At 38.1% G+C, this 68,854-nt stretch overlaps 2 protein-coding genes across 3 annotated transcripts; one reads left to right on the top strand and one right to left on the bottom strand.

The window, feature by feature from the left end:
* Positions 1–5,299: 5,299 nt before the first annotated feature.
* Positions 5,300–20,573, top strand: igfbp5b (insulin-like growth factor binding protein 5b). Of its 2 annotated transcripts, none has more exons than XM_073845574.1 (4): positions 5,300–6,578; positions 14,587–14,711; positions 14,806–14,925; positions 16,212–20,573. In XM_073845574.1, the coding sequence occupies exons 1-4, from the start codon at positions 6,251–6,253 to the stop codon at positions 16,344–16,346; spliced, it is 708 nt and encodes a 235-aa protein (XP_073701675.1). In that variant the 5' UTR covers positions 5,300–6,250; the 3' UTR covers positions 16,347–20,573. The 2 variants fall into 2 exon arrangements, with proteins under 2 accessions (XP_073701675.1, XP_073701674.1); XM_073845573.1 differs by having other exon boundaries at positions 5,305–6,578; positions 14,500–14,711.
* A 2,601-nt stretch (positions 20,574–23,174) lies between these two features.
* On the bottom strand, positions 23,175–57,491 carry igfbp2b (insulin-like growth factor binding protein 2b). The gene is made up of 4 exons (XM_073845572.1): positions 57,019–57,491; positions 32,835–32,992; positions 29,303–29,443; positions 23,175–27,988 (listed from the first exon to the last, which is right to left on the bottom strand). Exons 1-4 carry the CDS (start codon positions 57,359–57,361, stop codon positions 27,830–27,832), a joined length of 801 nt encoding a protein of 266 aa, XP_073701673.1. The 5' UTR covers positions 57,362–57,491; the 3' UTR covers positions 23,175–27,829.
* Between the last annotated feature and the right edge of the window lie 11,363 nt (positions 57,492–68,854).

The raw sequence follows: 68,854 nt of genomic DNA, 5'->3' as shown, positions 1-68,854 counted from the left end.
AAAATTACCGTAAATTATACATAAATAAATGAATACATGAAATAAATACATACATATTGATAAATACTACATAATACCGAAACAACACCGCAGCAGCTCGTAAAACACACACACAAAAGACTATACAATTTCACAGCCACATATTAACATGCATGTTAACACTTGAAATCGTTAGCGTAAATAGTGCAACGCCCACAAGGCTGTCTGAATAAAAGACAGCTGGAAACATTACATGACGAGACATTAATTTACCAATTAAGGCGTTTTTCAGACATGATAGAGAGCGAGAAATTCCTACACTGATGTTCACAGACCACATCCTACTCATAATATTTGTACATAGACACCTTTCTTCCTCTGACAGCGTTTTTCCATCAATTTTTCAGCATGTGGGCGCAGTGGCGCCTCCAAGGGGTGGCCAGGGGTGGCCGCGGCCACCCTTAAAATTACACTGGCCACCCCAACCAGAAAGAGTGGAGTTTTTTAGAATTATTATTTTATTTTATAAATTAACACGGACGTTGACAACAACAATATTAAAAGTAAGTTTAATAAACTTGTATAATGTATAGGCTACTGTAGAATACGCTCTCAACCCCTCCCCCTCTTCACATGAGTTGCTGCGACTTCGCGCACTCACAAGCGCAGCCGCACCGCGAAGCATACATAAATAGTTCAGTTTTGTATGTAATGGCAAAGTGATTATATTTCGTTTCGTTATTATATTAAGTTAATTTAGAAGAGGGTTTGGAGCAGTTTTTGTTCTTTTAATGTAAGTTTTTGATTTTTAAAACGACCAGCGAGTAGTTCATAGCCTATGTTTGATCAATTTAGCTTCTCAAATGACCACGACTTGCCTGAAATAAAATCTTTAGATATTAAACAGTTCAAGCATATTATATATGTTAGTTTAAATGTTTAACCTATAGAAATGTGCGCTGTGTTGACCCTTATCCAATCAAGGCACCAGCGATCACTTGTTGCACTGGAAACAACTTAAAATATGGCATAATTTTTGCTAACAAAGGTAAGAGTAATATATGATTCGGAGTTGTGAGGGGTCTACGTTTATTTGTGTACACTCACAATATCAACAAAACTTTGTGAGTTTATAATATAAAAAAAGAAAACACACAGGATGCGCTTCTGCCGTCTTGGTCTTTAACAGGAGCGTTTCACAATGATGAACCGAAACCGAAAGCAAAATCTTTAATTAGGCTATGAAATCATTAAAGACGTAATTCTTTAAGGCGAGTCTAATGAGGAAATGGCGTGTCAGGATAGTCAGATTTTTTTTTCTTACTATTTCCCCCAACACATTCATGGTAATTACTTTTGCCGGTGCTTTTGGCTACTGCGCGCGTGATCGCGTAACTCTTCAAACTGCGCTGCAGGCACGCTTGATGCTACATCGGGCTCGGGCTGCACTTGTATTAAGCTTGTGTCTATTTTGATGAATATGCAGGTTAAACATCTATGCTTTCTTTCTTTTTTTTTTCTTTTTATCTCATTTGAAATGAATTTGCACTCCAAATAAACATGATCCTTCTTGCAGTTGAATTGCAAAGCGACTTTTTTACTATTTTGCTCTATACAGAGAATAATACTGAAGTTTTGAAGCCTATAACTTATACCAGAAATAACGGTAAAGCCTTAGGCATGCAAAAAAAAAAAAAAAAAAAAAATTGTTTTGTGCCACCCTAACATTTTTACTGGCCTCTTTCGGCCACCCTATGAAAAAAATCCTGGAGGCGCCACTGTGTGGGCGATTGTTTTCGCAAACCGAAGAAACATTTTCAAACGTTGTAAATATTCAACGAACCAGACAACGCAATTCAAATGGGATTAAGGCAGAGATGGCACTACACGCTACTTTTGTTAGCACTAATGGAACATTAGCAAAGTTCTTAACCTTAAAGGTTTGAACAAACAGCAAAACTCATAGTATCAATTTTATGGATTTATGGTGCACTATTGGACGTTTTAAGCTAAACACACAAAGATCTAAGGCAGAAACATACTTTACAAAACACATAACCTTCAGTACTCTAGGGGGCGATAAAGTTCGTCTATGCTATTCAACCCCACCTGTTGTTATTCAGGTAGCTAGATATAAACATGTCCACATTAACTAACTTGTGCAACAAGATACTCTTCAAGTACTGTACAAACACTTAAACTTTCTTAGCTATAACTTGATTGTTTACACAATGGCAAGAATAAAAGCGTTACAATTAGCCATTGCTTACTGAGGGATTGAGAGCTGGCTTGACTTGAAGTGCATTTTGTCATTTTGAAATATTTTCATTAGCTTAACAAACAGTATGGAATGTTTTAGAGTCCAACAAACCAATTAAGAGCACAAAACATCCCAGCAAAGCATCACTCATACTCACAGATGTTTGTGCTGGTGCTTTCCCTCCAAAATGATGTCACTTCCTGGAGGATGATGTCAGTAGGGAAGTGGCTGTTGTCAGTTAAAAGGATTTTAGATGTTCGGCTTTCAACTTTGTTTTTGAAAATGTTTTATTTGGTTTCCTCACTTAGGACACATCTTTTCATGAAAAATATGGTTTTTATTAATCTACCACTTCTATTAACTAAATTTAGTATACATAAATATAAATATGGGGGAATAAGCCTTTTAATTTTAAAGATACAAGTTCAACAATACCTAAAAATAAATCTATCTATCTATCTATCTGTCTATCTGTCTATCTATCTATCTATCTATCTATCTATCTATCTATCTATCTATCTATCTATCTATCTATCTATCTATCTATCTATCTGTCTATCTGTCTATCTGTCTCTGTCTGTCTATCTTTATTTATTTATTGCTGATTTGTAAGAAAAAATACATAAGAAAATGTTATTCTAAACATCTTGATTAGAGAAAAAACATTTTCTTAATAAATATTAATCAAATAAATAAGAAAACATTATTCTAAACATCTTGATTAGAAAAAAAGGTAACACTTTACAATAAGGTTCATTAGTTAACATTAGTTAACCACATTAGTTAACATGAGCTAATAATGAACTGGACTTATACAGCATTTAATAATCTTTGTTAATGTTAATTTCAACCTTTACTAATACATTATTAAAATTTTGTTAGCATTAGTTAATGCAGTGTGAACTAACATGAACAAACAATGAACAACTGTATTTCCGTTAACTAATGTTAATAAAGATTAGTAAATACAGTAACAAATGTATTGCTCATGGTTAGTTCATGTTAGTTAATACATTAACTAATGTTTAACTAATGAACCTTATTGTAAAGTGTTACCGAAAAAAACACTTTTTTAAATAAATATCAATAAAATGTAAATAATAAATTAATAAGAAAACATTATTCTAAACATCTTGATTAGAGAAAAACACTTAATAAATATCAGTGAAGTAAATATGAAATTAAATCATTAAGCGTGAAATGTAGTGAAATGTGAAAATAATAATATAATTTTTAAAATATACATTTTATACAATTATATTTTACAAAACCGTATAAATATTTTTTAATTAAAATATTTTATTTTTTACAATTTAGAAAATATTTTTAAAATTAAAAATATTACTAATAAAATTGTATCCATTTTATTAAAACATATGATGCACAAAAAAATGAACTGCATAATATAAATTAGTTAATATCATCAGTAAAAAAAAAATAAATAAAAAAAAATCTGGTACTCTGCTGGTTAGTGTTCACACCAGTAATTTGCGACCGTTTATCTCCTCATTAGCGAGCGGATAACAGTTCCAGCTCGTTTCCAGTAACTTGCACTCTGCATCCATTAAGTTTGTTTTATATCCATGGATAAATATGCCGTGAGCGAACCAGGGCAATTTGATATCTTATACGACTCCAGAATGGTAGATCATAGATGACTCATGAAGAAATTCAGGAACAAATATGAAAACCGGCATAATTCATTGAACAGTAAAACATCTCTTTAAGCTTTCTGGACACCAGTGCCAGCAAGACAGTCACTGTGGAGCTGTTAGTGTAAAAATGCCATCAATCAAACAACTCAGGTATACTTTTATGAAATCTAAACATGACAAAGACATACATTAAGCAGTATAGTTTTCAAACACATGCCTACAAAGACAACAGGGCCCTAAACTTCACGTATCAAAACAGCATGTACATTCTTGACGGCTGATGTCTGTCTGTTGGACTCCTGAGTGTGAGATGTGTACGGCAGCACTGTGTAAATCTCTGGTAATGAAACGTTCAGCGTCTGCGGGCCAGCACTCATTCCAATGTGAGCCTCTTAGCATTGCTAACAGCTCCTTCTAGTGGTCAAAATCTCAGAGGTGAGCTAAAATCCAGCAGCAAGACCCACACAGACACTCAGGCTTGTACAGCTGGGTAAAACAAGAGACGGCATGTATGAATAAGCACAGAACAATCACAAGGAATGAAATATCGTGTGCAGTTCTTCAAACTTGCTATCACACATCTGACAAAGCCATTTTAAGGCAAAACACAGCAACTCATTGATGAACTTTACATATGGGACATGTGCAAATGCCATTTTGGAGCACTCTATAAGGCAAATCAGGGACATGTAAACAGCAGAGGGCCACTTGGACACTGAGCGAACGGCTTGATTAAACAATCGTGTCTGTTAAATCTCATCTAAATTGTGGTTTCAGCAGTTCAGAGTTCAGAACAGGTGGGTGTAGATTGCCTATTCTTAAACTACCACCAAGACCACTGTAATTAAAGCTCAAATGAGACTTGGCAACGCGAGGAAAGCCTCTCTGCATGAGAGAAAAGAGATTTGAAGCATTTACCACAGTATTCACCACACACCTCAGCTGGTTTTAATACGGACTTTACGGATGCCCTCAGTGGCTATTGCTGCTTTGATGTTTCTATAGGAGTTTTGTAAGGGTTGAGCTGTAACACCATCATGGGTGAAATCACTAAAGATGATTGACATCCTCGTGAGAAGAAATATATGGTCACACCTGGCTTATAATTTGATTTGTGCTTCTAATAATGGTGGTGTTGTTTAGTTTGATATATAGCATTCAAACCCAGCTCTAGTTGTGACACTTTCAAAACTACTCCTAACTTTTGTTTTATAGCCTAGTAGTTTTCAGCTTTTTTGCTGCAAATATACCCCACGTGTTTACTATTTTGAAATAAAATGCTTGAAAGGAAAATGCGGTGGACTGAGGGACGGCATAATCATTATTTTGAACAAGTAAATTTGATTATTCATGTTTTCTATTAGTGCTACCGGTAGGTTGTATCAACAGCACACGTTGTTTTTGACACTAATTTGAAGGGTTTATGGATAAGCAGTAGATTTCAAAACAACTTTAATTCGTAGAAGACAAACATGGGAATATTATATCAAAGTTTAAGACACGCAGTGCAAAACAAGACAGAGTTACAGACGTTAAGACAAAACACTCCCCACTCTCCCCTGCTACTCATACATGTTCTCTGCACGCACTAATATACGGGTGGTGCCTATCAGCAGAGCGATTCTAATCGTGCTCTTTTGTGTGTATTCTCTATGTTTATGCGAGCAAGCGTCTTTATCATGTCACATCCATGTTGCCATTTGACGCGTTTCGTCTTGAATCTGCTGGAAAGCCGCTGAGCTTCGCGCACGAATCTGACGCTATACCGGCCACAAAGTGCACGGAAGATCGCAGAGGAGCATATCTTCGATTTTGCATGGATTTGTGTTTTGCTCTGCGCTCTTGGCATCACTGCGTAAAAGACTGATCCTATTGCCGAGGGGGGGAAAAAGGCGCTGGCGCTGCGCCACGATCTGGCAAGTGCGCCTCCCTTCACCGCTGTTTGGCTTATTCATAGTTAGGGGTTTGGGTTTGGCTGTTTTTAAAAAGGCAAGCACTGCTGTGAAGTTGATCAGTCTGCTCAGAAAACTTCCAGAGGGGAAAGTGTTTTGGAATCGGAAAGTCCAGAATTTCAGTGCGCAACCAATTGCGCACAAACTGGACTATTGGAGAATACCCAAGTGAATCATTTTTTACATGTATGTATTTATATAAAAATCCTACGGATTCTTCTTCATCATCTGTTTTTCTTCAAAGACTGTTTTTATTTTCTCATTTTTAAGACACCCCAACCTGTGCTTTCACTTTGCATGCGGAGTTTTCACTCGAATCTGAACCAAACGTTCACCCGCTCTCATATCTAGTTCTTGCTCTTTTTTGTTATTTAAATCGGACCTCATTCACTTTGAAACGAAGTATGGCTCTTCTTGTGCTGGGTACATTTCTCACGGCGTTGTCCATCAGCGGAGGCTCTTACGTGCCGTGCGAGCCGTGCGATCAGAAGGCGCTCTCCATGTGTCCTCCGGTCCCGGTGGGCTGTCAGCTCGTGAAGGAGCCCGGCTGCGGCTGCTGCTTGACTTGCGCTCTGGCGGAGGGACAGGCGTGCGGGGTGTACACCGGTACATGCACGCACGGGCTGCGCTGCCTGCCGCGCAACGGCGAGGAGAAACCGCTTCACGCCCTGCTGCACGGCAGGGGAGTGTGTACGAACGAGAAGGGATACAAACCACCGCACCCACCCATTGGTAAGTTGACTGGAAAGCAGTGCGCCTTTGTTGCACGGAAGCATTGTTGCGTTGAGATCGTGTATCTGGTGGGAACTTTGTGGCTTGCGCTGTTCCAGTTTTATGGCGTGCGCATGTTTCTGCATGAGCTTCTCTGTGTTGTGGCTGGGCTGCGCTGCTCAGTTCTGTTTTCCATCATATTCCAGCGCTGTAGATTATTAGGATTAGCGAAGGCTGTTTATGTTTCATCCAAAGCCAATTATTAACAAACGGTTTCTATCTTTACGCTGCAAAGACACTTACAAAAAAGTACCGTGGTGGTATCGCGCTTTCTGAAAATGTACCATGGTATTTTTGGGACGCACCTCAGAGTATGATGCAAGTACCATTGTATCATCATCATCGTATACTTTTATTTTTGAGCGTTCTATAAAAAGCGTAAAGAATTCAAAACCAATTGGCGTCTTTTGGCATGTTGTCATTGGGACTACCATTGTATTTTAGACATATACCATGGAACTACCATGTTTTTTACCATTTACCATAGTAGTAGAATAGTATTGTTTTGGAAGTCCTTGGAGTTCCATATAAATACCATGGTTGGAGTCCTATATAATGCCATCACTGTGTCAAGTCACTGCCACTGTACTTTTTGTTGAGGGATATATTAATGTACCATGGTGTAGCCATCTGATACCATCACTGTACCATTTTTTTGTAATGAAGCTGCATTGTATAATCATAAGTATCATATAATGCATTTATATAGCAACTATGTGCAGAATAAAAACATTAACCTATAAACATATGCTCTATAAAGGCTGCTCTGATGCTGCATTTGATTGGCACAGAAGCAAAGCAGCATCAGACTCAGCAGAACTGCATAATTTAGTATGCTTCTCAGAACTGAGTAAAGATACCTCAAGATGCATAACTCTATACAGCCTTATGGTTTGATTTGGCAACGGCGTTTGTTTGGTGCTCTATTGACATTAGTGACTCCTCCATTGTTTTGATCACACCTCTCATCATTGTACGGTGTACCCACGCCTCATGATATTCTTGATTGAGATTCTAGGTTGCTCTGAATTTAGGTCTAAGTCTGTGGGTGGTGTTGAGGGTCGGATTACCGTTCAAAGATTAAATCCAAGGGGAGGAGGGTAGCCGCGGTGTCTCTACAAACCAACCAATGTGCAAAAATCACACGTTTATGAAAAGTAACCGTGCATGGCATGCATCTTTGTTTGCATTTGCCAGATGCTTTTAGTCAGTGCACTCAATTCTTGCTTTCCCCGGGAATCGAACCTCCAACCTTGGCGTTGGTAGTGCAGTGCTCTACCAGTTGAGCTACATGAACAAAAATACTGTGTGGGGTTACAGAACTATATCTTTTAGACTAATTTTAGACGTATTCTTAAAACAGATGAGGTTGAATTCAGACGTGGGCTTTCACCACGACTGTTTGTACACAAATACAACCCCCTCACACACAGGTGCACATCAGAAACCTGTTTGTCTCTATCTGAAGTCCTCTGATGAGTGCGGTTGCTGGTTTACCCCTTCTGTGATTGCAGTGGGCACACAGTTGAGCCCTTGTGATTCAGCAGAATGTCTGTGGAGCCGATCTATCAAGAGCTGTTCGTCAAGCATGGGGATGAATTTAGAGGGACGCTTCTAGCCTCCCGTGGTATTCGGTTTCAGCCTGGTTTTACTAGCTGGGCAGGACAGACAGAGAGAGAGAGAGCGAGAGAGGGGGAAAGAGGGAGAGAGGTCAAGCGTCCTTGCCCGCATTAGGATTCAGAGCCTTTTGGCCCCGTGTCTTCCTGATCCATTTTTATTCCCCCAGCACCCCTTAGTTTCACAGTTGTGCAAACATAAAAAAGAAATACAAGTTTAAAATGGAATCATGCCTCACTCACGTGAATGGTGTCATACCTTCATGGTCTTGAATGCTGGCGCTCACGGTTTAAAGATTCAGCGTTTAGAGCCAAGTACAATAGGCGACGCCAGATTGTCATTTAGCTCCAGGATTGGCAAACACTGCAAATTTGCCAACGATCACAAGGGAGACTTTCTGTTCGGACATGCCATGTGGAACTTGGATGCAGTTGCCAACAGATATGACTACAGGCGTCTTGCCCGAAAGAATTGTACGCTCTGTTCGCAACGATCGCAGGTCCGAATCTAAGAATGTGCAAATAAACAAACATAAAGAAATGGGCCAAAAGCACTTGGCTGTTGTATTCTGTTACTTCGGTATCGCTGATTTATGCATTTTACTTACCTACTGGAGATGTAGCCATAACTAAACAACGATTACAAGCGAATGGAACGCAGTTGTTCTTCTATTGCCAGTCTGTCATCTCATTTTTATTTTGCGCCAGAGGCCAAACTCAAAGAAACATATACTTGCTTGCAACATCAGACTGACACTGAAAGATATACAGCTCACTTCATTGAAGAGCACCTGAATAGATCTCTTGTGCTTTCTGAAAGCGATGCCCACCTCTGTATATTCTACGTTGGTTATTGTTGTTGTTGTTGTTTTTTAACCATAATCCCAAACTAGTGCCCGTATATCAAGTGCCCAGTCATCCTTTGCAGAGGTATGCAAGCAGGGAACCTATTTGGCACGCCTGAATGACTTCTTCCAGTAAAGTTTAACAGCAATCTGTCCAGCATGTATTTGTCACTGGCACCTGGAAAGCTAGTGAGTAACAGCTGTGAAGAAAATCAGCTCGCACAGTAGTCTCGTCTCTGTCAGAAACGTGATTCCCGGGCAGCGACATCCTCACGCTGGGCCCTGCCTAAATAGGAACACATGTCAGGCTGACCAAAACAGCGAACGCACAAAAACAATCTATTTAATCTATGGGACTGCTCGTGTTTAGAAAATTAAACATACTAAATGTAAGCAGACAGCAGGGCTGCAACCATGTGGTTGAGCAGAAGACGCCGACCTGTTGAAACCTCCTGTCATGTGCTTCGGGGCGGTGGAGGGGGAGCCGCAGTGTCACGTTTCTTCAGGGAAGGAGAACAAAAGGTGCCAAATTTCTTGCCTGCAGCACCGGTTCAGATGTGGTTCCAAAGCGCTGCCTCAAATTTTGTGCCCTGCAGGATTCTCGGGAGGATAGATAAGATACAGCACAAGACAAAATCGTTAGTTCTCTTACAGTTAGTTGTAGAGGATCATGGGAAAGGCGGTGTGGTGGCACTATTTGGCCTGCTTAGGATAGCTGATTCATTTGGTAAAGCTCATTCTCGGAGCCAAGTCTACTTGCTATTGTACAAAAGTGGGCAAACATTTTATGAGTAACTTTATATCACACTTACAAAACATGACTTGAGATAATCTAGTGAGTTAAGTGCAAATTAAAGATACTTTTGATCTTATTTGACTATTTTATTTCTTTTTTGTAACTTGATTGATGCAAACAAAATGATTATTCATAATAAATCATACGTCTCACATCATATATCACCCAAAATATGTACTATAACTGACTAAACATATGAAACAAGTAGTTTTAAAGCCGCAATTGAATTGTCAAAATATGGTTTGCGTATTAAATCATCATGCCGTCACATACTTTTGGATAATCTAACAAGTCAAGTGCAAATGAATGAAACTTTTGATCTTATTTGACAATTTCCTCTTCTTTTTTGTAACTTGATAGACGTAAACAAAATGAGTATTCATAATAAATCATAAGCATGCACTCAAAATATATACTATTGCTTACTAGACATACAAAAACAGCAGTTGCGACACTAAATTCTAGGCCGCAACAAGGCCTAAACTCAACTAAACAAGCAACATTTTCTTCACATTACACTCCTTTATGTAAATTAAGTCTTGCACATTACTGCTTGTTTTTGTTCCTTCTCATGTGTAAATAATGTAAAGCAGTCCTGCCCACTGATAGCCATGCAAATATATCTTCCATGGTTTAACTTGTATAGCAAAATTATATTGCCCAGCTGTACTTCCTACAGTTTAAAACCTGAAACACCTTCAATCTTCAATACATCCCATCATTCATTTTTGACATTCCTAATAATGTTTCACCTCCAAATAAGGCATTTTTCTCGTGTTAAGCTACACTTACACTTCATAAATAATTACATACCACCTAATGATTATATACAATCTTAACAGTAATTATAAAGATTGATGTGGTTTGGATTGCGAAAGTTTGCTTGGAAAAAATATATATGACCTTGTTTAGAAGTTTAGTTAAGGAGTTTAGAAGAGGAAAGATTGTAGCTAGATACTCTTGGTGGAAAGACGCCTTGAGCTTATAGACAGTATCGCTCTCTTGCCATTGTCTGAGCTAATTGAAATCAGCGACTGGGAGTGATCTATTGATGTCCTGAAGAGCACCTCCTGAGTTCATGTTTCGGAGTGTTGATGACATGAGACACGGTCAGGCGATGCAGAGGTGCGCACATGTGCTTTCAGCCTGAAGGGCATCGACAGGTGTCATCACTTTGCATTGTCCTGAATTACAGGGGACTTGTTTGAATAGTAAGTTATATGATGGCTTTCTTGGTTGTAACCGATAGTGCATTGCAACATGGAAACTTTTATCCCAAATCACCCCTTAATGTCGCTTTGTAGTTTGCATTTACCCCGGTTTTAACTAGCGTTAGTGCACGGTTGCATTCGTGGTGTTTTCTCTAGTTTGTAGCATGCTTCTCTGCTACAGCGGCCCAAATATGTTGTGGACACGGTCCAGGCTTTAAATATTTAGCAGTGGAATCTTGCCAGGGATGCCATGGTCGGTCTGTGACAATGAATGCAAGACAAAGCAGAATGGCCTGCCTCAAGAACGACTTTCAAAGGCGAGCTAGTCTGAATATTTAACAATAGCAAGACCTAATTCTAACCGTGCATGCTAATAAGACTCTAAAACACATGGTTTGAAGGCCGCAAGGATTTCAGGAGCATTTCTCGGCTCGTTCGGCGGCACGTTCTTAAAAAGAGAATCGGACGAGGTGACAACGCAAGTCAAAAGGAGATCTGCTTTCATCATTAGCCCCCAAGCTGTAAGAAAGCGTGGATATTCATGAAGTATAATTGCCCAGCGCATGTGTAAATTATTAAACAGAACCCTATCAGATGCATCTCCTTTGGCCAAGCTCGGGTCCCTTTATCTTAATGAAAAGTTTTGCAAGACCAAGAGGAGAGACACCAATACCTCTTCTGCATTCTTTCCAAAGCTCATTTGAATAGACAGGCTACACGTGATACGTCTGGTTTGGCTGGGCTCCAGGATCTTGGCTGTGTGTCAGATGTTAAACACAGACCCGCTAAACCTTTACAAGCTGGGGACCACGAGCATGGAAAAAGTGATTTTGGTCCTCACTCCGCAAAGCCTACAACAGAAAAGACGAATTTAGTGGTTTGTAAACTCTAGGCATTGTTGATTTCACAAACACGGTGCGTTTGTGCCATGCACAAGCAGGAAAAATCACGAAAACAACCTTAAGGAATTGTGCCAACCCAGTCGTCCTGTGCCCTCCCATTTAAAGTCTACATTTCCAAAGCCATGTAAATCTCGCTCTAGGCAAACGTCCCTACGACATTTCCATGAGGAGATCTCAGACTCGGTGGCTTCAGGAGCCCAAACCTGTGGGGAAATCTGTACAGAAATGTCAGTCTGCCAAGTCATGAGTTGCGGGATTGATTTCAAAGAGACAGCACCATGCTCTGATTGTAACCTCAGAAGCCAGGAAACCAATTCCTGTAATGACCAGGCACCCGCCCCATGCGTCTCCAGGTCAGACAGACTCTTTCACCACCGGGCCGCTCCAGAACACCCTGCCCCAGTCTGCAGCAATGTGAAGCACTGGAGCTCAGGGGGACTGTGAGGGCAGTTATCTCAATCATTTCTGCTGGCTGCCTCAGCTGTCTGATAATGCCCTCTTGGCTGTATGCACAAAAATACTTGGCAACCCAACAGCATCGATGTTCAGGCCTGACTCCGTATGTCCATTTCCATTCTGTCTGATTCTCAAATAAAGCCACTCTAAAATGCAATAGCAATAAAAACATGCCAGCTATTTTTTTTTTAAATCTCTTTAAGTTGTGCCAATCCCTTACCCAAATTAAATACTTTCCAAATGCATGAACAATTTGCCAAGTTATATTGTTTATTTGCATAATAACTGTTTATGCTTTAAACATGTCTAGTTTTAAGTATTTTAGTATGTAAAGTTACCTAAGTGAAAATGAAAAAACTTTCCTCTGCAACTAGCTTAAATAAAATAAGTAATTTTTTTCTGTTAAAATTCTGTTTTGAGTAACAAAAGTGTTTATCATTTTAGTTAACTATAATAACCCTGTTGCCATGCAACTTGGTGCATTAATTTAGAAAGGGCAAAAACAGATGTGCATTTGTCAGCGTTTCACAATTATTTCACAACTATGTCCCAATTTAGAATTGGGACATAAATGGATTTAATGCATAATGAATTCGTGCTGGCTTTCGGTCTGAAATGAAACAATATTATATTTAAACTTATTTTTTTATGCTATTATAAAAAGCAGATGCTATTTATGCTTTTACGCTCCTATTAAAATATATGATAAATAATAATTTATCAGATGATTTTTAAAGTTTTGAATGACTAAATGCCAATGCAATTATATATCCTGACTTTGTATGCTTAGTGTTAATGATCTGTTAATCTCCTCTGGATGTACTATGTTTGGCTTCTCTCTGCATGTTTCAAGTGTTCAGTTTTATGAAGCTCGGCTTTGTCCAGCAGTATTTGACTTCAGTGGAAAGACAGTTTATAAGTAGAGGCATTTATCCTGTGGAGTTTTACTATCAAACTATATGTGCTTAAATTACTTGCTCTGTAATATCTCAGCACTATCGCATGTTTCCCGTCGATAGTTACTACCCACCTAGCCTTAGATTCCTGCAGAAGAACATTGTGGTTGTCGTGATGTTATGGTTATTGTGACTTCAAAGTTCTTCCTTTGAAAAGCGTCTCTGTTCTCAATCCCAAATCCTGTAGTCATGCACGTTCTCTACAATGAAATCGAAAGGAATTATTCAGCTGCATAAAACAGAAGTGCATGTTCAGTGCAGGTCAGTGGTTAGGTTGTACACCTAAATGGATTTTGGAGAAATACCACCAAAAAGCATGTGAAATTGGAATTTTCACCCAAGTGGATGTTTAACCAGGCATAACCAACCTGGGATAGGTTGAGTAGGGGGTGGACATCAGCTGTTGATCCAGCCACCACCCTTTGTAAACAAATGCATAGGAAGCATTTGGTGGAAAAACAGTTGCTTTCATGTTTACGTTCTGGAAACTCATTAGCAACTAGGATGTGTAAATATCTTAAAGCTTTGGAGAGGTTTTTATAAAAGATTTCTCTGGTTTTTATTAGTCAAATTTCACTCAGCCTATTTGAATGGTTGAAGTCAGGACGTTGAGATCATTACTGGTGTTAGCTAAGGCAAATTAGTATTGTTCTATTGTGCTAATGCATTCTGTTTTGCCTGGCAGTACAACTGCAAAACCTAAAATACACCATATCACTATGATCAACCAGTCGGCATCTAACTATCAGCTTCACTCCGTTATCCACCACTTTGTTTGCTGTTAGGATGACAAAAAGTTTTAAACATTAAACTTTTAGGCTGCTCTGCCTTAGCCAATCAAATTCGTACAAAGTTGGTATTGTATGAATAACTCAAATTAAGGTGCACTAATGAATATAGTTTTTGCCTGGTAGGCAATAAAACAAGTGGAAAATCTTCTACATTAACTTAAGAACCTAAGAAATCATTTAAAATTCAAAACAGCATATCAACACCCTGGCAACCACTTTAACATCATGCTAATGATTTTGCACTGGCACTCACATTTCCATGCAGTAAAAACCTAGTTAACGCTTATCATTTGATTCTCTTTGTCTTAGATCGCGAATCAATAGAGCATGATGATACAGTGAAGCCAGACACGACTGAAGACCAGATTCCTAAAATTCCCCTTTACCCCAAACCAGACGTAATTAACAGCAAGAAGCATGCTGCCGTGCGCAAGGACAAGAAGAAACAACAGGAGAAGCATCGGACATTGGGGTCGATGGACTACTCCCCCCTTCCCATCGACAAGCACGAGCCTGAATTTGTAAGTTGTGTGACGCAGCAGCTGCAGTAAAATGATAGCTAGCCCTTAAATGCTGAGGTGATGATGCAACTTACCATGTGTTCATCTGACACAGGGTCCCTGCAGAAGGAAGCTGGATGGAATCATCCAAGGTATGAAAGACACCTCCCGCGTCATGGCACTTTCCCTCTACCTGCCTAACTGTGACAGGAAGGGCTTCTTCAAACGCAAACAGGTAAGACTCTTGTTACTTTTACTGTATAATATTAATATTGACATTTAACATGATCAGTTTTTTATCATGTCACGAAAATAGTTCCAAATAGAGCGGTTGCGCAACACACAATGGTTTTCTCATTTCTTTTGTGAATGAATCAGCATTTGTAAAGGCTGAATGGCAGTAACTCACTCTGAAAGAATTAGTGTTTTTAAACAAATTGGTTCAGTCAGTGATTCGAATGACTCACTTAAAAAGACCATCGCTGTCGCCACCTATTGGTGCATCGATGAAATATACAGAAAGAGTCACTGAAAAATCCCACCACTAATACAAAGATTGTCAGCCTGTCTGAAACAAACACAGACAAGCGAAGCTAATCAAATCCAAGGAGTGGAACTAACTGTTTATGTATAAATATTAATAACCATGTGTTAATGCCAATTTTTGGATAGTGCTGAGAAGCAAGTACTTTACGAATCAAAGGTACATGTAATGTATCTCATTATCTCTTGTATTCCATTTCATTATTTTCTTTTTTATTTGAGGCTTCATGAACTCAAACCAAATTATTAGATATTAGAAATTTGTCAAATAAATAAGCTGAATTCTATATTTATGCACTGATTTAACAATCGACCAGTTGATTAGTGAGATTCACTAGTTTATCTAAATTGGCTTCCAAACACTTCAGTTTTAATCGTGAAAGAGTATGAGGTAAAAAAATTTACAAGTAAAACTGAAGCGTTTAGTAGCTAAACATTTAATATTTAACACTGTTTTATAACAGAAATGTTAAATGTCTGACAGTAATACCACTTGATGCAAACTATGCAACTTTTGTGTTTTGAAAATATAGTCTTATTCACTGTAATTTATAACTAAATGCATATTAGGCATAGATTCTAGGTCATTTCTTGTTGTACTTTATTCCCTTGAATCAATGTAAATCCTTAAAATATTTGATTAAGCAATAAATAAAAACTCCATTACTATTACTAACCCCATTGTTCAATACATGGTAATAGCCTTGCTTTTTCTCTTTTATTTTTTTTAGTAATATTAAAATTTTAGCTGTAATGTTTTGTTGTTGTGCTTTTAACCAGTCTACTTGACTCACTAGTTTGAAGATAAGTTTTTTAGCACATCTCTAGTATATAATCAACACAGAAATTGCTCATCGTTTTCAAATTACATCATACAACAAATATTTTGTGAAAGCATACCATGTGGTCCTAGTCGAGGCATTCCTGTTGAGTCGTGCTTGCAGTTTTATGACCCTTTGTCCCTTGTCCATCCTGCAGTGCAAGCCCTCCCGCGGCCGGAAACGAGGCATCTGCTGGTGCGTGGACAAATATGGAGTGCAGCTGCCCGGCACCGACTACAGCGGCGGTAACATCCAGTGCAAGGATTTGGAGAACAGCAACAACAACGAGTGAGAATCAACCCACCCTGATCACCAGACCTAGGGCCCACCTCCTTGTCCTGTCCCACCAGTCTACCCGCCAGTCACTTTGAGATTTTGATGCAAAACGACAAAGAAACACAACAGCTATTACAAAAACAAACAATCAGACTAAAAAGAAAATGTTAAAGTGAGATAATCCACAGGAATCGTTTTGACTGAGCACTCATCTCTATCTCACTGGACTCAGCCAATCAGAGGAGCCCCCTGCTAGAGCTGAGTCCCGGCAACAACAATAAAAAAATTGCTAAAAAAAATATATACATACAATTATATATTTTTATAGAAGCTGGGGTTTGAGCACCATACTGTTTTTGTTTAAAGTTAACATAAAACAAAAAAACTAAAAAAAAAAAAAAAAGAATATATGGCATGTTGAATATTAACAGGGCTATCTTGGTCTTTTACATCTTTTGCTGTCAAGGTATCAAAGGAGATAGCAGGAACTTTTACTATTTGAAAAAAAAAAAACGTGTTGTTTTCCAAAAGAAAAGAAAGAAGGGAAAACACATGGTAGAGATCTGCTGATACAGTCATCTCTATCTGGCTTTTTTGGTCCTGTCAGAGCACTTATTCATTGGGGAACCTGCTTGGAAATGTGTAACTTCACCAAGTTCAGTGTATGCGTGTGTGTACGAGCGTGCGTTTGCGTGCGCACGCGTGCGAGCAATGAAATACGGCGATAGCTTTCGGAAAAAAAGGAATGTTTTTATTTTTTGTCTTTGTGGCATATCCCTCCCATAACGTAGTGAAAACCAGGATCCCATTAGACAAATCTGTTTCAGTGGCTCTAGACTTTGTAGCTTACCTAACATGCCAACCGTGCCTATGTAAACAGATGCTGCCACGCAGAGTTACACGGGGTCCCAGACAAAAAAAAAAAAAAGTCCACGCAGAATCAATCGGTGCCCACGCCTAGAAAAGAAAAGGCCACTCTGGAATAGCTTCGTATCAGATATTGTGGCATCTGGGCCGAGTTAAAATCGAGACAGATGCTGTAACCCTTAAACGCTCCCAGCATTTGCGTATGAACTTTGACGGACGTTCACCGTGCAGAGCGGTAGTTTCTTTCTGTCTGTAATGTTTTGTTTTGCTTTTCTGAATAACTTTTGTTATGTGCCGTTTCCTTTGACTTCATGGAGGTAATGACAGTCCACTTATGAGCCATGTTCCTCGACCATGTGGTTTCACCGAAATAGGTGCAACCTTGGTATATTACCTTTAACTCTAGATTATTGAATGTGTTGTTTTTGTTTTACGTTTCTTTTTTTTTGTTTTGTTATCCTTAACAAACAACCACAACCATCAGGTGCTCAGCAGAGGAGTGTTAGCATTATCAATTTGCATATTTCCATCTGACCTGTCAGAATGACAACTTGCTCTTTTGAATGCAGGTCGGACCACTTTCTAAGCTCCGCCCACTTTGACTGTTCACCAATAGGTAATAGTTCTTTTGGTCAGCACGATGACACGTTTCATTTGTATTCCTGTATTTCATCTGTGTTATTAAGCAAGGTGGAAACAGAAGGTGCGTTTCACTACAGCGTCGTTCGGTGTGAGTTTCTGTGTGCGAGTCTCAGTGCCTTCCTACATGCAAATACATTTGAATGGTGATGTGAATGTTACACAATAGCCAAGGGGAATGAAACGACCTTTTTATATTGACGAAGGACCTCAGTTGCGTTCAAATACAGCATCAGATTAGATATGAAATCCGTTACACTACATTGTATGTCAAGCAGCTATCAGAAATCGCTCCCTGCGCCGAGGCTAAGATAGGGAGAGACCGTAGTCCAGCTAGCGCTAGCTCATTTACTGTTATTTCTCTTACGAATAAGCTGACGATTGATTTGACAGAGACTGCAAATGTGTGTAATTGCTGACGAGAGTATTTTCAATCAAGCTATACATCACACAGGGATACTCACCGGTCAGCTCTTGAAGAGTGAGCGAAGCCATTTCCCTGCCACAATGGGTCCGTCCGGATCTTCTTTCAGGGCCCGAATGATCATAGTTTCACTGCTGGGAGGGGGCTGTAAAATACTCGCTAACACCGTCCCCTGTAGGGCTGCATGTCTCCAGATCTCTATCACGCAAGTACCCATCAGAACCAGGCCCGGACGGAATCCACGCATCCGCATTTTCCGTATTTTAGAACTACGTTCTAACCGGTAGCCGAAAGCACAGTCAAATTTGCCAGCGTAGGAATTTGTGAATGCCGGGCGTTCCGATTTTGCGGAATTCCACGCACGAAGATTCCGTGCGGGCCTGGCTGTGATTCGAAATACCCACGGGTCCGCAGAATGTAACCGTTGCATGTCAAAAGAGAATCGTGAATGACAATTGGCTCTCGAACAGAAGGTGGCACGAAAGAGAAAGGTGAAGTTCAGGGCGTGCGGGTTAACCAGACTTTTGCAGGTGTCTTGAGTACGTCGTGGAGGCCTAGTCGCCTCCGTTATTGCACAATTAGCCTCGTAGGTGTCGGTCACCACAGGGCGAATCAGTAATCAGCATTATCCAGGTCCTGATCCAAGCCGAAAGCCCCCTCCCCCATTTAAAAAAGCAGCTTGCACTTAATTCCTTACCTTGCCACGCGTTTAGTGCCGTCTCAAAGTGAATCTCAGTTCAGGTATAGGAGCAGGAGCAGGCCTCGGAGAGATACCCTGCCTGAGTACCTTTGACAGGGGCTTCACAGCCCAAGCCTGAGACCCGCAACATCATTCAGTGGGTTTACCAGTAACACAACTCTACCAATCACGGTCTATTCTCCATCTACTCTTAATAGACTTTGCGTCTCAGTGATCCGGGAAGAAGGAGAGCGGGTGAGAGCCTCAAGCGGTGATCTTGTGCTGGGCCTCCTTTCACAACACACAACACATACTGCAAAAATTGATTTCTTAATCAGTATTTGTGTCTTGTTTTCCAGTGAAGTCATTTGAATGACTTTAAGACTAGCTGGATTTGCTTAAAAAGCAAATTATGCAAGATAACTAAAATCCATGTACTCATCTTTATGTTTCAAACCTTACTTTCTTCTGTGGAACACCAAAGGAGAAGATTAGTAAAATATCCAAGCTGCTTCTACAGGGTCTGTCAAGCTCCTAAAGAGGCATAATCAAAGTCTGAAATTACGACGCACATTCAAAGCTGCAGGAGAACTTTTGCGTGAGGAACGCAAGTTATTAATTCAAAACCTTGCCTTGAAAATCTTGCTTGACAGCCGTGGTCACCATTCGCTTTCATTGTATGGAAAAGCGCAGCTTGGATATCCTGCTCTAAATTTGTGTTCCATGGAAAAAAGAATGTCAGTGAATGCTAGGATTTTCCTATAATTCAAGAAAAATTCTCTGAAAACGAGTATTGTTATCTTTTGCTTCTCAAGGCAATTGATTTTGTTTTAAGAATGTATAGATATGTGTACTGGAAAAACCAGACAAAAATACTAATTTTTGCAGTGCTTCACACTTCACAGTAGAATTTGTAGACGGACAGTCTCGGAATCTGATAAGCAGGCATGCAACAAGTCGAAAAAGTGTTTATCTGAAAACCCTGAATGTTAAAAGACGATGCACTATGGCTGAAAACCGTTTTACCTTGTTACCCCAGGTCATAGAATCCATCTGGGTGTCATTGTGAAAATGGGAAAGAAATGTCATTAATGTGATTTTGATCCGTTCTGATTTGTAATTAGAGGTAACAGACTATCGATTGCCAGGACGCAGCATGTTGCTTTTGTGCTTATCTGCTTTCATCAGATTCCGAATCTCATACTTGGGTAGACAGCAGCGTTCATAACTCACACTACAGTAGAAACAACAGGTTTTCTTTCTTTCTCTGAATGCATAACAGTTGTTTTCTTGATTGCTTTTCTTTTCTTTTTCTTTTTTTTTTTGTGGATGAGAAAAGACTTGATGATTGACCACCTAAATGTGGCTTAAACTGGCATGTGAAAAAGACCCATTAGTGGCTGGAGGACTCTAAAAATGTTCAGCATTTGGAACTCTTAATAAAAACCAATAAAATGAAAAAAAAAAAACTCAAATTATTAAGAAAGTGAATATCACTGTGTAATATTTATTCAACTTGTAATTTATGTACTCTTTTAACCTTTGTCTTTTTTTGTTATGACAAAGCATTTATTTAAATAAAGTTATGTATTCATTTATGCTTGTGCAATAAATTTATTTGTACATGACAGGAATTTGAGCTTGTTTATGAGAACAATTTAAATAAAGATTTATCACTAGCCACGGCAGTAACCACAGGACAGTTTTCCAGATGTCACACCATTATCACACTGCATGCAAATATAAAGACAACAGATACTGTCATTTCAATGACCCAACAGACACACTATCTTGATATGATCATAACACTTACCAAGTATATACACTGCTTATATATCCATCAGGTTTATATACGTTCTGGAATGTTCTGGGTGCTATCAACAACTTCAGCAATAACTTAGAACTGATTGTTTAAAAAAAAAAAGCACGAGTAAAACACTTACAATACAACAGACATACACTAGCATGAGACTAGTGATATAATCACTTGATCTTATTTGTAAAGTCATTATCAATCTTCTATCATCAATGTCATAAAAATATTATGTGCTAACGTCTGCATGATACACTTTCCACATTTTATAGAAGTCATTAAAACTATAAAATAGCATAAATGGAAGTTATGCACTAACCAAAATGTGCAACAAATCAACTGAGATGCATCTTGGAAGATTTTTAAAGACTATTAAAAGGGTTCACAAACATGCCGTACACTTGATTTAATGCATAACCAGTTTGTCATTCACCTACAAACGTAATCATGTTTCAAAAAGGATAGTTTTGACATTTTTACAGATCAAACAATAAACATGTTTTTACTGCTAAATGCATGCACATGCTTGACAAAAACACAATATTAAAATGCTTGGCTTTACACCCTTGCTGGCTTTACTTCCATATTACAGTAAGTGCTTTCCTGTAATCATCAAGAAAAGATATTTTACTAGTCACATCATCACACCCATACAGTCAGTCCCCAGGAAGTTTATGACATGCACACATTGTTCGTCTGCTAATTCAATTGTCTTTTTCATTGATGAATCAGGATTTGGATGATTAACAGAAGAGCCCAGAGGAGCTGAGCGTTACAGGATACAGGTTTATTTTGGGTGAAGACTTACTGCATTTAAACTCTGCCCAGAGGCAAGGCACCTGGCTTTCCACAGAAGTCAAAGAGATTGCTCAGGAACAAGGAAGTCATTTACCACGAGCCCCAACATCAAGGAGGGATCTCTGACCGGCAGAAAGGACCAACAACTCCATTCAAATATGTGAGGAAAGAGATAGATTATGTGGAGCCACGTTTTATCACAAAGCTCCAGGGCAAGTTAGCACAACATTTTTATGACTGCTTGGACTTGAGCATCAAGCCAAAAAGGCAAAAGTGCCACTGATAAGAGCACATATTGCAAAAGATTGTTGATAAATAGGTTAAGAGTGCATTTCTAACATGCGCCAGACCTCAATTAGCAGTGCTGCTTCTGCTTTGCTGCTTCGAAATGTGAGGTGAAATAAGTCCTGGATAGCAGTTGAGGTCTGACGAGACTTTAGTCGCCTCAAGGTAATCACTAATGCAGACATACAGGTGAAGTTCTTCCTGGGATAACTCAGGTTTACGGACTCCAGATGTGACGGATCAGGGCTTTGTCCGCAGCCAAGCAGCATTCATTTGTAAGAGCCAGATCAAGTAAGGGGAAACGAAGCAGACCCGGAGAGGAACACGTGTCGGCGATTTGATTTGTAGGGCAGTGAACATGACAATTACTATAGCCTTCAAAGAAACTGACAACTGCATTTTAGACTTCAAAGCACTCACGTCTCTTTTATCACGCAATTAGCTCAACAACTATAGATGGCTCCATCTTATCACAACATGTGGCTCTCCACACCACTCTTTCGCCTCAGAACACAATGATTAGAGTTTAGCGTTTCATCCTTGGCCGGTCCCTGCGTGAGGTAGGCCGCCGCCATTCGCTCCTGTAATATTCTTGAGATTCGGTCACATTTTGCTTTCTGTTTTAAGGAAGGAATGCAAACAGATGCGATAAGCATAGATAAACTACTGTATGCCAGGGGAAGCTAAAGGTGGATCTCTTACTTAATCTCTTCTGTAGACTGAATGAAATCAGAATCACGTGCACTGCCAAGGTACATATTAAGTAGTTTATGCAAAGTAAAAAAAGTAATAAAATAAAAAAGGCTGACAATCTTGATTCTACCCACAGTCATCCTCTGTTTGTTGAATAGCACAAGTTCTCCTCAGCCTGTTGGTAAAAGAAGACAAGGTTCTCACTTTTTAATGAATGCATTTCCATGACTTTTCCATTTGCTTGCAATTACTAAATTTACTTGTGAATAATATTTTCCAGCTGGAGAAATTTTATAGCAGACATTAATTATTTAATAAATAAAAATGCATTGTATTATAAATGTAATGAAATTATTTTTAATAAAATATTAAATAAATACATTAATATGTATTAGAAATATTCATTATTAATTTTCTTGGCTTTTTCAATTATTTTAAAATTACACAATTTATTGGGATTTTTCATGACGGCATGGGAAACCTAAAAAGATGATATCTAGTTTACCCACCACCACTAACGAAAAAGTTCAAAAAGGGCTTATGATTCATGTGCATGGAAAACATTAACACGAAAAGTACAAAACCCAACAAAGAAATCGTTAAAAAAAAGAAAACCTGACAAATGAATCATGGGTCTGAAAGGTAATACATTTAATCATGCTGGATTTTATTACAAGATTTTAAAACCAATGTCTATTTTTGCATGCATTTATGGCTTTTTCCATTGCAGTTGTACAGAAAACTCAGTTCATGCACCAGTCGCATGACAGTGGACACAAGGAGCATGCTTTGAGTAATGTATGTTATTTAATACCACCGCATCTCGTGACACACAGGATACGCAATGAATTACAGAAAAAAGGCGGCATGTGAGATGCTGGCATGGCACGAGGCGTTTGGATTTGCTCAAGAAATTCCCCCTGTCATTTGTGTGAGACTCTCCAAAAGCAGAGACCGGCTCTGACAGTTTTACACTGCACCAGATGGCAAGCAATCCTTCCCACCGTCACACTGGCTCCAGGCATGGCACAGCATCGAAACGTTCGCACAAGTACACACAAACACACACACACACACACACACACACACACACACGCATACGTGAACACTTCCATCCCATCGGAACCGCTCTGGCAAATCAATATGCCCGAAAACCACAGGGATTGGTTTCGCACTGTTTTCAAACTAGGCCAAACTCAAGCTACCGTAAAATTTACTGTGCCACCGGAGGGCAGGCAGCGATCTATTTTGGAAACAAACCGAAACGGAAAACTCGTAGCCCGTGTCTCAGCAAATCTATCTGTGAGGCACCAAAATCACACGAGGCTGAATGATCCCGGAGAGCCAGTCTGTTGCGGTAGTTAGCACAACGCTAACTAGATAAAGTAAATACATACAAGCTACTACTAAGGGCGAGCGAGATGTGGTAATACTGTGAAAGATACTCAAGGTTAATGTGCTAATATATCATAAAGGCTAAGCTACAAAAGCAAATGCTGGGCTGAACACTGTCTAACACGTTAGGATCAATGTTAAAGCTTAATCGACTTCTATTTCTGGATTGAGCTGTTCAATTCGACGCTCGCAGAGAGCGAGAGGATGGGAAAGAGAGAAACAGATGGGGAAGAGATATAAAGAGTGATATGGGTAGTGAATGAAAATATAACTTAATGAAGGGATGTTACAGTTGCCGCCCATTAACAACCCTTGATTGTTGTTCACACTGACAGTGATGCCAATTTTCAGCAATAAGGTCACATACAGTGGCACCCAAAAGGCTATACATTGAAAATACAGGAATTAGAATTGAAAACGTTTACATTTATGAACAGCACCTGGATACTTTGTCTCATTTGTAATCAGATTTTCAAGACCTATGGCTATTTACACAGGCCACCAATGACATCAGAACATAGTGTAGTAAGTACGGCCAGTACAATCCAACAGTACATTGATCTGGGGGCCTTCAGCGATAAAACGCTGTGTGTCAGAATGAACAGGACATTACAGATCACACCTGCTGACAGAGCAACCCAATAAATCCCACTGGTCACATCTATTTAGACACTAGAATGCTTCTATTTTGTCTAATTTTGGAGTCAGTAAAATATGTTTTTATTTTTAAGAAAGTGATACTTTTATTTAGCAAGGATGCAGAATTCTGTTCTTTTAAAGTGCCCCTATTATGCCATTTCAAATATTGCCTTTCATGTTGTGTGTTAATGTAGCTGTATGTGAATGCAAACAATCTGAAATGTTATAAAACCAAAAGTGCATGATAAATAAAGTTATTGTCTCCCAAAAAAAAATAAAAAAAATAATAATTCTGAACAGCGTAAACGAGTCTAATCCCACTTTCGGAATGGCTACAAGTCACAGGGTAACTCATTTGCATAATGCGCACAAATGTTGTACATCGGCTGGCCGCAAACAACTTGACCTGCCCTCAAACATGCCATTTTACTGATGACTGCTTCTCTAATTTTGAGGAGTTTATCACGGGATTCACAAAACACTTGCTCTTGAAAGATGATCTTCAGTACCCAGTTTATTTGGACCAAAAATATTAGGGCTGCCCTTGACTAAATACTTTTCTGGTCGACTAGTAGATGTTCATTTTAAGCATTAGTCGACTTATAGTCGCACGTTTATTAATAAACAATATAAATCGTAATAATGAGCCTTTAATTGCCTACATAGCTTAATAAGCACTCAAGCGCAAAAAAAGAAAAGCTTGCCACAACGCACCAACAGATATAGCCTAATAATTATTTAGGTGTCAGAAAAAATAGCAAGGGGACTATATTGACTAGTGCTTTCTTTGTTTTTTGTCTTAAGAGATCATCTCCGCGGTGGATGCGCCTGTATGCATGTTTCGTACTGATTGCATAATCTGAGAATGTTTGTTTTCAATTTGAATTGGTTCATTTAAAAGTAGACATTTCACTCTCTACAGATATATTTCTCATGTCTGTGAGGCAAGTATACACAGAGTTTCGAAGTTTTGCGCTTAAGTTCACGGAAACCAAAACAGCAGAAAGTGCATCCTGTTTGCATACAAAAGCACAATGTTAAGTCTTTACAGATTTGAAAGATGTATTATTTTTATCTGCATGACCCAAAATGACAGAGTATTTTAAGAACAAGTGAACACACCAGTGCCTCCATCTGTCATGCAGTGATCGCGCTACTATTCAGCTTCCACATTCTGCATAGACACTTCAATAGCACACACGATCTGTCCATCATAGACTGCGTGACTTCGCCACTTCCTGTGGAATTTTTTTTTTGTGACTAAGCGACTAAAAAAAATTTCGGTCGACCAAGCCTCTTCTCGCCGACTTACGGTTAGTCGACTATTAGGGGCAGCCCCAATAAATATAGATGTTTATATTTTCTATTGTGTGTTCAAAATATGTAACTCTGGAAATGGGCGTATCTTTTCTGACATGCGGTGTACGCAGTAGACGCAACAGACTGGGATTTGAGAGACTGAATCTTAGAACTGCTTAAAACAAATCCTTTGAGGAAAGCTGGAAAATGAGGTGATGTTAAATGCATATTTTGAGAAAATGAAAGCATTGTTTGACCTTGCATGTATAAAAACCTAATATGGGAATCTGCCAAAACAATATTACGAAACTTAAAAATGACATAATAGGGGAAACTTTATTTAAGAAAAAAAATCCATCTTACTGACCCTAAACTTTCAGATCCAAATTTCAGATTCAATTTCAAAGTTCAGAATCCTAAAACCTACTTTATTTCTAGTTTTAAATTAGATTTTGAATCCCAAGTTCAGATTTTGGATCCTATTGTATGTTACTGTATTTTTTGTAATTTGCTATCAGATTTTTCTGACCTGAACTGAGCCAGTTTTAACTTTATTTATTTGTTTTTTATGTATTTATTTTAGAAAATTATTTTGAATTGGGCTGTTCAAGAAAATACATGTGGGGGGAAAATGGTACAAAAATTGGTTAGACAAGCTCACTAAACCCATGCGCCACTTCACATTCCTTCACAGGATTCCTCAACTAACCCCATGCAAGCATTACACTGGGCAAAATCGCCCTTGCCAACCCCCAACACATCCCTTTGTAGATTAGAGTGAAGCAAGGTGAGGCACAGCCCACTGGCACTGCAGGCAAACCTGTGTTTATTTATAGGCACTTAACCCACTTTATATCACATTTGTCAATGTCAGCCCTGTGTCCTAATCTAGCCCTCTGTCAGCACATCATTAGTAAACGTTGATCCCCACTCTACAAACACACACATACACCACCTGCATTCTAACACATGGTAGAGAAGCAGCACGAGAACAGAGGTCTATCAGCCGCCAGGAACCGGGATGGCCAGATCTTGAGTACTTGGAAACGACAGCAATTATCGATTGTAAAAACACACTTGAACTTCAAAACATATGATGCTGACTTAAGGTCAGCAATATGTTTTAAAAATGTGTCTCGTTTTTAATTTAGCGACTGTTTGATATTTTGGGCCTTTCGTACCTTGCACTCCAATTGGTTAGATGGGGCGGCAATTATGCGCAACAAAAGCAGTGTTTTAGAGACATTTTGAATGCATGGTCTCAAAAATGCAAACCTCATGCAGAAAAGATGCCAGTTTGATGCATATCTACAAACAATTGAGTACTCATGATTGACTAATCTTTTGGGTACTCAAGTAGTCAAAATGACCAAAAAGCACATCTCCAGCCCTTCTTGCATAGATCCTCTCAAATCATCCAAAAAAAGACCCCTCTGCTTTCTATATCAAAATTTTTGGTTTCAAAAATTTGGGATTCACTTTTAAATCAATGTCAAGCTGCCACTGTTGTGCGTTTGCAGTTGCTGTTTGTTTATGGCAACCGATGGTGCAAAAAAACACGCCACCATTTTTATTGGGTCTCCAAAGACAAAAGGGAGAATTAAAGGGACACATCTTCACACCGAACAGCTGCAAGTGCTGTATAAGCATCTCCCTGCAACCAGATTCAGTCACAAGATTAAAAGGCACCGGACAAGCCTATAAATAGGCAGAAAAAAAAAACAATCACTCAGAGTTAAATTTGGAGTATGGTTATCTAAATTTGAGATAGGGGAAGGTTTAACTACCTGTCCTTGACTTGCTTGTCTTTGCTGGCATGTGACTTTCCACACTCCTATCGACAACACAGATCATACTATTGCGAAAATATACATACACATACACGTACAGAATTACACACATGCACATCGCTCTTGCACTCGCTTTAACTCTCCTCGTTTGCGACCCGGGGCGTCTCCCTTTTCTCTTCTATTTCTGCTGGGTGGTGGGCGGTTCCAGTTCGGGACCACCATAGTACTGGCTGCAGTTGGGGTCCCCCCTCACTTTGGGGGACGTGGGTATCTGGACACCAGTGTAGGGGTTGACGCACCAACACTCGCCCCTCTGCCCGTGGCTGGACATGTTGCACTAGAACACAAGAGAGAGATGATGATGAGAGACGGGCAGGGAAACGGTGGGTGTTGGGAGCTTAATGAAGCTCTTGGGCGAGTGCGGGGTGGAGGCGCTGCCCCAAAACAGCCCTCCCGCCTCATTTGGCCCAGCACGTCTCATTGACCCCTACTGAGCACTCCCAAAATGAGGTCATAATTGAACTGGACATAGCTGACGCTGAGACCCAAAACAGGCAAAAAACAGATTCTCAATTTTGTCCTCCAATGACAAAGAACAAAAACTGACAGTTACGATAATTACAAAAGGAACAGGATGATTACAACACAATTAAGTGTGGTGAGGTACACTGTTTTGAGCCCTGGGAACAGGGTTTTCACGTCAAAACAACATACCCATTTGCTGCTCCAGGACACGTTTGTCCTGGTTTAAGCTGCAACATGTCATGCCAGGACACAGAAATATTATATCATAATTATGAACATAATTGTTAACTCATGAAGGTTTCCATTATCAAGCTCTGTCAGCAAAACGTCAACACCGTCAAAGCCTAGACAACAGACAAAACTGCTTTTGAAATCGATATTTTATATTTATTTTGAGAGGCTAAATTGAGATCTCAGACGTCTACTTGCAGACTTTGGCATCCTTGCAAATCGTAGCAGTGTTCGAGACATTGTTAAGACTTCTTATGCAACCCCTGAGCAAACACGTGTGACATTTTTTCTTGGGAAAAGAGCCTGAGAACCAAAAAGTCAGTAGAAAAAAAAAAATCTTTCATCTCATCGGGGTGTAAAAGATGAGTAAGAGAAGCCATTGAGATTTAAAAGATTCACTTTGTGATTCTCTCTTCCTCTGATGTCTCTAAAAACCAAGGCAAGTCACCCAACAGACAGGTTAGTCGGTCAGCAAAATTTTCATTAGCTTGTAACTCTCAGCTCAGATACGGTTGCCTTGGCTTTGATAAAACAGCCTTCTGTAGTGAATGTGGGAATGCTTTATACACCGTTTCTCTTTGGCTCCATCTTTTGAGTCTTTATTGAACCTTCCACATGGAACTGGATAATAAAACAGCAGGATGCTGCAGATTGAAAGGTTGTGCAATGTCTCATATTCCTATTGCCCTACAGTGAAATTAACACCCGCTGCTATTCAAATGCGAGTACTTTTTGTACTGATCTACCAGCCAATGTGGCAGGAGACCTGCAAAATGTCTCAAATTGACCATGAACAAGAAGACTTCCAAAGAACAGCTACTTCAGCTACCACAGCTGCTGAATTTCAACCATGATGACGTCTTTGAAAGGTTGAGTCAAATATAGCTCTTTTCACCTGCTTGAGGTTGTACTGTCCTGTCTTGTCACAGTTGGGGAACTTCAGGTCATAAAGATTTTCCAGAGGTCCCTTGTTGTCATGGAACGTCATTCGGGAGATGTTCTCCAACACTCTATCCAGCTCCTGTTGACACTGACTCTGTAAAACCAAAAACACGCACAAATACGTATTTGAGTATTTAATTGATAAAACATATTAAAACACATTTCTACACTTAGACTAGTTTTTGTCAATCTCCTTTGGCTAAATACCTACAAAACACACAATTATGTAATATTTTTAAAATTTTTACATTAAATGCATAACGTTTCTACCTGGAACGATGTACAGACAATGACTGTGAGTGTATGCTATTACCAGGATATGTTTTAGACATCAGAAATAGGGATGTAACCATACACCGCAAGCTAGTTAAAAATCGATACACATTTTTGACGGTTCATATCGATTGAGATGTTAAATGAATCGCGATACAATTGGGAGCAGAAGTTTATAAGAATGGATCTCTGAGGGAAACTGGAAAAGTTTAGATGGCATTTACTTCACACCTTGCCTCTGTATAAACCAATTCGGTGTTTGCAAACAATGATGATTTTTTTTGTGGGCAGAGCTAAATCTGGTGGCAATCTATGGAAGCCATGGAATAAAAGAACAAAAAAGGCAAATTTGAGTTTATATCTCACAATTCTGATAAGAAAAATCAACTTGTCATTCTCTCCCACAATTCTTTTGTCCCCTCAGAATTGACAAACATGTTATTGTTGAGTTAAATCCAGCATTCTAAAAAGTTAGAATTGTGAAACCGTAAAGTCTTTACTTTTATTTTTGCACACTCACAGTAAAAACAGAACATTTGTGCTTTTGTAAAATAAAGCAAACAAACAGAATGTGCATTCTTATAATTATTATATAATTATATGTATATAATTATTATTGATTATTATGTTAAAATATATTAATTATTTAAGTCAGAAATATTTAGCATATTTATACCTTTCATATATACTATGATTGTATTTTATTTTTATGACAACAAATTTTATTTTTAATGTAACTTACATATAGGCTACATTTTCCATCATCCTGCGACCTATTTTTGACCCAGGGTTTGAAAACCTGTGCCCTAGAATGTACTTAGGTTCATGCAGAAACTTGTAAACAATGTTCTTATACAGGTAGTTATGGCATCAACGTTTAGTGATGTCATTGAACGTTCCAGGAAAACTTAAGTTGTATTGTTAGTGTCGGTCACAGCGCCTTTTAACTGTCGTTTTGGATCCGGCAATTATTCATTTACAAATTAAGCACCGTTTATGATGCATATTAAAGCAGTGTTCATAAGAGCAGCACCACTTTGTTTACAGCGGGAATCAAAGAAACGCTATATTGCTGCTGTTCCATAAGCACCATCTGCTGTCAGAGAGTGAATTTGCATCTCATTCAGCTTGTCTGCTGTTTTTTATTTCATGCAGATGTTTTATGCAGTAAAAATCACAAAGCAAAGACCATTCTGTTTTTTGCTTCAGATTTCATAATTAAAATTAATGTAAATGTAAAAATAGGCTGTTGACAAGTGAGATTTACTGAGATTTATCGGAGTAAACTGTATCAGAGGAAAATTTGTGGGTTGTAAAATGCAATACTTTTTGAAATTTAATAAATTCTAAATATTACATGCATTTGAAAAGGAGCAAAAATAGTTGATGAAGGTATGATAAAACATGGTAAAAGACAAAGTTAATGTGACCTTCATATAACAAGAAGTTAGTTTTAATAAAACTCCTCAAAGAAACACTCATATAAGGAGAGTGAGATAAACAGCAGGCCGGCGGCCTCATGAAACATTTGTGTGGCTGATATTAATCTCGTACTCGAGCTAATTTGCTGGCTTAGTTCTGCCTCCCCACCTCTCCGCAAGGACAGGCATCGGCATCAAAGACCATTCCTGTCTCCCGTTCCTTCTCTTTTTCCCTATATCTCTCATGATGGCTGCTCCCCGCTTGGCCCAGGATAAGAGGGCACTGGGGGAAGAGGGCCTGCCAGGGATCTTATCCGTATCGTGCGGATGAAAAGTGCTCCATCACAAAGCAGAGAACAGTCCCCTGCTGTCATCGGACATGCCGTCACCCTGACATTCTCCTTGAATGTCTGCTTTTCATGGGATATGTGACGGTTACGCTACTGATTTATGACCCCCACAGAAAAGTTGTTTATTCGGTATGGCTTTTTATTACCCTGCCATTATCACTGGTTTGAATTTTTACTGCCTTGGCTTCTTCTTTTTATTGCATCTACCTTTTTATAGTACTTTCCAACATCCATTTGCTTTATCAACATATCATTTAGCCAGAGTTACTATTGCTTTCAGGACCAAACCAGACCAAGTGTGCTTCATAGTACAGCTATTGCTGTCTCCGCTGCTGTTTGTTTACGGTCACATCGATTGTCTTTTTCTAAAACTAATTATTTCCCAATAGCGGCTATAGAATATGCTCAACGAGGAGGAAAATATGAGCGGATGTAGGACTATTTTCCAGATCAATGCGCTTAGGGCGTCCTTTAAATGGTGAGGATATGCTAAAATGACAATGTAAAGCAGACAGGCTAGATCTTATAAAGCCCTACATCTGAGCTACTAAGAAACCTACCAGAGCTGCTTCAAGTTGTACTTTAAAAAAGAAAAAAGAAAGAAAGAAAAGAAAAATGACTTGCCAACTGAAGTAAATTAGCAAGACAATTTGTCTATTGGCTCAAAACATTAGATGATGCCTGATAGAGATGTTGATTGGGGTGTTGCACTGGTCACTTGGCTGAGGATTTAAGAGGCCAGGTAAAGCATGGTACAAGTCCAAGAAAAGTTAATTAACTCTCTGTGAATTTGCGTGATGGCCAAATTCGACAAGCGCCGGCTCATTCCTCGTTGCAGCATAGATGGCAGCCGTTTGTTCTGTCGAGCGTATGCTATCACCGGGCAGTGTTTTAGACATTAGAAATCACTGGTTAATTAGGTAACTAAGGAAATGATCATATGTTTTTAACCCAAAACATAGTGAAAATGGCACCAGAAACTGGCTTAATACGAAAAACACCCGAAAATCAGCTTACAGCAGTTTTTGCACAGCTCCAATCACGAAAATAACATACTGAAGCAATAAATTATACACTGACAAACAACCTCAGACCACAGAATTATAGCAACATCAAATATAGAGGGTTGTACAAAGGACATACCGTAAATCTGAACCCTAGAAGACTGTGTTAGGAAAATTAATGTTTAGCTGATACAGAAACGAGGGTATCTATGTCATAGCGAGTTTGTCTGAGTGTGTGCTGTGTGAGCCTGTAGCGTTGTGTATGTGGTGTGTTAGTTCGATAGCCAGAAGAGGGCACTGCCGTACTGAACACAATGACGTCCAAGGTGAAACAGGTTTTTATTTCTACAGGTCAAACATTTGCTGTGTTGCCCTTCTGTGTGACTCGTTTCAGCGATCACCAGAGTGGTGTGAGTTCTTCACAGAATGACACTCACCTGTCTAGGGTGAGGTGTTTTGAGATCATCCTGGTTGGTGTACATCCTGGTCCTCTTGTTGTTGAGATGCTGCTTCACAGCGATCTCCTTGAAGTGCTGGTAGTCTTTTTCTTTGCCAGGCTTCTTTACTGGAGGGGACCGTGTGCCATTTAATTCTCCTAATGAAGGAAAGAGTATGTTAGGATTTGGGCAAAATTCAGAATTGAATCATTGCCAACTGGCGTACAGGATGTTGAGGGGAATTTAAGGAATAAAAAATTAACAAGTTCAGCATAACCAAATCCAAATAGATTTTACAACAAAACAAAAATTTCATATATATATATATGAAATTTTTGTTTTGTTGTAAAATCTATTTGGATTTGGTTATGCTGAACTTGTTAATATATATATATATATATATATTAGTCAGACACCTTCAACATTTCCACATTATCACAGTTTATTAGTTATAGTTTATAAAATGGTAATAAAATATGACAAGAACTCAGAGTTAAACTGGGTCAGAATAAATTCATCTTAATAATCACAAATGAACTACAGTTAAACCAAAATTTATTCAGACACCTTTAACATTTCTCACATTATCACAGTTTATTTGCTACAGTGTAGAAACTGGTAATAAAATATGACAAGAACTCAAGAGTTAAACTGTCAGAACAAATTCATCTTGATAATGTCAGATAACTTCAATAGAAAAGTATGTAACAAACAGGGTTCCCACAAGGCTTTCAAGGGCTTTTCAGATCCAATACCTTCAAATTCAAGGACTTAGGGTGTATTCACATCAAGAAAGTCAGCTAGTTCACTTTCTTTGTCCCGGACCAAATACAATGTTGATTTTTTTTTTGTTTGTTTGGTGTGGTTCGCTTTCACACTGCCCTTTTTGCAAGTGAACCAGAAACTGTAAACAAAACCACACGTGTGCTTAAGGTCATCCATTCATTGGTTCATCCATTCAACCATAACAGAGTTCGTTTGGAACCAGACCGAGACCACCTCTTCAGCTGGGTCTCGGTATGGTTGTTTGGTCCGCACCCGAGTGCGATTGCTGTATTCACACCTGGCCAAAAGATCAGCACCAAGGGGGAAAACAAACTTGAGTTTGATTCAATCTAACCAAATAAGACAGGTATGAATACATTTTTAGGGTGTGTTCACACTTGTCAGGTTTGGTTTAATTAAAATTAACTCTGGTGCAATTGCTCTGTTAGTGCGGTTAATTTGAGTAAGTGTGAATGCTGCCATCCGAACCCTGGTGCACACCAAACAAGAAGACAGAGACCGCTAAAAAGATTCCAAACAAACTCTGGTGTGGTTCGAATAAAATATGAACGCAACACAGACCAAATACTTAAACTAAAAACAGGAAGTAATGACAAGATGCGACACTATGTGACATGTTTTCACAAAGGGAACAAGCAATGTATCCAAAACAAAATCAACATGGAGCAATGAGGAGGTAATAGGGATGTAACGGTATCAAAACTTCACGGTACGGTAATACCTCGGTATGAATGGCACGGTACGGTATTTATTGAATCATTTACAGGAAAAACAAAACTAATGAAGAGACTCGAAAAAAGTGCCAGAATTGTTTATTAAACAGTTTACATGAACACTGAACATATCAATGGCATACAAATTTGCCATCTATCTGTAAACTTTGAAACAGAAACTTAAATTTTTCAATTTTAGTAACAAAAAATTATTAAAACGTAAAAAAAACAGTCAAATCAGTTTAGCTGAATGAGTTGTCTGAATCTAGTTGTCTGCTTGAAATAAGATTTTTTTTTCTTACCCCATTGGCAGATTATTTAGCTTGTTTTAAACAAAAACTCACTTAATTTTGACTTGTTTTTACTAAAAACAAGACAATAATTTTTACTTGTCTAGAAAATCCTTCTTGATTTAAGAATTTTTAGATATTTTGGCTGGAAACAAGACAAAATTCTATGTAAGAAAAGCATTTTTTGCAGTGCAGTAGGCTCTCATGCCTTTCTTTCGCATTAAATCTTTATTAAAACAATCCTTTAAAGAACTTTTCTACCTGGACAAGTGCATCTATTATGTTGCCAAGTTTATTTAAAACTGCACCTTTCCTTATTTTAAACCTATAGCCAAAAAGCCACGTGTTGACTGTGAAATTTATATGCATTTATGGTACATTTCCGTGTCAATCCATGTTCATTTTTACAGCGAACAATGCACTGTAACATTAATTCAGCGCATACAGCGCAGCAAAAAATAGACTCGGTGCCGAAACGATCGCTGCACTGCTGCAAAGGCACCGCTTCTAGGACGTACTGCCGGACAGCAACCGCGTGCAGTGTGAACGCTCTAATCCGTTAACATGGGTGCTGAAAAGAATACGTAACGCATACGCACTTCAGACGGAGCAGGTTCGACCATTTCCATCTCTTTTCCTTGCTGCTACAGTCTGTAGCGACAACAGACCGCAAAGGATGATGGCCACGCCTGGGCTGATGGGAAATGTAGTTCCCGCTACCTCCCGTTCGCTCCATTCGCCTGAGCAAACTTTTCTCAGAAGACCTATTTTTTTATCGAGTCATGCGACCACGGTAGTATCGAAAAAATTTGTTATTGCGGTATGACGGTATTTACAATACCGTTACATCCCTAGGAGGTAATGTGCCATTGATGAGCTCTTTGTGAGTTCACAAGTGGTGAAAATTAAGTCATATACACGCAATGATGAGCGCGCTTAGTCCAGCAGACAGCATTAGGTATAGTCGACTTTAAGTGGTGCTGAGCAGACCGATCAGTGAATAGGTAGTTTTATGTCAAGTCGAACGCACCTTTTGCTTTTGTTTGGAGTGTTCGGTGAGTTCCGTCATAACATATACGTCATTCAACTCGACCAATTAGGTTGTAAACGTATCACTATTCCTTTAGGTTCTGTATTTTTAGGTTCACTATCAAAAATGCCAGTGTGAACGCTAAGCGGACCAGGACAAAATGTATCACTTTCCTCTTTGGTCCAAACCAAAGAACCAAATGAACCAAACTACCCTGAACACACTCTCAGTGTGGGGACACATTTCAAGTGAGAGCAAGGTCACATCGTGTTACCTTGTAAGATACATTGTTACAGTTTTCATGTGTCAAACACAACTATGCAAAAAAGCAATTTGGGAAATATGACAGAGATCTGGTATTATATTTGTCGTAAATGCATGTAACTAACGTAAATCAAGCAAACTAATATGCATAGGCCATGAAATAACACATTAGCGGACCGAAAGGAATAATATGGAAAACATTTTTTTTTAGAAATAAAATGCACTGAAATAAATTCAAGCACTTTCAAGGACCTGTATCTATATATGTTCGATTTCAAAAACTTTCCAGGATTTTAAGAACATGTGGGAACTCTGAACAAAACATGGTCAGGTCATAGTGTAAAATCAAATTTTTGGTCCCCAATATATATATATATTTTTTTTTTCAATTTTACTGGTAGTCCACTGTATGAAAGATTTGTGGGTATAATATGTCAGTTTACTTCATTTTGCTACCCTCAAAATAAATTGAAATAAATTCAAGCACTTTCAAGGACCTGTATCTATATATGTTCATTTTCAAAAACTTTCCAGGATTTTAAGAACCTGTGGGAACTCTGAACAAAACATGGTCAGGTCATAGTGTAAAATCAAATTTTTGGTCCCCAATAATTTTTTTTTTTTTTTTTTTCAATTTTACTGGTAGTCCACTGTATGAACGATTTGTGGGTATAATATGTCAGTTTACTTCATGTTGCTACCCTCAAAATAAATTGAAATAAATGCAAGCACTTTCAAGGACCTGTATCTATATGTTCATTTTCAAAAACTTTCCAGGGCCTTGAAAAAAAAAAATCAGATTCACAAACTTTCAAGGATTTCAAGGACCTGTGGGAACCCTGAACAAAACATGGTCCGGTCAAAGTGTCAAATCAAATTTTTGGTCCCATTTTTTTTTTTTTTTCAATTGTACTGGTAGTCTAGCCTGGAAAAATCCAGACCCTAATCTATTAAGATTAAGGGTCTGGGATCGAGCAATGAAAACTGCCTAACTCGAGGGGCGGCACCAAGCATGCATTTGAAACTCTAACTGCACGCAATTGGATAACGCCACGACCAATCACAACAATACACGCTTAGCTACCAGCAGAGCTAAATTATGTTTCATTAACAAAGTTCGGGAGAAGCGCGTCAGATGCTTAGCGTAAACATCACAAGTCAATCAGCGCCATAGGTTTAAATACAGCTGACTCACCTCAATTCACTCGATGGTTTATCAGTAAACCTCCACCACCCCATCTCATCACTCCAAGTTCTCGCTACTCCTATTGGGGGGTAACGTACTCTGGGTTCGGGCCACTCCCGAGCTCGGAGCCCTTCACCGGACAGCACGCCAAACATGCACTACTATTCTCCGGTTTATTATATGTAAGCGTGAACTCGTGAACTGATAGATTAAACTCTTGCTGTATCCAGTCGCCAAAATAGCAAAAACGTCCTTCTTGCAAAGGAACGATTGGAGTTTTCGGTTTTCTGTTCCTCTTTTATATGGAAAGCCAAGTCTAACTCGTTCATTGTAGCGGCCAAAGCCGTTTCAAACAACTTGTTGTTCATCTGTAGCAACAGCGATCTTTCAAAGTTTACTATATGATTCGGACGTCGCAGTGCTGTCATCATCAGCTTAGCTCGCCTCTGTCTCGCCTACATCAGATACACCGATTTGATTGGTTCCCACAATTGCTTACGTATTGCAGTAACCTGCATCATTGCTCGATGCCAGAGTGTCTTGCAGAGACAATTCAAATTGTGCTCTCGCGAGACCTCTGGATTTCCAGGGTACTGGTAGTCCACTATATGAAAAATGTTTGGGTATAATATGTCACAGTTTACTTTATTTTGCTATCCTCACTTACATAATTTAACTATAGTGTCCTGCAACCACTAGTAAAAAAATATAAAAAATTATATCCAGTGTCTGAAATCTGAATCATTTTTGGTTTGACTGTATATATCAATTGTTTAAATAAATAAATAACTTAAAAATACACTTACAGCTGTTATTTAAATTTCTTTGAATTTTGAATTCTACCACCTAAATTCAATTCAAACTTCAGAATTTGAATGGCTTTTTAAAGACATTCTCTATTAAATTCTAAATGCAGCACAACCCTGTTAGGCTAGATGTTGCATAACTAATTGTCATATTATTTATAGAAATTTGGATTATTGCTCTCATGTCAAAGACCGCAAGCAATCTTTTTTTGTCAATGAAAACAAACCCAGGATCACCGTTCTGGCAGTGCATCAAAGCAAGGCAGAGAGAAAGTTAAAGGCTAGGATTAATGACAGCTCTTGAATCAGATAGTCATAGAGGCCTGTGAACCGATACGTGCCTTTTAAGTCAAAAGGAGCCTGGCAAATCACAAATCACTTTCATCCTTATTTAAAGGAATAGTTTGCCTCTCCAAAAATTACTTTCATTGTGTAAAAAAAAAAAAAAAAAAAAAAAAAAATCTTCTTTTGTGTTGCACAGATGAAAGAAAGTCATACCGACTTGGAATGGTGTAAAATTAGTAAATAGGTTTGAAACAAAATTAGGTTGAGTAAATAATGACATAACTATTCCTACCTAGGTAAAATCACTTTGACCCCTTGAATTAGGTGGGAGCATCAAAGCACAAAGACCGCTGAACAAACCTCTTTGTATTTGATCCAGAATGTACTGTACCAGCAGATGCGTGCTTTTGGACTTTGAATGGGTCAAATTGGCTGCATATCCCCTATGGTAACATAACTTGCACAGAGCAGGTCACTTGGACTATAGCTGTCGCTTTGAAACTCTTGCCTGCATTCAAGTCTGCTCTGTCTCTGGCCCATCGACATTAAAAAGCAGAACCCTCAGGCCACGAGCCCAGAGCTGCTCGAATGAAGTCAGCGCAGGGTGAGTATGGGAGCCTAGAGATCTGAAGGGGGGCGATCGCTCTGAGCATTGTCCAGCACCGAATGCTGTGGTCTAAAGTTTCAGGTCCAATTGTGAAGGAACCAACCTAAGAATAGTGTCTGAAATAGCAGGCGACTTTGCCAGAGTTTGCCTCATTGAAGAAATTATTGGCGGGTGTGCTTCAGCAGACACCTGCCATTACGTATCCTCGGAAGCATCCCTGTTCCACACTCTCATCCCTGGGCCTACACCAGCAACACTTCCCACTCATAGTTCCTCTCTCTTTCCAAAGGCTTAGTGTGTGGGCTGTGCGGTTGGGGAGTGGACAGGAACTCTTTTCAGGGCCTGGGCTGGTTTCTCTCTCGCTTCTTCCAAGGAAGCATGACACGCTGTTGAAAAGTCAAGTGCCACTTGTGAAATAACACACTGACTGTGTTCCAAATCTTACTGAGCTGTCTATGTAGGGAACATTTTAAGGCATCACAGGCATGCATTTTGGTGCAAAACCTGTTCCAACGAGAAGACAGATTTACATCTATCATACATAAAGACAATACCATAATGCATTGAAAAAAAGCTCAGCGGGGAAAAAATGTGATATATGATAAGTTATAGACGATATTTAAAATTTCAGAAAGCGGTTATCAACGTATTTAAAAAAACACCCACTTTACTCAAAACCTAGAATGTAAATTTTGTAATGCATATAGGCAATCTGACCAACTCTTAACTACCACTTAATTTACAGACAAATGAGTTTCGTTTGATTTTATGTGAAATGTGAATATAATAATTATGATAGGAATGAGCAAAAACATCAGAGACTAAATAATCTTATCACATATTGGTTGTGCTCTACTATGAGACTTTTACAATAACATGTTTTATATACAAATTAGCATGTATGCATTTAAAAACATCCTAAAATAAACATCCTTAAATGCATCCTAACAGCATCTTACATGTACATCATATAGAGAAAATACTAGAATTAAAAACCGTTATATTTTATTTTATTTATTTGTTTATTTTTGCATTTATGTTATTGTGTTTATATATACACTACCAGTCAAAAGTTTAGACAGTAAGATTTTAATGTTTTTTAAACAAGTCTCTTCTGCTCACCAAGCCTGCATTTATTTAACCCAAAGTCGGCAAAAACAGTAAACTTTTTTGGAAATATTTTTACTATTAAAAAATAACTGCTTTATATAACTGCATATATTTACAATGTAATTTATTCCTTTATTAATAGCTGATTTTTTAGCATCATTACTCCAGTCACATGATCCTTCAGAAATCATTCTAATATTCTAAATTTGCTGCTCAAAGAACATTATTATTAGTATTAGTATCATTATTCTGTTGAAAACCACTGAGTAGATTTTTTTCATGTTTCTTTAATGAATAGAAAGTTCAGAAGAACAGCATTTACCTAAAATAGAAATCTTTTTTTAATATTATAAATGTCTTTATCATAATTTATGATCAATTTAAAGCATCCTTGCTAAATAAAAGTATTAATTTCTATCATTTATACTGACTCCAAGCCTTTTGAACGGTACAGTGTATAATGTTACAAAAGTTTTTTGTTTCAGATAAATGCTCAAAATGTACTTAACTCTTTTAAATATCAATAATAATAATAAGAATAATAATAAAATTAACAGCATTTATTGAACAGCAAATCAGCATATTAAAATGATTTCTGAAGGATATTGTGACACTAAAGACTGGAGTAATGATGCAGAAATTTTAGCTTTGATCACAAGAATAAATTACATTTTAAAATATATTTAAATGGAAAGCAGATATTTTAAATAGTAAAAATATTGCACATTATTACTGCTTTTGCTGTATTTTGGATCAAATAAATGCAGCCTTGGCGAGCAGAAAAGACTTAAAAAAACATTAAAAAATCTTACTGTTCAAAAACTTTTGACTTGTAGTGTATATATAAACACAAAGTCATAAATGCAAAAATAAACAAATAAATAAAATACATTTCTGTATATGACATACATGGAAGATGCTGTTAGGATTCAAAACAAGTACAACAGGCTCTCCTGATTGATATTTATAACTATTTTTAACATTAACAGCATTTACAGTATGGTGTGATGTGCAAAAATAAATAAATAAAATAACACTAATTAATAAATTACATTTTACAGCACTTTCATCACAGTAACTAATATAAGAAAACTGAAAAACCAAAAAACTCAAAGTCAGTTCTGCTCTGGCTGCATGCTACCACCCATAATCAAACACTTTAAATCTTCTCCATCACTGCTGATTTGGTTTAATCTATGCATACTTCTCGAATGAGCTGAAACTGCAGGCTCTATCCAGGATTTATCAAAATGCAGAGGTCTGACGGCAGGATTATAACCGGTCGTATTGGTTTACAGTACACAATCTACTGATATATACAAACATGCACTCAACGACACGCAACATGAAGCTCTTGTAACCAGCAAGCTCTGGTCGATTTGTGGCAAAAAAAACTGAGGCCTACTGCATGCTGGGAAAACAACCCAAAGACACTGACATTGATTGAAACCTGTCCACAGTTTACCCATCCGGTTAAACATTTACAGAAAACGCTTTTTCATCCCACACGACTAGGAAGAGGGAGCCGAGCGGCCATGTTGTTTTTCCAAACAGGCTGCAGCGAGCACGCTGGCTCGCAGAATGTGTCAGTATGAAAAAGTAATGCAAGAAAAACATACGCAGCTGCGATGCCCAAAAAGCCGGCTTGTATCTGGCGCTCGTTCTTCCTTACATAACCATGTGGCCTTTTGTGAAGGTTGTAACTTCAAGGACCCGCTGTACCATGGCGGCATGAAATAACAGTGTAGAATGTAATTTAATTTCCTTTCTTTTGTGGAACTACACGACTCACAGGAAAGCTATGCCAATGTCCGGCAAAACAGGACCAGGTGTGGGAGGGTTTCGCAAAAACTAAATGTTGGTTTTGGTGAGTGCAGAATGGCTTCCCTTGGGCATGTACAAGAGGTTTTTGGAGCTCAAATTTGATACGGCTTTCACTTAGTCTGGCACACCGTGCGAGGCACTTGCAATAGAGTTTAGAAACTGAAATGGAAGTCAAGGTATGCCGAAGCTGGTCCTCAAAATGACCACTGGCTGTATGAACAACTAACTTTGATTCTCAAAGGACTATGGAAATAAAGCTTTCAGATAAAAATAGTATTAAAAACACAGCACATAACATACTGTTCTGGGTGCTTTTAAACCAGAGCTTTAACAACAATAACAGTGTTAACTGGGGATGCACCGAATGTTCAGCAACCAAAATTATTTGGCTGAAAAGAGCAAAAAAAGCTATTTCAGTGATTGGCCAAATCAAATAGAGGTGCACACTAATGCAGCAAACAGAAGAGAAAGGGCTGGTTGTTGCTGGTTACTATATGACTGAAACGCGAAATGGCCTTAAACCATTCGTAAATAAACAACAGAATGTTATGTTGTCTAATACATGCACAAATTGTATTTATTCTGACAGCACTGCATGAGCTCCTTAGCCAGGGTTCAAAGTCCAAAGTGCAAGGAAAATCTGCTTGATGAGAATCATTCATATCTGCTGCTGTCAGCAAAAAGTAGTACTGAGGTCTTCTTGTGGGTTTCCGCCAAAATAAAAGTAATTTTACTGTTGTTCTGTAAAATAAAATAAAAAAAGAACGACAAAAATAATAATTACAACAGCTTTATTAATACATTTTTTATAACATTCTCCTTTGCTCAACAAGGCTGCGTTTATATGTACATTAAAAAGCACATGCCTAATTCAAGAAAGGGGTCTTAAAAATGTCCAAATAATATTATATTATTTTACTAACTTATTAATTTTAGGTTAAATTGTGCTTTGTTGGTAGGCTAAAATATCTAATAGAATGTAAAAAATATTCAGTGTTAAGTAAATATTTTTAAATTGTTGTTTTGTAATTGATTTTTTATTTATTAATTTTTTTTTAAAAGCAAGACAAAACTGTAAAAAGCACATTTTGGCTATTTAATTTATGCAATGGTGAAAAAAATTGGCAAAACACGAAAAACCATGATCGGTAATTGGCCTTCGGCCCAGTGTTTAATTTTGTTCGGCTTCAGCCAAGAATTTTCATTTTGGTGCATCCCTAGTGTTAAAGGGATCGTTCGGAGTAGAATTGACTTCATTGCTATGCACTCCGAAGCCCATGTAAATACCCCATCCGAAGTTTTTTTTACCCTAGTCAAACATTTATGGAGATATTAGAGTTTTTCGAATTGCTTGTTACAGGAGTGAATGGTACATGTGATGTATCTCGTAAATTGCACAACTAAACGTGCAAGTAATCTTACCAAACTTGTACAGTAGTGTAAATAGGTTATGTACTCACAAAACGCTGCATCAGCACATTTGTAAGTCCACCATGAGTGTTTTAAAAACACGTTTTAGCCGATCCCTACTAGTCTCAAAAACTACAAATGGCGACACGTCGACGTCACTTCCCTGGTTTGAAAAAAGCACGTAAAAGTCCTCCTACAAGTTGACATGCACACAGATGTAGTAGGAGGACTTTTACGTGCTTTTTTCAAACCAGGGAAGTGACGTCGACTTGTAGTTTCTGAGACTAGTAGTTCTCGGGTAAAACGTGTTTTTAAAACACTCATGGTGGACTTACAAATGTTCTGATGCAGCGTTTTGTGAGTACATAACCTATTTACACTACTGTACAAGTTTGGTAAGATTACTTGCACGTTTAGTTGTGCAATTTACGAGATACATCACATGTACCATTCACTCCTGTAACAAGCAATTCGAAAAACTCTAATATCTCCATAAATGTTTGACTAGGGTAAAAAAAACTTCGGATGAGGTATTTACATGGGCTTCGGAGTGCATAGCAATGAAGTCAATTCTACTCCGAACCATCCCTTTAAAGGGGCTATATGCAATTCTCTGAAATTTAAACTAGTGACTGACACCTGTGGCCAAAAAACGGAACTGCTCTTCCTTTCTGCTCGCTCTCGCAGCACGCGCTCGTACGTGCAAACTTCACAAGTCATCCGCTGCCAAGAAGTCAACATTATGTTTACAGAGGTAAGAACAGTCAAATACATATATTGTTTGAGAAACTAAGTTTGTTTGTAATAACAGGCTAATTGCTGACTAGCGGTGGTGGCAGAGTGATCTGAAAGTTTAACATGAACGCGCTTTACGTCACATCCGCAGACAGCGCGCGAAAAATCCGACCCGACAGAAAATAGGAAAAATAGGATACAGGCTTATAGGTGCACCCACTATCAGTATGCTCATCAGGAGATGTTTGAGTCATAAATGGTCAAATAAAAAGGCTATTGTTACGTTTATTTTAGGGAAAAAGTTGCATATAGCCCCTTTAACTAAAACTATTAAAAAACATTGTTATTCAAAATAAAGCTGAACATATAAATATTTGATGACTGAAAATATTAAAATAAAACAAAGTGTGGTTCAAACCAAACAAAATGTGAAAACAGATGCAAGAGCTGGTGGACATCTTTCCCCAATAACCACAAGTATAAAAGACAAACCACTTCTTCTACTGTTCTGTCCTGCAGGACCTTCCACTGGTGTCCTCTACAGTACTTCATTAAAACATCTGTTCAGTGTCTTAGTATTTCGCACTCTCTCTGATTCCACTTAAGAAAATTGTTCTGAGAAGTAATTTGTCACTATCCTCTGGGAGCAGTTCCCCATTTTTTTCTCCCCCATTTGATGAAAAAGCGTTTAAGATTTCATTCAACCTAAACTACCCACCCTGAGCCTCTTCTCAATACACGGTGGATCATGCCAGCACTTTTCTCTGTCTTTCTCTTCTACTCTCCCTCGCTCTCTTTTATCTTTTCTGTAATTGCATATGCAAAGACTAAACAGCGATGTTGTACGGTCATAAATCAGAGGCCTGCTGAGGGAGCCTCAATGATTCAGCAGCCACTGTGCACAAAGGAAATGTTCTCTGCAGACGAATGCGATTTAGTCCTCGAGTTTCGCATGAGTGTGTGTGCTTCTGCTGAACATTTCTATATACCAAACACAGATTTCAACAAAAAAGAAGATGCAAATAAATGAAGCACTGCAACAGGCTTCTTGAATCATGCAGGTTTTCAAAGGTGCTTCTGAAATAAATTTACATTAAATCAATAACTGAGTCACTTCAATACCTGTCTACCATCACAGCATGCAAATAAACATCAAACTAAGAAGTGTTGTATAGATATCCACTTTAAGTATACTACCAGTCAAAAGTTTTGGAACACTTATTTATTTATTTTTTTAAAGAAGTCTCTTCTGCTCACCAAGCATGCATTTACTTGACCCAAAGTACAGCAAATAAGTAAAATTCTTAAATATTTTTACTATTTAAAATAACTGTTTTCTATTTAAATATATTTTAAAATGTAATTTATTCCTGTGATCAAAGCTAAATTTTCAGCATCCAGTCTAACTTCAGTCTTCAGTGTCACATGGTCCTTCAGAAATCATTCTAATATGCCAACTCGTTTTTTTTTTTTTTTAGGATTCTTTGATGAACAGAAAGATCCAAAAACATTATTTATCTGAAATAAAAGCCGTTTTAATATTAAACACAATACCATTTAAAAGCTTGGAGTCAGTATATTTTTTTTTTTTTGTTTGACCAAATTGATCAAAAGTGATTCTCAAGACATTTATAATGTTACAAAAGATTTCTATTTCAGTTAAATGCTGTTCTTCTGAACTTTCTTTTCATCAAAGAAACCTGACAAAATTCTACTCAGCTGTTTTCAACATAATAAACCAGAATATTAGAATGATCTCATGATATTCTAAAGGATCGTGTGACTGGAGTAATAATGCTAAAAAAATAGCTTTGAAAATCACAGAAATAAATACATTTTCAAATATATTCAAATAGAAAACAGTTATTTTAAATAGTAAAAATATTTCAAATTTTTACTGTTTTTGCAGTATCGAATAAATGCAGGCTTGGTGAGCAGAAGAGACATCTTTAAAAAAACATTAAAAATTGAACTGTTAAAAAAACTTTTGATTGGTAGTGTATCAACACTCAGTATAACATGCTCAAATTACAACCAAATATCAATATAATGTGATTAATATTGAATTATTTCAAAATCAGAGCACTAAAATGTTCTAGAACAGTGCAAAGTAAAACTAAATGTCTATTTCACTAATACTACATGCATATGTGAATTTAATCTGCCAATATGAAGTGATATTTCACCCCAAAAATGTAATTTCTGTCATCATTTACTCACCTTCATGTCATTCTAAACCTGTCTGCATTTATTTTTCGGTTGAGCAAAAAAAAAAAAAAAGAGAGAATTTTGTGTGAACTGTCCCTTTAAGGCTCTAGTATTCCTCAACAGCAAGCAATTTGCTAATCAGTTAGAATTTGACAAATACTAGTGACCTAGTTTCAGTGTTAAGATTCGAGCCTTTGAGGAAACAGCTTGAAGTCAAAGTTTTCCTCAGGAAATGCCTTGGATTCATTTTGTGAAGTACTGTTGATCTCCATTTGGCACCATAGCAACTACAGCCTCCTGAGTGTCAAGGACTGCCTGAGCTTCAGCTTTTGACAAGCGCTTGAGCAACAAGCTTATAAAACTCGGTGATAACACTTGGCACGGTGCTAAGCGTGGGTCTCAGGAAGGCGCTTTGCTAAGTACAGCTGTCAGTAGTTTACAAAAAGAATGTATTAAAAACTCTGGAAATGTTTGCTTTGACCGTGCAAAACAAGATCAAACTTAATCTTTAAACTCACTTGATATTATTTCCTTCTGGTAAGGTATCATAGTAGCACCAACATGTTAGATCAGCTCCACCAAAATTGAAAAGGCAGTCTTCAGGTCAGCAGCCCAAATTATGGACGCTGTGTCCAAACCAATATTCCAGTGATGAGCAATTTGTTCACACTGAATGTAAAAAACCTAACATGATTTTAGTTTTAGACACAGAATACATTTATATTATAACCCATTTGCCTTAAACACGAAAGTGCCACTAGATAACACTAAAGACAACACCAGAGGTATTGATTTTTTTGGCTACAATTTCAATTAGATCATTTAATATTTTACCAGCAGCACAGTATAATTTCAGATTGATCAGACAATTTTTCCTGGTTTTGTGTCATTTTATCAAATGCAGTTTCAAGTACACTGACTGATGTTGCTTTGTTGTAACAGTTAACAAACTGCTAAAAATATATATACAAATGAACCCAAAATAGGTTGTAAATTAAAATTCAGACAGATTAGAGGCATCAGCAATAATCAAAAGTGTGAACATTTATTTATAAGGAAATATCAACAAAAATGTTTATTATTTAATTATAATTTATTCAACTCATTAAAAAAAATGTTCATTTATTGAACATATTAATAAATGTTAATTTCCAACCTATTTTGGGTTAATTTTAAAGGGGTCATCGGATGCCCATTTTCAAGTTGATATGATTATTTAGGCTCTTAAAAAGTCTATAACTTTGGTTAACATTTCTCAATGGTAGTGTAAAACAACACCCTTTTTACCTGGTCAAAAACAGCTCTGCTCAAAGCGAACCATTTTGGCGCTTGTCCCTTTACATGCTAATGAGCTCTGCTCACCCCACCCCTCTCCCCATGAAATCAAAATTAAAAATAAAAAAATAAATAAAAAAAGTTTTTTTGCTTTTAGTATAAATATGCCTTAAGGTTACCTATAAGCTAGTGTCCTTCAAAACAACGACAAAATTTGCATTTACAAGATATGACCATTCAAAACGTACAGTCTCTCACTTCTGCCAATATGAATCAATGATTTTGATGACATCACGCTGCACTTCAGCTTCCCATCAAAGGTTCTGTCCAATCAAATGCTCTCTACAGTCCGTAGCGCCTTTACATGCTAATGAGCTCTGCTCACCCCACCCCTCTCCCCATGAAATCAAAATTAAAAATTAAAAAAAAAATTAAAAAAGTTTTTTTGCTTTTAGTATAAATATGCCTTAAGGTTACCTATAAGCTAGTGTCCTTCAAAACAACGACAAAATTTGCATTTACAAGATATGACCATTCAAAACGTACAGTCTCTCACTTCTGCCAATATGAATCAATGATTTTGATGACATCACGCTGCACTTCAGCTTCCCATCAAAGGTTCTGTCCAATCAAATGCTCTCTACAGTCCGTAGCGCCTTTACATGCTAATGAGCTCTGCTCACCCCACCCCTCTCCCCATGAAATCAAAATTAAAAATTAAAAAAAAAATTTAAAAAGTTTTTTTGCTTTTAGTATAAATATGCCTTAAGGTTACCTATAAGCTAGTGTCCTTCAAAACAACGACAAAATTTGCATTTACAAGATATGACCATTCAAAACGTACAGTCTCTCACTTCTGCCAATATGAATCAATGATTTTGATGACATCACGCTGCACTTCAGCTTCCCATCAAAGGTTCTGTCCAATCAAATGCTCTCTACAGTCCGTAGCGTCCCGCCCCCTTCTCTATCTACGTTGAAGCTGTGACTGACATTCTTAGGAGACATTCTTGTCTACTCCTGCTCCGGTGTCGAAACAATTACGCCGAAAAATACTGTTAACAGCTCACTCAAGGCGGGTCTATGCTAAAACATCAGAGTTAGTCAACAATCATGGGAGGGGCCTGTGCAAAACTATGTCACTCTGCCAAGAAGAATTTGTGAATGCTTGATCTGAGAAAGTGGTTATGATTTATAGGGAATTAAAAAAAAAAAAACACTGGGTGGCGGGGCTATCTAGCACAACTTAACAGATACAGATAATTTATTATATAATATTTAATATGAATATTTTATATTATTTTATAAATGTTAAAAAAAGCATAGTATAGTGTGTTATATAAATGTTTCTCAATTATAACCCCCCCAAAAAATTACACCTGAGCTGAAATCAGCATGACAGCTAATATGGCAGCATGTAAGTTACAAATCGTATTCCTTGTCAGGCATAACAAAATAGACCTGCTGACAGGAATGCGGATGTGTGCCGAGAGGTATTAACACAGTCTTGCTGCTGCTAGACTTGTATTCTTTGCAATAATTTCATTGTGAATATACCTGTTGCTGTCAATATTGACATTTAATGTGTATAAGTCAGGCAGGCAGGCAGCCAGCATTATAGCCCATAGTGAAAGATGGCTGGATGTGTCAGACTGTGTATTTTGCTGACACTCTTCCATCATCTCTTCAGTCTGTGGGGGGTTGTCTAGGCTGGCCTTGGGGAGAAAGGACCAAGTGCTTTTTTTCTGTTATTTCAATTGCTTGTTTGACACCACGACACTCTAGATGCCCCGGAGCAAAAGTAAAGTCACGGCGCCTGCAAGGAGCCTCCTCTGGTGTTGCAGGTCTCGACAAGCAGCCGCCACCCAAGGCATCCCCACTGCAGGCACTGGAGAGATGTTGAAGAGAGCATGTCTCAGCACATCAGACCCAGAAGGGATCCAAGGGCAATCACAGTACACAAAATACAAAGAGAAAGAGGAAAAGGCTGAAAAACAAACATGAGATACAAACCGCTAGCTTGAATAAACATGAGATATATTTTTAGGATGGTGGTGAGGAGGCTGGATTTTCTGGAAGTTTACAGGTGCATCTTTTACTTGCCTTTAGCTAATGATCCATGGTTATATTCATAATTTTTGTGTGCATTTTATTTTTAAGCATATTAATTGTAGTTTTGGATTTATCAGACTATGCTTCCTGGTTTTGTCATTTTATCAGAAGCAACTTAAAGTACATTGACTGATGCTCGCTTTGAGAGGGGTTGATACTGTTAAAGGATTAGTTCACTTCCAGAATAATATTTCCTGATAATTTACTCACCCTTATGTCATCCAAGATGTTCATGTCTTTCTTTCTTCAATCAAAAAGAAATTAAGGTTTTTGAGAAAATCATTAAAGGATTTTTCTCCATATAGTGCACTTTAATGGGGACCATTGGGTTGAAGGTCCAAAATGCAGTTTAAATGCAGCTTCAAAGGGCTCTACACGATTCCAGCTGAGGAATAAGCATCTTATCCAGCGAAACAATTGGTTATTTTTTTTTTTATTAATAATAATAATAAAATATATACTTTAACCACAAATGCACGTCTTGCACTAGCTCGACTTCACACATTTTGTAATCGCACACGTGAGATGTAGGTGCATGTTCTGACCCATTGTTTACAAAACAAACGTGCAAAGAAAGCCCTTTACAAACAAGACAAAACAACAATGTTGCATGATTTTGGAAGTTAAATAAGAAAATGAGATGGAGTTTTCCGCCCTTCCCCGTCCTTTTTGAAACAAAGTAGGCTGAGATTGTGTAGAGCCCTTTGTAGCTGCATTGAAACTTCAACCCATTGGTCTCTGTTGAAGTCCTGTCACACCCCAGGACTGTTTGTTGTGGTTTCTCCCTCTTGTGCCCATATTTGGTTATGTTCCTGTTCCTGTTTTTGTTGTGTCATTATTACTTGATCCTCCTCACCTGTCTGTCCCTCATAAACTACCCTACTTTAGTTCTAGCCCGTTAAGTTTTCCCTCGTCCGGTATTATGAATGTTACCTGATGTGTGTGTGTGTGTGTGTGTGTGTGTGTGTACCTGGTATTCATCACGTTGTGGGGACCAAATGTCCCCACAAGGATAGGAAAACCAGTAGATTTTGACCTTGTGGGGACATTTCTCAGGTCCCCATGAGGAAACAGGCTTATAAATCATGCACAATGAGTTTTTTTGATGAAGTAAAAGTGTGCACAATCTCCTGTGAGGGCTAGGTTTAGGTGTAGGGTAGGTGTAGGGCGATAGAAAGTACGGTTTGTACAGTATAAAAACTATTACGCCTATGGAATGTCCCCATAAAACATGTAAACCCAACGTGTGTGTGTGTGTGTGTGTGTGTGTGTGTGTGTGTGTGTGTGTGTGTGTGTGTGTGTGTGTGTGTGTGTGTGTGTGTGTGTGTGTGTGTGTGTGTTCCTGCCCTGTCTGGAGACTCTTGTCGTGGAACTATTAAAATGTGTTTTAACTTATTCGTCTTCATAATCCTAACTCTTCACACACACCGAATCGTGACAGAATATCAGACCTAAAACAAAAATAGTAAGCACCCCCCCCCCTTTACCCCTCGTTTTGTTTTTCATCTAGGCAAGTGTTTATTTTTATTTTTTTCCCCCTCCATGGATATCACTGCTTTTTTTTTTACCTCCCTAGCCCGCAAAGATCTTTCTCAAAGGACTATGCTGTTGAGTTCAGCCAGCTCACCACTGTAACAATTTTTGATGACGCAATGCTGAACTCACTGTTCTGGATCGGGGCAAATTACCATCGCGCCCAGACACCACTGGACTGTGCTGGAGGAAGGCAATCATCTGGTGTCTGGAGAGTGTCCGGCCCTGATCCAGAACCACTCCGGACCCTGAGCCCAGCCCAAGATCACCTCGCTGCGCAGAGCTGCCAATGACAGAGAGCCAGAGCCTTCCGTGGTCATTTAGCCATCGTCATTAGAAACGACAGAGCTGATGATCGCCCTGGAGCCAGAGCCCCAAGTGTTTGACCAGGTGTGAGAGCTGACAGCACAAGCGACAGTGTTTGTTCCCTTCCTCAATGCCCTTTCCACTGGATCATGTCAGCCCCTCAGTTCACCATCTCTGGCGTGGGTTTGTCTCGGGTCTGCCCATCTCTAGCTACATTGCCGTCGAGTCTGGAGGATCCCTCAACTCTGCCTCCAGCCTCCGAGGCCCAGACTCCGCCTTCGTCCTGCCACCCAGCGGCTACGCCATGGCTCCCTCGTCTACACGGAACCCATTAGTCCACTAGCTCTGCCGGGCTCCCTCGTCCCTCCGGCTCCACCTTGGTCAGTCGTCCCCCTACCTCCACCTCGGGACTGCACTACTCCAGCTGTGCCTTGTCCGTTCATCCCACCAGCTCCGTTGGGCTCCTCCTTCCCTCCAGCTCCACCTCAGTCCTCTTTTGCTCTGGCTCCGCCGCGGCTTTCCGGATCTCCGCCTACGCCTTGGTCACCGAAGCCACCTGCTCCGCCTTGGCCCTCCAGATCCTCGGCTTCGACCAGGCTCTCCATCTCCACCTCGGGCTCCGCTGCTGGCGGTCGGCCCACTGGAGTCATCAGCCCTTCCTCTACCATGGCTCCTTTCTCTGTCGGCTCCACCGTGGGTCGCCATCATGGCTGCGGCCTGGGTCCCGCCTTGCTCCTCCTGCTAAAAGTCCCTCCTGTCTTCTCCCTGGCTCCTCACTCCATCTGGTCCATCCTGGATCCTCCTGTCTCATCCCTCTGGGTGTCCATCCTCCACCCCAAGTCCCCCTCCGTCTAACTACCCTACTTTAGTTCTAGCCTGTTTTCCCTCGTCCGGTATTGTGAATGTTACCTGATGTGTGTGTTCCTGTCCTGTCTGGAGATTATCTGTCATGGAATTAAAGTGTGTTTGAACTTATTCGTCTTCATTATCCTGCCTCTTCACACACACCAAATCGTGACAAGTCCACTTTTCTATAGTTGATGTAAAAATAAAAGTATTCGATGAATAAAACTAATGAAAATTCAAAATGTTTCAAAAAGTTTAAGCTAAATAAAAATATTTTTTTAAATAATATTAATAATAATAATAACAACAACAACGACAAAAAATGTGCTGTTCGGATAAGATAAATTTAGATATACATTTACATCTAAAATTAAAATGAAAACTAAAAAATATTAATATGTATGCCAATTCAAAATATTATTAAATAATATAATTGTATGTAAATATTATTTGACCCTCTAACCTTAACACTCTCTATTCTAATTCTATTTTTTTTTAACTTGACCCTTTAAGACTTGTACTTTATTTGTTTTCTAACTAACAGTAGCTTCTATATTCTTTTTGCATTCTATTTATTTGTTTTCTTTTTATTTATCATTTAATTAAAAAGATAGCTTTTTCTATTCTGTTGATTTTGATCGCTTCCATTTGTAAGTTGCTTTGGATAAAAGCATCTGCTAAATGACTAAATGTAAATATAAACAATTCTAAAATAACACTGGTTGAGAGCAAATATGCTGTTGAAGCAATAGTTGACTCAAATTATTATTATTTATTTATTTATTTATTTATTTCATTATTTACTCACCCTCATGTTGTACAAAATCTTTGTCAATGTTGCATGAAGCACGAAAATGATATTAAGCCAACTTTTGAGGCTGGTTTTTATTCCGCACAAATGGCTGACCCCCAAAAAGCACAAAAACTATTCTAAAAGTATGATTAAACTAGTCTATATAACTCATGCTCAATTCTTCTAAAGTCATATGATAACTTTTGTATAAAGAACAGACCAAAATTTAAGACATTCACTGATCTAAGCAAAGTTCACAAATATAATTTACACTATATCCCAAGTCATCTGAAGCAGTATTAATAATCTTCCCCTCTGGTACAGCTTTGAAATCTCATATCCAGTTGAAAATATTCAATCCTATTGTAACAGGACACACGCCATGCAAGAACCAGTGGTGTTTGCCATCAAATCTTTTGTGACACATCTAAATACGCCATTTTTCTCATTCAACACAAGTTGGACTATGATCTGTGAACTCTTATGACTCTTTAGACCAGTGACGAACAGCTTAGATTTCAGCCTGTTCTACACAATAAACTAACATAAGACTTGTATGTATACACTGCCATCGTTTGGAAACAGTGCAGCTCTTTTTGTTGGAACAACATGAAGGTGAATAAATGATGACAAAATTTCCATTCTTGCCTGAACTTATCCTTTAAGTGCCATGCTAAAGGTCACAACGACGACAGAGGTTCTCAGATGTGTTGCAAAATAGTTCTCAAAACCCTGGATATGGACAAAACACATTCTAGACTTCTTGAAACCCAGGGGAACATTATGCAAGCCAGCATCTGTGCACTGGTTAAGTGTCATTACTAAAGATGTTCCTTTCATTAGGTTCTAATGCATGCTAGATCATGTTTAAGGCAGCCGCCTGATATATGAACAATGCTAACTACAGGTGGTGCACTATGCTCACAGTTAAGGCTATGCACAGTGCGGTTTCAGATAATTAAAAGATGCTCAGTGTGATGAAACTACAGGATTCTGAATCTAATTCACCAGCCGCAATGCGGAATAAGCCTTCATTTGAGATGCTATGTCTGGGTGCCAAATCACAACATTTAGTTAAAGCTATACCGATGAGTGGCCACGCAGTAAAACACAACTGCATGCAGCGAACACAAAGAAGCGGATCAGAGGTCTTGGATGTAGCACCTTCTAGTGAGTTTTCATAATTACAACATTCATTCATAGTTCACTGCATTAATGAGCCTTAATAGACAACATACTCGGCATTCATTAGATCAGCAATAATTGAGTTTTCTGAAAAAGAAGTACTGGGCCAGAACGGATACTGGCCTTGGCTAACAAGATTTCCACAAGAATTAAGTAACCACACTCACAGGACTAACTGGTTTGATGCTGATTTTGAATTCTTCTCACAAAAAACAGTGAGAAAAGAAAGACAAATGTGTGTGTGCTACTGACCACACACCTCACTGCCAAACGATCTGCCAATTGGAGTTTTGATTAAACGCTTAGTTAAATGATTTTGTCATCATTTACTCACCCTCAAGTTTTTCCAACTCCAACTACTATTTTATTTCTTCCAGAAAACATTAAGGAGATCGAATGCAGCATATCTGAGCTTCTGTTTTCCATACAATCACAGCCGATGGTGAATTAAACTGCTAAGCTGCAAAAAGCAAAATAAAAGTATCATTAAAAAAGTCCATGTGACTTAAAGCGGTAATTCACCATTGCCAAAACAGATTTTAATAAAAGCTGGTCGTCTATGGAGTAACGTTTTTTTTCTTTCTTCTTTGAATTTTCTTGTGTAGGTTAAGAGTACACAGTGTTCATTTACATTTAATAAAGCATTAATATTTACAGGAAAATCTCCTCTAAAAACATGCAGTTGTGTTTGTATGGAAAACAGAAGCTTTGACATTCAGCCTTTTTTTTACAGAACAAATAAAATAACACAGTGCCAGAAAAAACACGAGGGTGAGTAATGGTGAACTTTAACTATCTTTAGCGCTGGCAGTATTTTCTCTTTATTAGAAACCTGCGTTGGAAAGGCTTGGAAATGAGCTGATTAATTGCTGGTGCTGGGCAACCCTGTTGCTTAGTGTTTACTGGTATCCCAAAATACACCATTCAAAGGCTGCTCAGACAGCGTAGCGGGGCAGATTCACAAAGGGTGCCTGGACGGGCCTCAAAGTTCAGTGTGCAAAAGTCCAATTTGTGCCAGGCGACATTAGCCTTTCACCCTTGATTTCTTGGAAAACACAACGGCACAACAGGATAACGGCTGCCAATTTGTTTCAAAGCAGAGGCATTTGGCACCATTTAGTCATCAGTAATTTGAAAATTCTTTATTTTATTAGAAATCTAGGTCACATATTTCAGTTGCATGGCAAAAGGTTAGAACGGCTCATCCTGGCCTTTAGAGCAAAAGAGACGGCCTCTGATGACACCCACATGGGATTATACAAATGATATTATGAAGGCAGCATTGTGCATGATACACTTATTTCCCTATTCAGAAAGAACTAACCCCTGAGAAAGTTTTAAAAAATGTATGTGAGACCATAAACCACAAAACCAGTCATAAGGGTACATTTTTGAAAAATTGAGATGTATACATCATCTAAAAAGCTGAATAAATAAGCTTTCCATTGATGTATGATTTGTTAGGATAGGACAATATTTGGCTGAGATACAACTACTTGAAAATCACGAGTCTAAGACTGCAAAAGAAAAAAATCATAATACTGAGAAAGTCTTTAAAGTTGTTCAAAAGAAGTTCTTAGCAATGCATATTACTAAATAAAAATTAAGTTTTGATATATTTACGGTAGGAAATCTACAAAATATCTTTATGCCAAAATTAATTTTGACCCATACAATGCATTTTTGGCTATTCCTACACATATACCTGTGCTACTTAAGACTGGTTTTGTAGTCCAGGGTCACATATATTATTTGTGGGCCACTGAGGCAAAAAAAAAAAAAAGAATGGCATACTTCACAGTGTCAATAGTTTAGCAGGTAATAAGCTTGTTTGCTTACTGAGGGGATCAATGGTCCCACAGTCAAATAAATTTCAACACTGGTCATCCTACTGCAACCAAAAGTCTTGGTTTCATTGCCACAGTGTTATAGATCTCTGATCACAACCTAAGGACAGTAATAACAAAGGAACAAAATTTGACAAGGAATTTTCATAGTTTTTCCAGTGTTTGTGACCAGACCAAATAAGCTTAAATAGCAATATAAATTTGGGCCTGCAGTGACTATAGAAATTTTCATGACTTTTCCAGTCATTTATTACTGGGATAAAGCTCTGTTCCCATCGGCAGCGACCTGCATTGATGAAACGACCTGAACTCAGAGACTGCTGAGGACAGGATGTGGGTGTGTCCAGTATCACAAAGTTGTGAAAGTTTTGTAAAAGTGGAGCACCTTATGTAAATATTTTTTTCTTTCTTGAACTAGATATTACTTTATAAAAAAAATATAATTTCTAAAGAATAAAATAAAATAAATATTAAATTATTTTAAACTCTGTTATGTGTGGGTGTAAATTATTTTAAATTGTAAAATATATTGATTTATTACTACCGATTATATTTCATGTCAACTTTTTAATAATATTTAAACAACAATAAATTCATGTTTACATAAAAATAAATAATGGTCTCCCATTTTAACTCTGCAAATGAACATGACTTTTTCAATATTGCATTAATTCCCATGAACTTTCCAAAGAAATTCCAATTTTACCACTGACTGCCATTCCCAGGTTTTCCATGACTGTGAGAATCCTGATATAAACAAATTCAGGCACATATGATCAGATGCACCAGAAGCAGTTCAGACAGAAGTTGGTGATCTAACAAAGGGGCTGTATAAACAATCAAACAAGATGGTGGAGAAAAGGGTGCCAGAACAAAGACCCTGCACTGATATTTGACTCACTGTAGATTTCCCAAGTCAAGGAGAAATCAACACTGAGGAGACATCAAAGTGCACCATCATCCGTGTGATATGCACACATTTTGGCAGCGGCTGTGCATCAATTCATGTTCACAAACAAGTCTTGAGACTTACCACTGTGTCCTGACTCCTGGTTGGTCATGGTGGGCTCCAGGTCCACTTTGTTCTCGCATCGTCCGAGTCCCTGTATCAGCTGCTCCAGCGGTAACTCTGAATTCGCGCTCGGGTAACACCTCAAACCGCTCCCGCATCTCGGCGTGTAGACGCCGCACAGCTCGCCCTTCTGCCGGGCGCAAACCGGACAGCAACCGCAACCCGGTTCCCTGACAATCTCGCAAGAGGTGGTGAGCTTGGGACACGCCGCCTGGCGCTCCGCGGTGCAGCTCGGGCAGCGGAACACGATCTCCCCGAGCGAGCCGTGCAGGAGCAACAAACTGCAGAGCAATGCAGGAAACATGCCGTTATCTTTAAGTCTGACAGATGTCGGGATTCTGCAGGCGACTTCAGGTGGAAAAGTAAAAGTGCGTTTGGGGACAGGTGAGGTTCGCCGGAGAGCTCTGCTGGGTCCTATTTGCTGTCATGTTACTCCGAAATGACATCACGTCAAAAGCTAGTCAAAGTCAAGTATAGATGGAGAAGTCGATATGGTCGACTGCTGGCTATTTCATCTGCTGAGAGATAAGCTGCTTGTTTTGGAAACTTAGCTTGTGTATTTGTTATGGTTGCTACTACTGTTAGTGTTCCTTTATTTGAAATTACTATAGTAACAGTAGTTTCAGCCAAAAAAAAAAAAGAACAAAAGTTGCCTTTTATCATTCACACACTGTTTTTGTTGTTAGAAAAATAAACATAAAAGTTGTTCTTTTTATAACAACAAAACCGATGTGCGAATTATCCATTTTCTGTCAGTTTTTTGGCGTGAACAATCTAAATTGTATTTTAGGGCTTTTAGCACGGTCAGCTAACGTTGACTATGTTAAATAAGTTTAAACAAAACACCTTATGACATTTTATACTTTATTTTTGATATGTGAGTTTGTAATTAATCGATAAATGCTTTGTTTATCCACCTTTGTCTTCCCGTAAAAGTGGGCGCGGCCATTTGTAAATTTTATGGGTTTGACTTCTGTTCTCAAGCATTTTTAGCTGTACAAAACAGCTGGTTTTGCTGCTTGATATTGCAAATTGGTATCTTTACCATATTATTTTAATGTGTTATCTTAATTATGAGCACACTGTTTTGTAGTGCAAACAGTATGCGGTTTACTGCATGTTGTTATTCTTCTCATTACTTCTCTATAGCAGCTAATGAACAGGAAGTCTCACCCATAGGACACTGATTCTAATGGCCATTGCACACAGTCCGAAATTTTTGCACGTTAAAAAATAAATAAATACGACCTCACGTTGTGTCAATTGAGTTTACACACTGCCTCCGTAACTTTCGTCTGTCATAAAAAAATTCGGATCAGGTTCGATTTTCTGCGTTTTCGCATCCGTAGCAAGGATTTTAACAGGAAAGGATGACGACTACGAAAATTTCGGGCTCAGTGTGCAAAAACCGCTCAGGCAGCCTACTGTTTTTACCTCATCAGATGATTGTGTGCATTTATTTGGGCCAATTCTGACTAGTGAGTTTTCGGTTACCGAAACTTTGTTTAAAAACAATTTAAACTTAGTAGTATCGTCTTGTTAGGATGTTTTGACTTTCTTTAAGGGGGTTTCTTTAAATATTCTTGTATTCGAGATACATTTCTTAGGTTTTAATGTTTTTGGAAAGAGAATATGAGTGGCGGTTGCTTGTAAAATTGGCTGACCATAATGCTAGATTATTGTGGGTGATTACCATAATGTTGCTATGCACATGGTAGGTTGTTTTGTGTCTTTTTATTATGTTGCTATTTGATTGCTATGGTGCAATAGGTGGTTGGTACAGCATTGATGACTTAGAAAGTAAAAACACATCTTTCCTCAACAAGCCATTTGACTTGAAATACATCATTCATGCCAGCAGCACAAACAAGACTTATAAGCAGTTTGTAAGATGTTAAACGTATGAAAACATGTGTCACAGCACTGCAAGTGTGCGCAAAGCATTTTATAAATTGAATTTTATAGGTCTACACCACCGCTTTCAATCCGATCGAAATATTACTTGTTTAAATCCCAGTTGGATGGATTGTAATGTTCACATTAGGGCTTTTCAGTTAGATTGAGCCATCAAACTGATTATTTTAGTGCATTATAAACATGTTAGCCACTGTTTGACGAGTTATGCACCGAAGTTGAATACATATAGGTTTTTCTACAAAACTTGTTTGAACCTAACCCTGGGCACTAGTAATAGCAATGCTTGCATTAGCACGCACCATAATTAATTCTTAATAATATTTAAGCTCTTTTGCTGATGTGTGCACTTGTTAATTTGTTTTGGCTTCCACCACTGTTATTTTTCTGGACTTGGCAGAAAAGCCTGGGCTTGACAATAACAGCTGTAGCTAATTTATCATTTAGTTTGTTTCTTTCTGTTCCCAAATCACGTATCTTTCGGTATGTGGATCAAGAGCTGTGCTGTTAAACAGGCTTCTGTTACCCCATGTGTCTGCCTCTCATGGTTGCTGTAGAGACTGAATGTTGTTGATCACTGTTGATTTATGAGCACAGAAACAGCCGCTGACTGAGTAACTCTAGCCTGTAGTAACAAGCTGTCAGGCATAAGGATTCTTTGTTTAATGGATTGTCTATGATTCTATGGCTTATTCATGCCTGTGCGGCCCGTGGCTTATGAAAGAGACTTTGGAGACTTTAGGCTGAAGTCTCGATTAGCCCTGAATATACAAATCACTGTATATCATCAGCAAAAGAACACATGCAGTCAAATTTGCTTAGCAAACCATTTGTCAGATGTAACATTGAGTTTTTAGTTTGCTTTCTGATGGAAAAGAATAGCTGATTGATTATGCCAGTTAATTTTGGAGTTCTTGTAAAGGAGTAGCTCACATGAAAATATTTATTTTTATCTTTATTTATTCTTTCTTAATCATCAGTTTTTCACACTTGTGTCATTCCAGACCTCTATGTTGTAGTTTTTTTCTGATGCACCATCAGTGGACAGCTACTTACAGTCAGCATGAAATAGAAATGCACCCTATTTTTTAGATCTTATTGTTTTAAAAAAAAAAATGTTATAACTGGACCTTCCTGGACTTTTCAGATAATCCGTTAAATTTTTATGCACATCACAATTTGGAAAAAAAGATGATGAGATTTATATTTTGATCTGTTTCTCATACAAACCTACTGTATAACTTTAGTACCCTTAGAATATAGTGCACAAGTCGTATGGACTACATTAATTCGTTCCTTTTGAAGTTTGTATAGAAAAAAGCTATTCAAAAATTCTCCATGGAAAATAAAAAAAGATGTGAAAGTAAATAATAATTACTTATTTTCATTTCCGGGACAACGGTCTCTTTAGGAGAAGATGGAGAGATTGAAATGAAGGGAGGGAAGGGTCTCTTATTTTGGAAAAACAAATAAATGGCATGAACCTGAGCAGCTGCCGTATTACACAATGTCTTTCCAAGGTCATCAACCGGAATATCGTAGAATTCCCACTGCACAGCCAACAAGCTTAGTCTATGTATAAACATCCTCAGACTCGGTGTTCTTGTGCCACACTAAATATGACATTTATTCGCACTAAAAATAAATCTGTGTGTGTGGGAAACAGTCTCTTTTTCGTCTAAAGTGAAGTTTTCCGTAATTAGAAATTTCCTCATCCAAACATTCGGCAAAGAGATTCTGGAAGACAGCTAAGGGTTGAGCAAACTGGCGTCCAGGTGAAGGGACACCTGCTTCATGCAACCAATACACGAGGCAAGAGAGCATCAGGAAAAAATGCTTTTCCACTTTTCCACTGTTAACAAGCTTCCTGCATTTGACCCATGGGTAAATTCTGGGATTTCCAGGCGGTGGTTGTACAACTTAGCGAAGGATGAAGTTTGAGCCACCTTGGATTGGTCTGTGAGGTAACGTCTGACAAGTTGGTCCCTCAACACCATCTCTGAACTTCCTTTCTCTTAACACACCAGAATCTGGCAGGGCTTTTTCCACAAGGAAGTGTATATACGGAATCTATGGTGAATAAGCATTATGGATTTTATTTCTCACCACCGTTAGCGCCAGCTCTTCATGTCGTGTTTTACTACAGCTCGAGTTAGTTATTATTAGGCCCAGACGACTTTTATTCGGATTCTCAGTGTTGATTTTGAGGGAACATCAACGTAATTCCCAAAAATGGTTTTAACAACGCGGAATGTGTTAAGCGGATCTTAAAGTAGCACTCGCTTATTGAATTTCGTCGGGCGTACTGCAGATTCAGTAGTCGTCCAGCTATATACAGCATATTCCATGAGTGAAACAATAAATAATAGTGTCTGTGTCCTCATTTTATTTCTATTTTGGGAGATCTCTACAACCAACTTGCAGATTTAATTTTACACTTCATTTGTCCTCTGAAACGTCCCTCCCAGATCATGATATGTGGACATCATTCTCTCTCTGCATTCTCCATGTTTCATTAATTATCCGGCCCCCACCACACAGTAATTTGTTTGGCACTGGTGAACTGTGGCCAGTCAACTGAAAGGGTTGAACCCTCGGCTTTGCCAAGATACACAGTCTCCTCTTTGTGTCCAGATATAAATAATTGCATTGAGTGTGGAGAACTGCCTGGACATCTTCCCTTTGGGGTTCTACGAAGAGTGGCAGAAAAAACCAGAGAGATTTATCAGGCTCAGTGAAAGACTGGAGTCTGAGTGCCACCTGGAGGATTAAGCACAGGAAGCTGTGATCCAGGTCTAGAAGGTTTTGGGTTTACGGTCATCTCATGTAGCCTGACTTTTGACATTAAGTATAAAGTCTGATCGCATTGCAGCCTTTCCTGGCCAGGAACTGCCCACTTAGACAGAAATGTAAAAAAGTGTGAACTTTATATTTGTAAACAAACCAAACGTAGTGTCTTTCTGATTATCTTTCAATGATTTGGAGTCAATTTTGTGCTACTCTGTATATCATATCTATCAGATTTATTTGATGAAGAAATCCTTCATATAAATGTCTTTACTGTCACTTTCGATCAATTTAATGCGTTCTTGCTGACTGAAAGTATTAATTTCTTTCAAAATCTTACTGACCCCGAACATCTGAACAGAAATATTGTGTTCACTAGGAGCTCTAAAGCAAATTTCTCTTGCTTCTGACAGCTATAATGTGTAATAAATCTACACAATTTCTGGGTCACTATTTATCCCAGTCTGGAACAGCTGTAGCTTCCTGTTGTGTCGTCTACTCTTTGGACTTGGGGAATGTTTTTTTCCACTATTTAGATGCACAATTTTATCAGATTTGGATCTATTCACTTTAAACCACGAAACTGTCAACTGCTGTTTTCTTATCTTTGTACTTTGCACGCATGACTACAGTACATTCGGTTTAGTTGAGTGGCAGTTGGTTCATTTTGAGTAGAAGTCAATAGGATGCATTCCCACAATCCTTGTCTCTGGAGGCCGTCCATGTCAAGCCGTCATTAAAACGAAGGCAACTGGTTCTTGTTTTCGCGTGAGTCAGATTGATAGCTGGTCTATGACTCCTATTATTATGTACGAGTATTTCCTCTCTTAAGGTTTCCTGTACAGTAGATGTGTTTTCAATCGGAGACATATGGCGCTTAATGATCTGGGCTGGGTTTAAAATCCGGAAGGGAGGAATGACTCTTGAACTGGGTGGCTTTTTTAGTTTCTTATCGCCACTGTACATTTGAGAAAGGAAAAAGGCTTTCTGTCTAGTTGTCAAAAAGAGAAGACTGCCAGTTGGCGTCTTGCTTCTGTCAAATGTAGGCTAACATCCAAACACTATCTGTTGTTTTCTGCTGTCCTTATTTCTTTGCTTTACTTGTTCAGTTTTTGTATTGATTTGAGTACCCTGGTCTACCATACGAATCAGTTCTGTGTTGCTTTTGTAAATAATAAATGCTTTATTTTTTTAAATGTACACTTAAGTTATTACAAATTATAAACCATTATGAAGATTCATTTTTGTAGATGATAAACTACAGTGAACAAAGTTCAATGTTTTTGAAAGAAGTCTTATGCATGTATTTAGTCAATAATAAAGTAAAAACAGTAACATTTTTAAATCTTTGATTTAAATTTAAATGATTTGAAATAATGATTTTCTATTGAAATATATATTTTTAAATGTAATTTATTCATGTGATATCAAAGCTGAATTTTCAGCATCATTACTTGCATCAGCATCAGTGTCACATGATCCTTCAGAAATCATTCTAATATGTTGATTTGCTGCTTAAAAAACATTTCGTATTATGATCAATGCTAAAAATGTTTTTGCTGCTTAACATGATGCTGTTTTTTTTCTTTTATTGCTTGTGTATCGTCTTGAGAAGTTGTAATGAAAAATATTGTCTTAAAGAAATCTTGACATAACACCACCTTTAAACTGTCTTATTCATTTCTTTGTTTTGCTTCTGATGCTGCTCATATTGACTTCCTAGAAGAGATATTATATCTCAACGGGACCTTCCTAATTAAATAAAGGAATTCAAAGTGGTTATATGAAGTGTCATGCACTTAACACTAAGTTAAATCTTGATTGCACTTTAAACTTTAAGGCAGCAATTAAACTTGAAGAGGGTTGACATGTTTTACAATGTGTTTAATATAAAATATACTTTGCTTCTCACTCTTCATAGCAAAATGTTTAATTTTTGCCATAGGGCCAGTGAAAACATTGGCACGGAAAACTACTGGCTGGACTAAGAAATTATCTTATTGTTGAGACCTGCAAACAAGTCCTAATGTGGATCCAGTCTGTGTGTTTGTTCAGAGGCTAACGGGATTATGTCTGCATCTCTCTAAAATGGAAATGTTTTCACATAACCACTCCTGGAAATTTTTCCCATCGCAAATGGCTTGTGATTGTAACATGTGTATGTTGCCTAGCAACTCCAGATGGATGTGCATTAGGTAAATCATTTTACGCCGTGTCAAAATCCAGAATTGCGCTGAAAGGTATTTTCACAGCATTTATAGGTGTCCATCTTTCAAGCGGTTGTCTCATCGAAACAAATTTAACAGTGGAGAAGGTTTCCATTGCTCAAGCTGGGCTGTAATTGAAAGGAACAGAGAAAAGGATCATCTGGACTTGCTAACACCCAGGACGAGGTCTTGGATTGATGAGATGAAAGAGGTGAGCAATGTTTTCCAGTTCCACTTTAATTGCTGTTTGAAATTAAAAAGAAACAATAAGGCCCCGCTGTTTTGCGCTCCAAGGAAAGCACCGAACATGGGGTAAACGTGGTCACCTTGGAGCAGAAATGGACCCTGTTTCACCACAGTTGGTTGCACATCACAACAGCAGTTTGGCAGAAATGACAAGGCTGGTGTCAGTCTTCAACCCTGGAGAATCCAGAATATGTTCCAGTGCCTCAACAACTCAAATGAGTCAATTCTGGATTAAGCAAAGACGATTGTTTACAATGTTTTTACAGAGTTGTTAAGCTACCAGAATATAGCCTTTCAGTGAGATCATTCCTTCTTCGAAAACCGTAAACTTCAAGGAGGGATAATTAAACAAACTAATAAGGAAATGGCTTAAAGTGTTACGCATCACTCCCTAAAAACGTCCTAAATCATTATGAGCCTTTCATGTTGAGCTCTCATTAGTTAGTCTCTGAAACATGTTACATCTCAGTCTCAGACGACATGCTCGCATTACTGACCAGCCGATGTGCACTGGAAAGCGAGAAAATGACGAGTTCCAGTTAGATTCCTCGACAGCAACAACCTTTGGACCTTCTGTTTCCACACAGACACAAAATTGCATTTGAAAGGTATCAGGTTGATACAAGGAACAAGTTTTGCGTGAAATGATTTCGATTTCTTATCTTTGAGGTGCACTGCAGTGATATTTTTGTAGGCCAAACCATAACAAAAACCCAATAGGATTTTTTTCATTGGCTTTTGGATTATTGTAGAAGAGAAACTCTGTGACCAACAGAAGTTTATGATTCTTACACATTTTGTTCATGATGATGATCTTCACAAATTAACAACTTTTTGAAATTTGAGGCCTAAGTACAATCGCAAGAAGCAAAAAGCTAAACATAGACTATTAACGAATTACACCATGGTCACATGACTTTAATGTCACCACCATTAAGCTTCGAACAACTCATTTCGGTCTTTATTTAAAAAGCATTTCTCTGAAAGTTTGAGCTTGAATAGTTTGCAAAAGCTTGAGTATAAACACAACGAGGTTGAAAAAGTGAACTAGTGAGTAGAGAGTTTTCCTGTTTGATGTTCAATGTCCAAACAACCTCTATAGTCCCATTAAGCTACTTGTTAGCAACTACACTCTCAGAAATAAAGGTACAAATGCTATTACTGGGACAGTACCCATTCAAAAGTTACATTTTTGTACCTATTAGATTTTTTATTATGTACAGTATCTCACAAAAGTGAGTACACCCCTTATATTTCAGCAACCATTTTAGTTTCTTCTCAAGGGTCAATACTATAGAAATGAAACTTGGATTTATTTTAGCGTAGTCAATGTGCAGCTTGTATATCAGTATAGCTTTACTGTCCTCTGAAAATAACTCAACATACAGCCATTATTGTCAAAATAGCTGGCAACAAAAGTGAGTACACCCTAAGTGATAACAGCAGTATGTTGTTTAATATACAAAGCCACATGTCCTATCCATCATGTTTATGTTTTTGTCTGCTTGACAGGACCATACAAAGTTGTGTATCTTGTATTAGACCAGTTCAAATTTGGTGCTTTAAGTACAATTCTCTCATACTGATCATTGGATGTTCAACATGGCATCTCATGGCAAAGAACTCTCTGAGGATTTGAGAATTAGAATTGTTGCTCTCCACAAAGATGGCCAAGGCTATTAGAGGTTCAGTAACACCCTGAAACCGAGTTACACTACAGTGGTCAGGGTCATACAGTTTTCCAAGATGGGAACAGGCCTTGCAAGAGTCAATCAACGAAGTTGAGCACTCATTCTGTGCGTCAATAAATAAGCAAAAATAAATAAATAAATATTACAAGTAAAATAAATATTTTAATATAAACAAAACATATTGTAAAGAAACAAAAACAGCAGACGGGCTGAATGAAAATGCAAATTCACTGTCTAACAGCAGGTGGAGCTTATGGAACAGCGGCAAAATAGCATTTCCTTGGTTACTGCTGTAAACAAAGCAGCACTGCGCTTATTAAATACTATTTTAATATGCATTATTCATGTTTTTCCTGAATGGGGAAGTCTCACCTGACTGAAACAATGCCTTACATTTCTGGTCTCTGGTGTTTCTAGTCAAATTAACATTTTTTTGAGCTGATAAAAGGTGGATAATGAGGCGAGATTAAAAGAAAATACCATCTAAACTCTTCTGAAGACAGTTCCCCGCCAACAATCGTATTATGATTTGTTTTACATCTCAACTCACATTTTTTTAAACAGATTTTCAACCAGCTTGAGGTGCATCCCTATTAGCAACCATTTATCAAAGCTTTTAAAAAAATCATGATGGGGAATTATTGATGTAATTCAAGAAAATATCTTGAGCTTCTGATAACCACAGACCTTATTTCAGGCATTTAATCAAAACCCAATAAAAAAAAAGCACTGACTTCAGAACGACAAGACCGGAAGTGCTTTAATCCTATCACTTTTCCAGATTTTGGCCTACAAAAATGCATCATCCCTGAATCTCATCATTCTGTATACATTTGCAGTTATATATGTTATGATTTCTGTACTAATATGTGACCTGGACCACAAAACCAGTCATAAGTAGCACAGGTATATTTGTAGCAATAGCAGCAATACATTGTATGGGTCAAAATGATTGATCTTTCTTTTATGCCAAAAATCATTAGGATATTAAGTAAAGATCATGTTCCATGAAGATATTTAGTAAATTTCCTACTGTAAATATAGACCTAATTTTTGTTTAGTAATATGCATTGCTAAGAGCTTAATTTGAACAATTTTAAAGGTGATTTTCTCAATATTTTGATTTTTGTTACACCCTCAGATTCCAGATTTTTTCCAGAAATATTGTCCTATCCTAACAACCATACATCAATGGAAAGCTTATTTATTCAGCTTTCGGATGATGTATAAATCTTAATTTTAAAAAATTGACCATTATGACTGGTTTTGCGGTCCAAGGTCACATATATGTAGAGATTGCTGAGCCTGTGATAGTAGTATCATCTATTACAGATTTTCCCACCCATAAACGACATGTAAAAACAAAACAAATCGCATGCTTCACATGTCAGAAAAGCAGACATTTCGTGATCAGAATAATCTGCGAAGTTGACCAGACTTGCCGCAAGTCAAAACTCTGGCTACATGACAGTGGCGTGCCCTAAATGATGTAACGTCAAATATGAAATGAAGTCATATCAAGACATATTTCCGACTCCAGCAGTCTTAATATTTCAATAGTGCATGTAAGTCATGGATATGGCACTTACATTTATCCCGCACAATGGGAGGCCTATAGTTTCCAATGTTGACATAGCAGTATGTGGGAAATCTGCTGATGGTGTTAACATTGATCTAGGGTTCCTGAGGGCCATGCATTTATATACAGTGTTGTCCAAATGTCTCAGACCTCTACTGAAATGCTTCAGTTTTGCATTTGCCCCATTTCTCATTGCAAATTATAGTATGAGTGAAAACTGAACCTGACATAAACAAAACCTGATAATCATGTTCTCCAGCATCTGAGATGATCCAAAAAGCAACTTAAACTTGAATGGAAGTACAAACATCTTCTGCACAATATTATTTGATTTGATTTGATTATTGATTCCGCTGTATTTCTGTAAACCAAAATGGTGTGAAACTGTTGTCATTGGCCAAGATAAATGTATGCATCAAAATATTGCGCTGAATATGAAATGTCTGTTTTAGCCAATGAGCATTGTATTTTTTAACGGAACAACGAAAGATAAATTTTTGTAACCAAGCATGTAAAATAAGCCCTTTGAGTTATTAAATTCTGCCCTCTTTGAAACTACGTGCAATTTATTTTGTTTATTAAATGTGACGGAGTGCCAAACTCTACTCACGTTCTGTTGTACTAACTGAAACCTCGACTTTGGAGAAGCATTAAAACTCAAACAAAACACAGGAGTTATTAATGCTTTTTGGCTGGGCTTCAGACAGCCGTCATGTTTTATGGTTAGAATTCGGGGAAATGATTTAATGGAAAAGGTTCAAGGCACTAGCTCGGCTGATTCAGCTTTCCTTTTTCCTCTGCAGTTTCACTTGCATACCTAATTCATGTTTACAAATGTTTCCCCTCCGCAAGCGCACACGCAAATAGATCCCCACTTTCCTTGCGGAGGTCACGGAAAGGTCTGCCCTGCAGGAACTGATTTATGAAATGCTAATATGCTATGAAATGGCATGGATGGGAAATGTGCTGTTATGATCTTTTTTTGAGCCTGGCACCATTTTATCTTCATCTCTAGGATTATGAAGACTAACATGCAGCAGACAGCACTCATAAATTTGAGTTACACATCTGCACGATTATTCATAAAGATCTTACATCATAGCGTGTACATGTGGCCAGGAGGAATAGGAGTTACATGTGCATGACACAGCATGGAGTTCTTCATTTTCCAAATTACTTTCCTAGGCTATTTTTAACGATGGGTGCATTTTTTTTAAAGGCTTCGTAATAATAATTTTGTCCCAGACCCTGAATTTCAGTAGATAAAATCAAGTCCCATATTACAAATATCATGTTTCAATGGGATAACATCACATAGTGGAATTAAAATGGATTGCAAACAAGTTTCAAGTTTAGTTTAAAGTGGTTTATCC

Source organism: Garra rufa, chromosome 8 (assembly GCF_049309525.1).
Source record: "Garra rufa chromosome 8, GarRuf1.0, whole genome shotgun sequence".
NCBI lineage: Eukaryota > Metazoa > Chordata > Actinopteri > Cypriniformes > Cyprinidae > Garra > Garra rufa.
Note: the sequence above shows the minus strand (reverse complement) of the source record. Positions and strands in the feature narration are given on the sequence as shown.

What these genes read in the sequence shown, in the direction of transcription:
- igfbp5b (XM_073845573.1), top strand. Translation starts at nt 6,251, where the DNA reads ATGGCTCTTCTTGTGCTGGGTACATTTCTCACGGCGTTGTCCATCAGC. An exon ending in ACCACCGCACCCACCCATTG is followed by an intron (nt 6,579 to 14,499) that starts GTAAGTTGACTG and finishes TCTTTGTCTTAG; the next exon opens with ATCGCGAATCAATAGAGCAT. An exon ending in GCTTCTTCAAACGCAAACAG is followed by an intron (nt 14,926 to 16,211) that starts GTAAGACTCTTG and finishes TCCATCCTGCAG; the next exon opens with TGCAAGCCCTCCCGCGGCCG.
- igfbp2b (XM_073845572.1), bottom strand. Translation starts at nt 57,361, where the DNA reads ATGTTTCCTGCATTGCTCTGCAGTTTGTTGCTCCTGCACGGCTCGCTC. An exon ending in CCAGGAGTCAGGACACAGTG is followed by an intron (nt 32,993 to 57,018) that starts GTAAGTCTCAAG and finishes TTCCTTCATTAG; the next exon opens with GAGAATTAAATGGCACACGG. An exon ending in AAACACCTCACCCTAGACAG is followed by an intron (nt 29,444 to 32,834) that starts GTGAGTGTCATT and finishes TTGGTTTTACAG; the next exon opens with AGTCAGTGTCAACAGGAGCT.